The sequence below is a fragment of the Gymnoscopelus braueri genome, assembly GCF_963280865.1.
Source record: "Gymnoscopelus braueri genome assembly, chromosome: 2".
Taxonomy (NCBI): domain Eukaryota; kingdom Metazoa; phylum Chordata; class Actinopteri; order Myctophiformes; family Myctophidae; genus Gymnoscopelus; species Gymnoscopelus braueri.
The window spans coordinates 34,290,301-34,362,389 of record NC_137604.1 but is presented as its reverse complement, the minus strand read 5'-3'; the positions used below and the strand labels follow the sequence as shown (position 1 = coordinate 34,362,389).

General features: G+C 39.6%; 5 protein-coding genes across 8 annotated transcripts in view; 1 reads left to right on the top strand and 4 right to left on the bottom strand.

The window, feature by feature from the left end:
• The window catches only part of rgl3a (ral guanine nucleotide dissociation stimulator-like 3a), a 27,008-nt gene extending 10,058 nt beyond the window's left edge, over positions 1 to 16,950 (bottom strand). Inside the window, exons 1-9 of one of the 3 annotated variants that reach the window (XM_080454044.1) lie at positions 16,838 to 16,950; positions 15,754 to 16,011; positions 8,794 to 9,068; positions 4,540 to 4,584; positions 4,198 to 4,367; positions 3,925 to 4,097; positions 3,471 to 3,776; positions 2,150 to 2,253; positions 1,614 to 1,698 (exon numbers count right to left, since the gene is read on the bottom strand). In XM_080454044.1, coding sequence (XP_080310170.1) covers positions 1,614 to 1,698; positions 2,150 to 2,253; positions 3,471 to 3,776; positions 3,925 to 4,097; positions 4,198 to 4,367; positions 4,540 to 4,584; positions 8,794 to 9,068; positions 15,754 to 15,927 — 1,332 coding nt within the window. In that variant the 5' untranslated portion in view covers positions 15,928 to 16,011; positions 16,838 to 16,950. Of the gene's footprint in view, positions 1 to 1,613; positions 1,699 to 2,149; positions 2,254 to 3,470; positions 3,777 to 3,924; positions 4,098 to 4,197; positions 4,368 to 4,539; positions 4,585 to 8,793; positions 9,069 to 12,276; positions 12,648 to 15,753; positions 16,012 to 16,832 lie in introns of those variants that run through there. The other 2 variants (XM_080454045.1, XM_080454046.1) reach the window with 2 other exon arrangements.
• An 8,893-nt stretch (positions 16,951 to 25,843) lies between these two features.
• Positions 25,844 to 46,442, bottom strand: slc44a2 (solute carrier family 44 member 2 (CTL2 blood group)). 2 transcript variants are annotated; one of them, XM_080419748.1, is made up of 22 exons: positions 46,287 to 46,442; positions 39,531 to 39,579; positions 38,875 to 38,948; positions 37,582 to 37,666; positions 37,333 to 37,417; positions 37,070 to 37,189; positions 36,845 to 36,905; positions 36,225 to 36,351; positions 35,872 to 35,955; positions 35,193 to 35,305; positions 34,784 to 34,915; positions 33,966 to 34,065; positions 33,411 to 33,503; positions 32,648 to 32,732; positions 32,125 to 32,387; positions 31,415 to 31,509; positions 30,941 to 31,044; positions 30,779 to 30,852; positions 30,527 to 30,597; positions 29,328 to 29,416; positions 29,088 to 29,172; positions 25,844 to 26,922 (listed from the first exon to the last, which is right to left on the bottom strand). In XM_080419748.1, the coding sequence occupies exons 1-22, from the start codon at positions 46,327 to 46,329 to the stop codon at positions 26,813 to 26,815; spliced, it is 2,142 nt and encodes a 713-aa protein (XP_080275874.1). In that variant the 5' UTR covers positions 46,330 to 46,442; the 3' UTR covers positions 25,844 to 26,812. The 2 variants fall into 2 exon arrangements, with proteins under 2 accessions (XP_080275874.1, XP_080275875.1); XM_080419749.1 differs by lacking the exon at positions 46,287 to 46,442 and adding an exon at positions 42,322 to 42,448.
• LOC308078559 (uncharacterized protein) lies at positions 26,929 to 29,081 on the bottom strand. Its single transcript, XM_080419765.1, has one exon. The coding sequence runs from the start codon at positions 28,706 to 28,708 to the stop codon at positions 28,166 to 28,168; it is 543 nt and encodes a 180-aa protein (XP_080275891.1). The 5' UTR covers positions 28,709 to 29,081; the 3' UTR covers positions 26,929 to 28,165.
• Positions 46,443 to 51,184: 4,742 nt separating the features above from the next.
• On the top strand, positions 51,185 to 56,917 carry gcdha (glutaryl-CoA dehydrogenase a; the record flags this gene model as incomplete). Its single annotated transcript, XM_080450698.1, has 11 exons — positions 51,185 to 51,287; positions 51,783 to 51,815; positions 51,929 to 52,069; positions 52,397 to 52,459; positions 53,192 to 53,362; positions 53,872 to 54,001; positions 54,695 to 54,911; positions 55,441 to 55,544; positions 55,657 to 55,782; positions 56,148 to 56,308; positions 56,798 to 56,917. 11 exons carry the CDS (start codon positions 51,185 to 51,187, stop codon positions 56,869 to 56,871), a joined length of 1,323 nt encoding a protein of 440 aa, XP_080306824.1. The 3' UTR covers positions 56,872 to 56,917.
• An 11,077-nt stretch (positions 56,918 to 67,994) lies between these two features.
• Positions 67,995 to 70,345, bottom strand: acp5a (acid phosphatase 5a, tartrate resistant). The gene is made up of 6 exons (XM_080450906.1): positions 70,276 to 70,345; positions 69,708 to 69,798; positions 69,412 to 69,611; positions 69,180 to 69,304; positions 68,591 to 68,936; positions 67,995 to 68,409 (listed from the first exon to the last, which is right to left on the bottom strand). The coding sequence occupies exons 2-6, from the start codon at positions 69,796 to 69,798 to the stop codon at positions 68,155 to 68,157; spliced, it is 1,017 nt and encodes a 338-aa protein (XP_080307032.1). The 5' UTR covers positions 70,276 to 70,345; the 3' UTR covers positions 67,995 to 68,154.
• Between the last annotated feature and the right edge of the window lie 1,744 nt (positions 70,346 to 72,089).

Below are 72,089 nucleotides of genomic sequence, written 5' to 3'. Positions count from 1 at the left end.
CGTTCAGCTAGTTACATATATGTCCAAGGATTCGTTAGTGATGTCATATCACTGGGACATCCTCAGTATCTTCATGCAGTTTCACTTCCGTGTCGCATAGTATTGACATCACTGTCACATCCTTGGTATTATGATCCTAGCCTTTCGTGACGGTGTTTGTTTACCAGCGCTGCTACTCCACGCTGTATTTTTTTTTTCAAGCTTGCGCTTATGAAACACTACACAGGATTATTATTTCATGTCAACATTCAAGTACAACTATCAGAAGATAACTCAGGTAAAGTAATGCCTCACTCTGCAAGGGCCGCTGGCCGCAGCTAATGGGAGTGGCCGAGTGGCGAAAGAAGGTTGAACAAAGTGTTACGGACACCCCATTGGGGCTGTCTTTTGAGATGGTCTGACTGAGACACGCCGAGACATGTAGTGCGGAAAGGAATGAGACCAATCTCTCATGATGCAAATAACGTCACGAATATTGCGAACATTACTAGATATCTAAAAACACAGATTATTCACAAAAAAAACCCAGGATCTTGTTTCTTCACTCCTAAACTTCATTAAAAGACCGAAAACTTCTTCCAGGGGTGAAGTGCTCCTTTAAAGCTTTTGTTGGAAAGAAAGATGTGTTAAGAATAGTTTAATCTAGTTACCAGACTAAATACGAGTGGAGCTAGCTTTCGTTGTTTACCATTTCAGCACCGGCGCTTGTGTGTGACGTAGCAGGAAGCACTGTTCTGATTGGTTTTAGGTCTAACCAATAGAGTCCGTTTGGATCTTTTTGTAACCGCCCCTTGGAAAAAAATATATCGCTGAGAGGGACCAGACTAATATCCACACAGTGTGTCGTGTGATATTGTCTGGCCACGCGAGGCTAGCATGGCAGTGTAGTGGGAACATTTATAGAATGCCAAACGTGCATATTATTTGTTCAATTATTTCATGATTGCTATTCAAACTTTGTTTAGAATGTTTGGCTCCACAGCAGGGGGGCTGGTCACAAACTCCTGTTGCACTCATTAGAGTTTCATGCACTTCTACTATTCTCAACATAAACATGTCAGCTGAACTATTATTGTTAGTGTCATAGAATATGACCAATCAAGGACGGCATCTCTGTGTGAGTGGACAACTATAAGAAGGATTGCACCTGAGGGAGGCTTCTGCCCAGTAGAGGCTGTTGCCATGTTGGGTCTTGGGAGAGAAGTCTTGCCAGTCCTGGCTTAGCAACCAAGGCTAGTGAGCCCTGCTGATGATGATGATCTCTTAATAAACTTTGTCAATCCTTCACACTGAGATTTTGTTCCATAACAGAAGCAATGTGAAATTAATTAATACTGAGAAACTGTATGGTGGAAGCTAGGTAACAGCGACACAGCAACTTGGCGGCAACACCTAGGGACAAAGTCAGTGCTGGTGTGAGCGCAGGTTAACAGCTTTCTTTCTTAGCTGTAGAGTGAACTGTACAAAGGCAGACTTCATAAATGGCCATGGTATATGGTTATTATATAACACAACTATCAACCAATCAGATTACGTGATTTGCCCAAACCATTTTTATGAAGAAATCATCAGAGCAACATTATGAAACTATGCCAAAAAACGACTGTTGTTACCTCCACCATGAATTCTCTGCTGGTTAGGACACAGTTCTCATCAGGAAAGGTCTCACACAGGTGGTCAAAGATGGCCATACTCTCCCTGAAAACAAAGATATTATAATGAACTGTGAGTTCAATAAGTTTCAGCACAGCAACTTCTTACGATAGGAACACTTTTATTTGTGGCAGTAGCATACCAAACACCACACCAACTCAATTCTTGATCAAAGAGTTGAGTGGGTGCCCCCCCCCCTGCAACTACGTACTATCATCTGTCCACTAGAGGCAAACAATTATTACTAGTTAAATAATTGAGGACACAATATGCCATATGCCAATTTTTTATCTAGTGAAGTTCCAACTAAATAAAAAGTTCAAAATAAATACAAATCCACTGCCATTTTTCATGCAATGTCCTAAAAAACAATTGTGTTTGCCGCTTTATCTTTTCCGGATTTCAAAATATATATCCTCAGAGTGTGGAGAAAGTGCCAAATGGCCACCAGGTGGATATGGTCAATTCATTTCCCTAAACAGTCTCCCTCTCTGACCTGCTAACAGCAGCCCAAGTCTTCTTGAGTCTGTAGACAGCGTTGGATTGCAGGGCCGACAAGATGGCCTTCAGGGAGGAGAGGTTCTTCAGCTGTCTGCACTCCTACAGAGAGAACTGTCAGGATTCACTCAACAAACATCACAGACCAACACAAAGGTACTATTTGAAACATTATCACTGTATTATATGATCCATTATCCGCCCTCTACCATTTAATCCGGAAAACGCATCAACTCATAGCAGGTGGATTTATCGGTATATGTGTGGTTAGCATCTTCCCTTGTCGCACAAACTGGTCTATTGAACTGCACTTTAAGAACACTACCTGCTGCTACTTTCTTTAACCTCACCTCAAAGCAGCATGTTATGCATACACCTGCATATGATGCTAATGTTCCTGAAATGACATGCACACACCTACCCATACGACACTAATGTTCTAAACATTAGGTACATAACTGCTACTACACATGCTATCTGTATATTATGTATATCTTTGATTATTTGACCTGTTTGTATTCTGTTTTCTTTTCTTCTCATTTTTCCTGCTCTACGCTACCTCTATACTCTCTCATGAAAACTACAAATAGAGCGTAGATGCAAAAAATTAATCACTGGACTGATCGGCAGGAAACTTTGCACGCACACTCCCAGTAGGCCAAGGAAGAATAACCACCCAATTGTTTTTCAAATCAGCCAGTTATAGTGCCATCATGAGACAGATTTATGCTAAATACATTCAAGTACTCCTACAGCTTTTATCCAAACCTCACGCAAATCGGTATACATTATCTCAGTTGTCATGTGATCAAGACGTCATTTCTCATATTCCATTCCAAAGTTTTTAGGGGTGGCCGTTTTGCACAAAAATCATGAATGCAGAGCCCGATTGCTGGGAAACTTTAGACACATTCCCACTAAGCCAAGGAAGAACCTCCATCCCAATTTTTTCAAATCTCCTCATGGTGGCGCTACAATAGCCCACTTCACGTTTTGGCCTTTAACTCTTGAACATCTTTTTTTCCCCTGGATTCCTTGGATCATGATGCAACTTATAGGCCCCGTTTGTGCCAGGTTAAATATTCAGCCATAGTGTGTTTTCTTCAAAACACACCTAATGCTACAACTCGTACAGATTTTGTCCAGACTCTGCTGACTCGGTCATGTTTTTGTTTTTTTTTTCAAATCCCATTCCAAGTGGCTATGAACAAAGTTTGCGGGCAAACTTTTCTAGTTTATTCTGTAAAGCACTTAGTATATTCCGTTTAAGAAAGGTGCAATCCAAATAAAGGTGTATTAATATTATAATTGATGCTGACCTGGGCAATGGCAATCCACCTCTCTATGACATGCGCTCTGTGAGTGGGACTAGTGTGAGAAGAACGGGGAGAGCCTGGGGTTGTAGGCGGGGAGGAGCAGCTTGAGATGGGGGAGGAGAGAGGAGAAGAGGTGGCAGGGCTTGGCGTGATTGGGCAGAGCAGTGAGGTAATGACAAGGTTGGTGACGGCGTTGAACTGTGCAATTGTGGCACGCACTGTGGGAGCCAAGTTCCGGTTCTCTTTCTTGTCCCGCTGGGACCAGACACAGCCAAGGCAATGGAAGGGCACCACCTGCACAAACAGTTCCTACAGGAGAAGTAACAAGGACGTGTCATATAAGAACAGATTGAGGAAATTGGTAGACACCCTAAAAAATAAACAGAAATTAGGTTTTAATATTTTTGTAACTGCAATGTTGTAGAAAAGAATAGTGATGGATACTCCGATTACTCACTGCATCCAATCTGGTCAGCTGCTCTGCCACGTCCTTAACAAGAAAGTCCATGAAACTCAGTCCGTCTTCATCCTTGCTGATCATTTCTCCTCCATCCTCTTCATGGCCATGTTCCACTGGCTGGTGAGATTCACAATTCTGTTCTGATGTGGACTCACTGCGCGAAGTGCAATCTATCAAATACATGGAACGATTCTTGTAATTCATAAATTAAGAAAAACGAACAGAATTATATAGCCTCTTTTCGTTAAATATCTTCTATTCTTTGTGTACCTTGTTCCTGGAACTTCTTGAGCAGGCTCTCGGCAGTCCGAGCCAATCGTCTAAAGCTGAGACGATGTCTCAGATGGCCACAGAGTAGGCGGAGGGCCTGATGCTCAGGGGGCTCACAGAAGTCTTCACTGAACTCCTGAAGCCACAGTTTGATCACTGGCAGCAGGGGGCTGGGGATGATGGTCAGGAACATCAAAAAGTGTCAATTGATTACATTCACAAGGCAGCCATTGTGCTCTTATTTAATACTCTGGGTTGGGAAATCCCAATATAAGTTAAAGACATCCACAGGTGAATACTCTCAGATTGATAGTTTGTTTTATAAATAATGGTTAGGCTTACCTTCTTAGGCAGACAGTGTTATCGAGGTTGGCAACCGAGTCATCCCTATGGAAAGAGTCCAAACTAAATTACCCATCAGCTTAAAAACATTCAAATTGAGGTGGTGTAAACAATGTTCCCAGTTGAATTCCTGGCTTGGGACCTGTGTTAATAATACTGTAGGTCTTCTCTGCACCCACTTTTCTGTAAGTCTTCACTGTCCTGTTACCCATTGAGACCTGGAACTGTCTCATTTTTAGATTTGAGCTAAAAAGCATTATTTTACACTTTGGGCTATTCAAAAATGAGTGCCGCGCTACGAGCTTATAGATCTGCTATTTTAGAAAAATCGTGAAAATGTGTGCAAATCTTTGAATATATATATATTTAAAGCGAACATTTTTAACTCAAATCTTTGAACAAAATAGTCCCTGGAACAAAATATTTTGATAGGGGTCCGCGGCCAAATACATATAATTTTGGGGGTCCTTGACATGAAAAAGATTGAGCACCACTGATATAGAAACAAACGTTTTTCAGAAAACTGTTGAGATTTAGGAGACATGTAGAATCGGCTTCAGGTCTCAATGGGTTAAGAGTTATAAAACATTCCAGTGCAGAAAGTAAGAAAAGACTAGAATATAAAACGTGCCAACATATTGGATTGGCCGGTTAGAAGACCATCTTGCAACAGGAAGGTCTCCCAATGAGCCCAAGTGTCCATCCTGTGGAAGTGTCCCTCAGCAAGTTTAGTGAATCTGTACCAGCTGCAGGGATGCTGACCCTGTGCTCTGCCCTTCCTGCTGGTGGGAGGAGTGCCCAGCCCAGACAAAAACACCACCCAGAGATCACATGCATGGTTTTACAAACTATTGGGGACATTGCATGGCCCGTGGTGTGTCTATTCTCATGTTTGACCCCTGAACGTGTGTGCGCCAAATTTGGTGCGGATTGGAAGGTGTGCCTGTGGCCACATGTGGCCCCAGGTATGACTATTCTGATGGCAGACCGCTTAACAGTGATTGTGCCAAGTTTGGTGCGGATCAGAGAAACGGTGCGCCTGTGGTCCCCAGGGGCCCTAAAGTGGCCCCTGGGGCCCACATGTGGTCCCTTGTATGACTATTCTGATGGCAGACCCCTGAACAGTTTTAGTGCCATGTTTGGTGCGGATCGGAGCAACGGTGCACATGTGGCCCCCCTGGAGTGGTTATTCTGATAGCAGATCCCTGAACCGTGTTGGCGCAGGTCGGGTCAGGATGTTACGTTTGCGACCGCGGTCCACAGTCCACGGTCCGCAATCCACGGTCGGTCCACCCACCCTGTAGACAATTTTTTACTATAGGATATAGTACATTTCTCCAAAGCACTTTAAAATGTGCACTACATTCACCCATTCACACACACATTCACAGGCTGATCGCGACCGATTCCAAGATGGCTGCTCTACCTCCTGAGCTTCCCTTACCCTTAACCCATTTAGACCTGACCTAAGTTTTCTGAAAAACTTCATTTATTCAAAAATTACAAAAAAGATTATGTTGCTATATACTGTATATACTATATAGCAACCCCAAAATGGGTTCCCGGATTGAAAGGTATAGTTACGTATACCCTGTAGGGGTTCCAGGTCTAAATACTGAAACAACACTAACCTTAACAGATACTGTACATGCACAATCTTAACTTTACTAAATATAAAAAAGGGACGCCAATTTTGTCCCCAATTAGACAAAGGACAAAATGTGGCCTATATCAGAAGCGCACGTATACTGTAGGCTACAATCTTTAACCATGCTCATTTAGATTTTAGATCTCTGATAATCTTGTTCTTGCTATGCTAAAATTATATCAAAGGTAGACCTTATTTTTGCCTGTTAAATTACTATCCTGTAATGTAATGGATGGATTCATAAGAGAAACATGTACAAATTAACAATTAAATGGTAAATGATCTGCATTTCTATAGCACCTTTATCCAAAGCGCTTTACAATTTGCGTTAAATTCACCCATTCACACACACATTTATACAGGCAACCATCCAAGGAAACACACTCGCTGGAAGCGGTTAGGGTTGTACTGAAAGTGACATCACTTTAAGCCCACAGGAAACCTGTTGCCACCAGTAGCACAGATATGAGGGAGTCTGTTTAACAACTAAATACAGGATGGCCTTTATTATGCAAGACAGCACAGAGAGTGGAAATAGCTAGAATACAACAGATGGAGGAAAAAGTGTTTGGACAATTTTATGGTCTTGGACTCAAGCCCACTGATACATCAATACATACTGTAAACAAATGTAATTTCTCAATTAACTTATCTGTTTACCACAATTAAGTCAGAGAGACTGGCTCAAAGTAATACGATTTTTGAACCACCACAGCTTTTAAGGGGTAGCTACTTGACAGTTGTCTCTCAGACTGTCATGTTCTAAAAACCGGTTCAACTTTAAGTATGGTTGGTTACATGTTAACAATGCCAATGAATCAGATGGACACCGGTAGTACTGCAGCTGCCCAGAGTGATTGGGGATGCGGTCCCCCCTTAATGTCAATGGACTGGACTTGATTGAAAGACTTGGTTGTCTGTCCTCCTTGCGCTATTGACCAGAGTGTCCTGAAGGTCATGTATGGACGACTGGTGCTGTTGGAATAATGATCTTTGGTTGCCTGTGTCTGTGATGCCTTTGTAAGTTTTTCTTTGATGTGTCTGATGATGTTGAATGTGTGATGCAATTTTTTTTGGTCTGTTTTTGTTTGGTGTATGTACGCATGTCCATATAATGTGATTACAGAATGTATAAAAATGGAAATGAAAGTCAAGTGCTAAAGAAAACAATGCCAATGAAATATGTGATATGAGGATAAAAGTGGGACATTCTTAAATAACAGACAGACCACACCACCTGCAGATATTGATTGAACATATGCAACAATCAATGAACACCACCACAGTGTTTAAAGATATCACATTGTCACCATTTGTAACATTATCTCCATATATCGGCCTCACTATAAGATGTTACCCTTTCTGTCTACTTGCTATGTCTCAGAAATCCTGGTGCATCGGCAGGTGCATTTTGAGCTTCCCACAGCCTGCCTCTGTGACACACAGTAAGTAGAATTAATACCAAAGGATCATTTAAGATGAGTCAAATCTTAAAATACTTATTTTTTTTGTCCCATACCAAAAATAATCAATGAGGCACTTAGTCACAGGAAATAAAAACGTATAGCCTCATAAACATCTCAACTACTCTAGTCAGGACAACTCGACTGTTGATTGAATAGGTTTATTGATGGCTATGATGATGGCCATGACAATAGGTTTGGTTTCGGTAGACCAGTTATGGCTCACTGTTGCATACATGTGTATAGGCTTTGTTCAGGAGTAACATAATTCCCCAAAAGGCACATACAGTAAAAGCAGATCTAACGAGGTGGAGCTGGAGAGGGCGTGGCCGAATAAAACAGTAATAGCATATCTAACCAGGTTGAGCTAGGGAGGAGGCGGTTGAGAGTGGCAACACTAGTCTGAAGACACAGAAAGCAGCCTGATGGGGAGTCAACTGGGGCTGAGTACACCACATACTGTACTTGACATTAAAGCGTGTGAATGATTGGTTTGCTTTTAAATGCTCACTAGTGGTCCAATCAGCTAGGTAGTTTACTGACTGAACTTGTGTTGCTCATTAAATAAATTAGATACATTAGTTAGTAACCCTTTATTTTAAGTAAGTAAATAGGTAGGCTGGAGTGGCGTATTGTGAGTATCAGCCAAGAGGGAGTTTAGACTTCTGGGAGATTAATTGCGGAGATGGAGCGAAACACCTACTGTACCATCAGCTCCCTTTACCGCACGTCTTAATTACCCAAGTCGTGGTATTCATACACCGAGTCCAAAGGCGAGTGCTCTATTGACTGAGCTACCTGGATCAGTTATTTACTTGGATAGCAGATGGTAATAAAATATAGTTTCTAGGAATGTAGTAGTGAAATAAAGGGTTACCAATTTGTTTTCTCTTGGCAAAGAGTTTGTAATCAACTATGGTGTGACTGAATTTCCTTTTATGAAATTCTGTGTTACACTGACAAAACTACTTTACGGGTGTTGCATTTATGCCATTAGGTATAAATGGGCATAAATCCTTAGTCCTTGGCTATATCCGTCTGCTAAAACAGCCCAAAGTTTCCTAGAAGCCCTTCCATTACTCAAACAACAGCTGAACCCTGAAGGCTACCTGAGCTTTAGACAGTGGGAGTCTGGTCTCTCACCTCTCAAACAGCAGCTCAATGAGGGAGCTGGTTGAGGTGAAGGCCCTGTAGGTTGAGAGGAAGACACGGGTGAAGTCAGGTTCCCGATGCTCCGGGTCCAACAAGTGGGTGATCAAACGCTCCAGGGTGCCAGCCTTTAGTCTGCGCACCTTTACTGTGTGATACTGGATGAAGCCAGAGGCTGGAGGGGGCTCTGATGTGTTTGGCTCCCTGCGCAGTGTGATGCCAAACACAGCCCCATCCTCCATCTCCTCCCCCCATTCCTGCACTGGATCCTAAAGGAGGAGAGAAGAGAAGAAATTATGGCTGGGGAGAGTCTTGGAACTGAGGTTGTCCAGACAATGTCTGAATAAGTGTTTGAATAACGTAACTGTAATTTCTCTAATGTTAAAAATGTCACGTACAGCTTTTGACTACCATATCTCCTGCTGTCGGGCAGAAACCAGCTATGTCCAAAATATTAAGTTTTCAGGAAATGAGAAAATTAGAACACCACAATATTAGAACAACACAATACTGCCTCATCAAAGTTGGTATGGTGACTTTATACATCGTCAGATACTTGAATGTGTCCTTATATTATCACCATTTTACCCAAATACAGCTCAAGTTGAGTTAGGAGGTTTTTGACCATTAATGTGGAGATAGGGTTTTTTCCATCCGACATCATTCTAATCAATACTGGAAAAAACAATCATTTCCAAAGTTGGAGTTAGGTGGTTTGACCGACAGTTTGAGGATCCAATGTATTTTCATTGGTTCGATATTTGTAAAACCCAGACACAGACTTAAAGGGATATTTTACTTTCAAAAAAACTTTGGGTCATTTTATCATCTACTCAGGCTTTTGTGAGCCCCCCACACCGTTTTTAAGTTGCTTGATTCACTATTTAGATATTTGATATTCATTTTATCAGACACGCCCCCTTCCTATACAAACCCATTATAACTTCAAACTAAAATTTTAACATGTTAGATTCATCAAAAACACCCGTCCTTGGTTCGGCTTTTTTTTTATTTTTATTGTATTTAATTTTTTTCATTTTCCAAAAGAAATATTAAAAATAAATGAAAAATGTTATCGAAAAAACACGGCCCCCTCACATATTAGGAGGGCAGGGTGAGTCACCAGAACCAAGGACGGGTGTTTTTGATGAATCTAACATGTTAAAAATTGTTTGAAGTTATAATGGGTTTGTATAGGAAGGGGGCGTGTCTGATAAAATGAATATCAAATATCTAAATATTGAATCAAGCAACTTAAAAACGGTCTGGGGGGCTCACAAAAGCCTGAGTAGACGATAAAATTACCAAACGTTAATGGTGAAATATCCCTTTAAGGGTGTTCAATAGCACTGATTTATATATGGGTTTCTGCCCATCAGCGACGATATACAGTATTCTGATTGTACAGAATTGAACCTTTAAAGTGCTCTTAGGTAAAGCTTCTCAAAGTGCAGTTCAGGGACCACAGGGGGTCCTTCAGATTTGAACAAGCCATCAGTGCTTACTTCCACTAATATTTAATTCACTGAAGTAGATACAATGAGAGAATGTATAATATGAATAATCATCATAGGTTTTGACTTTTTTCCCCACAAGAGACGGGCACAGTATGCAATTCTACTCTATACTGAATCTTTTCTAAGAATAGAAATTAGGTCCCCGCCCGGGTATGGAAGAATAAAGTTAATAATGTGACGATAATGTGATTATTATACTATTTGTGCTTTGACAATATATTTACACAATGAGATGGTTTGATAAATAAATCATCAATAATGCCTATAATCTAGAACTGTAAGGTAAATTCAGAAAATCACATCACTTTAATGTAATGCGGCCTTTAAAACCAGGAAAAGACAACACTTATGCCATATCACAATTCACAATATTATATACAAAGTAAACATAATATCTAGTCTCACGTCACAATATCAATATAATGCCCAGCACTACTTTCGAGTATAGTATACAGATACTGTAAATCTACGCACAAATTAAACACAATAAGTTGTGATACAAATAGAATATTAAAAACGCAGCATGTGATTACTACAGTAGTTGTACATCATCTCTACTGTCTTCCTCTCAGGATGTCCCACGCACATCACCCAAAATCTGTTATTTGCTAATCCAGCATGCTCATATTTGTGATTTCAAGCTGGCGCTGTATTAGTTTTAGTGCAAGTAGTTGGCATTCAAAGGCTGAATTAGCTCTTACTGAGTTGAATGTGTGTGCATGCACGGACATTGACATTCCTAATTTGTGGGTATTTATTACCGTGGTGAAAAAGCAATGTGTCTTGGCGGTTCGGTGGTTAACGGATGTAGTTTTCTGATGTCGTTTTCTGATATGATAAATATTCAAGAATTGAGGTCCTTGGCCTGCTGTCAGCAAGCACAAGGAATTGTGATGCTGATTGGCCTAGTAATATATGAGATTACACGCACACGCACACACACACACAACACACACAATGACAATCTGAAGGTGGAGTGATAACTCAGATCCTTGTTTACTCCAACAATACTTAAAGTAACATGACACCAGGTGGAACACGCCTGAATTCTAAAACTTAATTTATACTCCATCCAACCCTTTCCACTAATGTCTTTCAGTTTCCCATCTATAATGTTAATTTATTTTACCTTTATTTAACCAGACAGGTTAAGAAAAAATCCTAATTGCATTAAATAATAACCAGAAGGCTACATATAGCCTACCTACAGTACATATGAGTCACTTGTATCACATTCACAGCCTGACATGTTTGAGTCAGACACTGTCCAAATGTGAAAACAAATAGTTACACAGGTAAAAGTCAGACACGATGTAGATTATATGAATTATTTAGCTTTTTACTTTTAACCCAGCCTTGAAGTGGCACTGATGAAGAGACAGAGACACACCCAGGAATTAGACTCTGCTTGTGTGATGATGATGACAGCATGTTTGGCAGTCTTTAAATGCTCAGTGGGCCAAGAAAACTGTAGCCAATACAATAAAAATATTTCGCAAACAACAATGTTTTAGTTCACTGTAATAAATTTTAATCACTGTCTGTCTGACTCAAGTCATGAAATCATCCATAAATAAGACGTGAGGCAATACAGGACACTTTAGCCTACACTGAATGGCTGGTGATCTCACTGCTCAGCCTCTAACTCCAGAAAATGTTTAATTCATTTAAAGCCGTTTCTCCCTAAAAAGAAAATACTAAAACGGTGAAAGCAGCATAGCGTTATGAAACATGCACTCCTGGCTATAGGTGCTTAATTGTTACATGTCAAATATAGTTCGGACATTGAATCTAAACTCGATTCAACTAGATGAACACATACACAAGTACATTTAAGTTTACAAGTTTGCCTGTAGGCGCATAAATGGTATGTATGTTCCACATATACATATATATATATATATACATATATATTATCGACAATCATACGAAGCAAACATGACATGTTTTTATAACCTACCATGGATAAATGCCATTTCCCCATGCTGTAGCTTTTGGGAAGCTGCAGAACAAATCCACTGTTTTTCCAAAAAGGACCCGAGTGGCAACCGGTCGGCAGGATTTTTATTGTATGGGATGTCACTGAGTCTTCCTCATTTTAATTCGAATTACATCTGCCATCATCGTCATTTTAAAATTTGCGTTAAATTCACGCATTCACGTTAAAGCGACAGAACGTGCGACTGACACATTAATCAAAACTCGAAAGAGAGAACCCGTGAGAACTGAAGGCAATTAAGTCCTTGGAAACATGTTCTACTTTTCTGCAGTTTCGGTGAGAGCTACAGTGGCTGTTCTGACCTGAGGGCTGAGGCTATGATGACTTTCAAACGGTTCATGAGGCTCACATGGCTTTTCTCAAGGCAGGCTGTGGAAAAGCTGTGGGCGGGCCGGTATAAAAGGTCGCCGGTCGGAGACCCAACTGATGTCACCAAGCAAGCAGCCTAAAAAATATGTTTTAAATAATGTTGTTACAAATCGTAGCCTAAAATACGGTGACCAATAATTGTAACTTGGTTACGATTTGTTGCCAAACAATGACGCACCAAACAATGACGCAAAGTCAGTCGCCCGTGTATGCTCCCAGCCCCCCCCCCCCTCTCTCACACACGCACACACTTCGATGCTGCAGCTCTTGTGAGGAAACGTACCATGCAAAATCAGGTAGTCTAGCTCAGACTCAGTGGTTCTCAAACTTTTACATTTCAAGGACCCCCCTTAACTCTGACATAAATGGAACCAAATGTACCCGTTAGGGAGGGTCCATTTGGTTCCATTTGTAAACTGTCAGAGTTACAGACTTGTAAGGGTCCATTTAGAACCCCATCATCAAGACCAAGGGCAAGGACCCCTGAGAGTCCCCACTTTGAGAACCATAGACTCTAGCTAGTAGGCTACCAGTAGGCTACTTTAAAAAAATCAAATTCTGTAAACGAATAGAGAGAACGACATTAGGCTACCATGTCACCAAATTCCCATAGACCTACATGTGAATGTAGAGCTATGAGTATACTTGATGTATACTCCCAAGTGCAACAATTATTGTGTAATAATTAGGCCCACTATTTATTTATCTACTTATGTTGCTATATCAGCTGCTATAGTCTAATGTACTGTAGATTGTATGTTTACAGTTTCTATTTTCTTTATGCTTTGAAAAATATCTTTATATTTTGAATAAATAGTTTTACATTCAGCATAATGCATCAACCTCATCATGACAAATTCCTTATGCAAACATTCCTGCCAATACAAATAAAACAAAAACAATTTCTGGGAATTATTATTTTTCCTTCCTGGGAACTAGAGACAAATTCACAGTCTCCTATCCCAAGAGATTGTTCTCCACAAAACAGATAACTGATCCACAAATAGATATACATTGGACTGTCGTTTTGTACACTTAGCATCTGGTATGAAGATTCTAGAGACAATCACTGGAAATATTCATAACATTCGAGGGTACAAAAATCTCTCTACAGCAGTCTGGAGAGTTGAGTATGTGGGTCACAAATAATACCTGTATAGTAGTAATGTTCAATGTTTGATAACATCACATTATGTTTAAAAGTTGCACAGTTAGGTTATTTGGCTGAAAGAAAGAACTAATTTATATTAGATGGAAGAGAAAAGGTGCTACCACAGATTTTCTTCCAGATTAACAACAAAGACCTGCCACTGCATGAAGGACATACTGTGGGCACCTGTGGCCCTTACTATTTTGCACCCACTTTCTTCAGAGAATCCAGTCAACTTTATGTCCACTTGAATATACATGTTAACAAGTCTGATTGATTCCTAAAATGTTGTTTCAACTAAATTCTATTGTGCACATTGAGTGATAATGATTAATTTCAACAACTTTTATAATTTTAATTTATTTCAATCAGTGCCGTACTGGCAATTAAACAGACCAAAAAACAACTAAACAATGTTTTCATGAAATCATAGTATTTAACTAGAGAGCAAGAAACTGTGGAAAGACAAGTGCCACATAGTTCTAATCATAGAAGAGCAGATGCCATGTTATTCATCAGGGTTCTACTTCTCGTTAGGCATAGGGCATCTTTCTAGCAATAACGAGGAGACTGAAAAACTCTGTTTACTAATGAGTTCATGACCTCTCCACCGAAAATTCCAAACACATCCCTCTATGTTTGCTCATGTCTGATAAACAAAAGGATAAAAGGAACACTGAGAGCTTAATTAGTGTTCATTTGATAAATGAATGGGTGATGAGGTGACAGTAGCATGCATAGCATACATGCACAAGCACATACTGTAGGCCCATGCATCATTCCTCTTTTGAATTAACTTGTAATTACATTAAAAATATGAATCTCAAACCTTAGATATAGCCATATTTAAAATGACCCCCTTTATCGGGGGAACAGCACTCCAGGATTGACAGATACTTCCTGGAACACTTCCTTCTTTGTAAGTTCCACAAATAGCTCTTGCTGTTCCAACTTGTAACTCAGAGAGTTTACAAATGTATGGGCCCATTTGGTTACATTTGCACACTCGCTGAGTTAAATGAACGCTCAGGACTTTACAGTGTATCTACTGCATGCCAGCTGTGAAATGGTCCCCAGTAATTTACTGCTGCCCGACTGTGAAAGACTGAAATAAATCAGTTATAAGTTAGAGGAAAGCGACAAGCAGAGTCCATGCTATTGTTCACATGATCTCATGTTTTCATGCTGTACTGTCAATGATGAGAACAGGTGTCACCACTCAAGTGTTCATTGTGGAATGAAACTCTTCAGGTTCCTTACAAGTTAAACTGCATACTTCCTTGCTTAAAGTATTTATAAGGCTATGAGCTGCCCCTACAGTATAAGAGTGACTGTGTCCCTGACAGCTTTATCATCCGACACAATTGACCTTTTTCATAAACTCTGACCATGGTGAGTCACAAAAAAACAACTACCATTTTCAAATGTAAGCCTACACCTTTCATGTACTGTTACTGTGGTTGTATTCAAATGTAGACAGCAGGAAGCAGTAGGGAAAACTTGATCAAAGATGAAGCACATTCAGCAATGACCTGCAAAAACCTCACTATTTTACATCATGTTATACTGTGACAAATGCCATCAGGTTGAGAACAATGCAAGATGCTGAAACCAAGTTAAAACATTGCTATGGAAAAAGAAAACAAAACAAAACTGGAGCCAATGAAACACAAAATGAATACATCAGTTTCCCAAAGTACTTATTGGAGATGGCATCACTATTATAGCTAAGGCAAAGTACTACTACCACAGCTACCGCTTTGAAAAAGGCAGGCTCTATTAGCTCAGTGGTTCAAATGTCAGCACTTGCGCAGGAGACCCAGGTTCGAATCCGGGGTAAGAAGGAAAGTTACAGAGGGTGGTTCATGGGATTACATTGCTGAGACGGTATCAAGGAAATCTGCACTCCAGTGACTTACCTCAGATTGTCCATCAGTGTCCAGCAACTGGAAGCTCCTTAGCCAAATGCCTGGCTCCATGTCCATGTGGACATCCACACAATTACTCCTCCTAAACAGCAGCCTCTTCATCTTCCCCACTTTAGATCTCAGACTACGGGACTCACCACCACCACCGAAATGGTGGAACCTCATGTCCCACTGCAGACTAGACAGTAGGATGGCTTGGTGTCACACTACAGAGGTCCTCCTGTGTCTGAGCTCCACCATAGCTGGCATCTGTGAAGGAACATATCAATAATTAGAAATGAAATGTAACTCAACTTCATGCAGCACAGAACTATTTTGTTATAATAAACGTATAAGAATCATTCTAAATTCAAAGAGAAGTGCATAGCATACTGAAGTATTTTCTCTACTTTCTCATGTTTCTATGAGAAAAACAATCCTCACAAACTGAGACAGTAGTAGATTACAGTGCATTAACATGTGTCAAATATATAGAATCATGATTAGATTGACCAAGAACAAAGCATTCAGTCAGAACACATATCTCTTTAGTGATAATTCTGGTTTTACAAGCCAATTCAAAGAAAAGATAACTCTCATCAGAACATAGGGCATATAAAAGAGTATTCCTGACTCCAACAAGTCAATTCTGTCAGTTTGTGCCATACATTTCAGACTACCGCGTAAAACAGACCTATAGATAATCACTACAGTATGGCTATCTGACGGATCAAACTAATTGTGCCTTCTTTAATCAATAACGGTCAGACCATGAAAGTATAACACTGACAACATGTGCTAATTCTAAATATATAGATTTTGAACAATGTGGCTATTTCATCAAACAACATAAAAACATGATGATGATGCAACTTTGTGGTAAAATATAAGAATAGCTGTACAATATGCCTTATCCTGGAGACAACAGTAGCCTAGGTTACATGAGCAGAGCCCACTGACCCATAGGAAACTCACATACAATAGCCACAATCCAGAGCAGACTGTCCCAAACATAAACTCACTCAGTAGTTCAACATTTGACACTCAAAATACTGACAATTTTTTTTTTTTGTTTTTTTAAAGAGACCCACTTAACTGTTCTCCCGTGTCTTCTCTTGTAAAACATCCTGTGGACTATGTTAAAAATCATACTCCATAAGAACAGAACAAAAAATCAAGCGATACAGTAGGCTGTGTCACAGGATAGACTGAGGACTATGAGAGTCTGTGATGACCTGTGTGTTTGTGTGGTGGAATGTCCTCCTCCCACATTGCTTCCATTGTCTGACATTCTAATATGCCCCACACTTGATTAGGCCTACATTTCTGTCAGATCCTATCCTTCCACGTCAGTACTCCGTTCAAATGAAGCTATCCAAACTCTGCCCTCTTTTCTTCTCTAGTCTAAATAATAACATGTGTCAGTAGGATATTTGTCTTTTAGTTTTTAATCCATCAATACAATCTTTCATGTTCTTCTCGACTCGTCTGTCATGGACTATAAACTTAAAGGTTTTAGTTTTCACCAAGACAGGTGTGTGTGAAGTTGTGAACATGTCATGGTCTACTGTTTTTAATTATATGCTGTGGCTGTCGGTTTCCATGGGAAGCAATTGTGTGGTGTTATGGCGTTATGGTAGCCTCATAATGTTTTACAGCACATGCCTAGTTGGCATGTATGTCTTACCTGCAAGTAGGCTGAAAATTAGCAACTATGAAAAACCTAGAAGAGATCGACTAGAACGCGCCCATCTTGGACGTTTGGTCACTTGCAGTATGCAGTAGCCTACGTGCAAGGGCGCTACTGTTTGAAACTCGGTGTCAGGAAGAACGCAGCAGGTGTGTCACATGATGTGTCTGCCTGTGTCTCTGATTGATTTTCTCCTTTCCGCCTGGTGACGAGATGTATAACTTCATAGCCTCACTGCCTGGTATGGAACCATTTAAATGAAATAGCAAGTCAATTGGTCCGTAGGGACGCACGTCAACGTCGTTAATATTATAACCGAGCAGCTTGCTATGATCCACTGTAAGACACATGCCTGAGTTGTAGCAACCTAATAGGCCTGAGTTGTAGCAACCTAATAGGCTACCTGAGACTAAAACTTGTTTCTGTTTTTATAACCATTACTGTTATGTCTATGTAGCCTAAAAAAGGGTATTTTGGTATGAAATCCCCTTTTTAGTTATTTAACCACAGTTTCAGCTCTGCCCAATTCTGCAGGAGTTAAAGGGGTTTAAAACGCTTCTGGGATCATTGTAATGTCTACTCAGGCTTTTGTGTGCACCACACAGGCAGTTTCATTCAATATTTAGATATTTGATATTGATGTAATCAGACACGCCCTCCTCCAATATAAACCTGTTGAACTTCAAACTCCATTTTAACCATGTTAGACTAATTGGAAACACATGTCCCTGGTTCTGGTTACTGATATTGTCCTTAACCGAAACAGTATGCGTGCAACCAGTATCATGCGCGCAATGAAACCCATTCTGTCTGGTCTCGCTGGGACGCGCCTCACTAGCCAACACACAAGAGGGGGTTGGGGTGTGCTGAAACCAGCGCACCCCGAAACAACAGGTTGAGAATTGATTGCATGAAACAATCACCTGTGCATCCGGTCTCAATGTTGGTAAACTAAAAAATAATTGGTCTATATGAGAGGGGGCTGTGTTTTTTCATGTTTTTTATTTTAAAAATACAATAACTTCACCATCAGGAGGCCATCACTGCCCTCACTAGTGTCCTGCACTGGTTTAGCTGTTGAATAAATCAGTTTACACCATTTCGACTTGTGGTTTATATAACCAAAGAGGCATAACACGTCATCCCTGGTTATTTTTAGTGAATGTAGGTCAAAAAGTAATTTTCAATGAGTGACTCAGTCTGTCCCCCACCACACACACACACACACACACACACACACACACACACACTCACTCACTCACTCACTCACTCACTCACTCACTCACTCACTGTGTGTGTGTGTGTGTGTGTGTGTGTGTGTGTGTGTGTGTGTGTGTGTGTGTGTGTGTGTGTGTGTGTGTGTGTGTGTGTGTGTGTGTGTGTGTGTGTGCGTGCGTGCGTGCGTGCGTGCGTGTGTGTGTGTGTGTCTCTCTCTCTCTCTCTCTCTCTGTCTCTCTCTCTCTCTCTCTCTCTCTCTCTCTCCATGTTGTTCTGCAACACTAGAACGCCAAGTGACACAGCTTTTACAATGGACAGGCACCCATAAAAACACAATGGTCATGCACTAGTCATAATACACTTGGCACCTATGACATATTCGCAAAGATGTGTGTATAAAAGCCTGGTGATGGGAGGTGTATCTGCCTAGTGCATAATAGCAATCACTTGCTGCTGGCATATGTTTTGGAATGAGGACCGTATCCCACAAAGACCATAAGGGGGAAGAAGAGTTCACATGACACCTGCCTGATTTGAAATGGGCTAGCTAGCTACTTCACATTGAGGAAAAACAGGCTGAAACAACATTTTACTTGAATGAGAAAGTGTTAATTTAGAGCAACACAGGCCCTATTAACATTATGAAACATTTTCTTACCATAGGACGCTGATAAATGAGCCTAAATGTTGCATTGATTACTGACTGCATCATATTGTAATTCCGGTAACCAGGCTTATGCTGAATTGACATCTGTCAGGGCAAGCCTATAGCCAGCATTGTCAGTGTCACCAAAGAATAAAGGCTTGAGTTGTCACACAATACATCACACCATAAGCATTATTGTACATGGCAGACTAGGCTATGTCTGTAAGGTGATCGCATTGCATTTACAATGGATGGGTTTCACTCAGGGACAATGACATAGAAAGCCTTTTGTAAAAGTAACTTGTCCCTCCCAATATGATCTATTGAGGGTTAGCTGCATGAGTAAGGGAGTATAAGATAGAAGCCAAAAGTACTGTAATCACAACAGGATTTTTATGGTTTCACCATGATGCAAAGTGTTAATTATCAACAGTGAAAAAGAAGAAGAGGAAAATTGTTGAGGCAACAATGAAACATGGCAGAGAACATTTCTGTTGTCAAAACAAACCCACTTAAATATGTAACCATCATCAAAGGCACGTGGCTGCGTACCTGTTAATAAAATATTCAACTAATAGCTACAGTAACAAAAGAATTAACCGCATATTTATTTTTTGCATTCTTACATTATAGATCATGCAACCTAAAATCTTTAATGTGTGTTATGAATACAATAATAACACATAAAAATGTTATTATGAGAATGTGTCCCCTCTCATTTCTGGAAACAAGTATCAGCTGAAATGTGAGATGATGTCAGCTTTGTGTTCTTCCCTTCCCTCCCTTTGAAAATGTAAAAACAATGATAGTTTACAAGAGAGACTTTGAAACTCACACATACAATGCAGCGGTGGCAAGATTGCATGCATTTAGTGCATTTTTTGTTCTTAGACCCCTCTTATGAAAATACAATAAAAATCTGAATAGAACAGTAAAATGTGTGACAGCAAATTGGAATTAAAAGGAAGTCAATAACAAAATCATTGTGAGACTGCAGTCCAGTTTGATGTGTGTGTTGTAATGGGATCTGACCAGATGACCAGATGGAGGAGGAACCTCCATCTGGTCAGACACAGACAACGCATGCAAACACAGAGATGTAACTACTTTATAATTCCCTTATTTCACAGCATCCCTATTCTGGGGGGAACATTTGATGAAAGTAGCAGATCTACAGTAGGCTACAAGCGAGTGTAGAGTGTAAACAAGAGGGGGCCTAGTATAGAGCCTTTGGGAATCCAGTCAACTAAGTAAAGGGTTAAAGGTCAGTTTTTACATTCTCAGAGTGAAATGATTTTGCTGTGTTCTTCTGAGCAACCCTATCTATTCTTCAGTGTTCTTTTTGTACTTTTTTTGGGTGACAAATAGATCAGGTGAAAGCAACGGCAGTCGCTGTACCATTTTAAGATTGTGTCAGTGTAGGAGTTCTGACAGACAGGCAAGTCTAGCAAATGTCATTATAGTAAATGACATACACCATAGCTGCGTCATAATGTTCGCCTAGTACAGCATGTCCTCAAACACACACAAGGCGCCACGGCACATTAGTAATCAAGAGGTCAAGAACAAACATTTAAAGTCATTCTATTAGTGGGCTGTCCATTTAGCTCCCAATCCCATAGATAAGCTAAGTAAGCATGACAGCTTGTCTGAATATCTACTAGTCTTTTAGTTCCACTGTACCCTGAAGAATTAAACTGGCACCAAACAAGAAAGAAAAGATGCTTTGACACAATTATCATTTACCCGGCTGAGCCAAGATTACATATATGCCATGGTGGCCGTAGCTGAGTGGTTAGAGAGGCCAGGCGGTAGGCCTGTCTAGTAATCAGAAGGTCACCGGTTCGCCGCCCATATCTACTTATGTGTCCAAGTGTCCCTGAGCAAGACACTTAACTGCACTCTTCTCTGAGTCTGGGGAGAGTACTGTACCCTCACCCTGATTGGAAGGAAGGGAGGATGTTTTGTAGGATGTATTTAAAGGGTATGGGGTGAATTTATTTATGGATATGGATAGATGTTATCACAGATAAAACCTATAGTCTGAGTGATAAGATAAGAAATTATGAATTCTGAGAGTGTACAAATTGACCCGTAAGGGTCAACATACTGTAGGTGTTGAAGGGATAGATTATTGTCACATATCTTCAGGCAGAGTGATTAGAAAACATAACTAAAGTACAGGGACACATATATACTCATGGATTAAAGTTCTCAGTCACCAAGACTGATTTCAGTCATTTGGATTCCATGGAAGCCAGCATGTCTCCTATGGAAGCAAACATAGCCGATCTACAAGCTCTCAATGCGTCTGCGACTATTTTTGGTTATTTTAAGATTAGAGCATTCGAAGTGGTCAAACTAGCAATATGTTCGGAAGCATCTTCGATAATATCTTATTCGTCTCGGATATTTCATATAAAAGCAAAGGTTAAAGCCTGAATTGTGATTTCTTCACATGGTTGGCAGTATGTAGAACAGCAGGAACAATATTACTAAAGCATCCCAATTTTACATATTGTATTAATTGTTTAGGAATCGGCGCTAGTGTGTGTGGGGGATCCTTTCACACTGTTTCACAAATCGCACGTTAGGACATTTTCAGTCGTGAGATTAAATGTTACTTTAATCCATGTATACTTTTGTATAATTTAGTATATTACCCTGCTGTCAAATATCATTTGATTTACCATTCATTCAATAAACCTGTGGTTGTCAGTAAGAGGAGAAAATCACACAAGTACATCCACAGATGGTTTACAGTTAGGATGCTTGAAGACATTTTCTGCCAGTGTAATACGTAGCAGCTTTTTAGCCATGCAGGTTTATAGCCTATGCACACGTCCTCTGGGTGTTTTTTGGATGCACACGAAGGTGGTTTTCATGCTTGTCCAAATCAGCATCTGTTGACAACTATGAAAGATCCTGAGGGATCGAGAGAGAGATAGAGAGAGAGAGAGAGAGAGAGAGAGAGAGAGAGAGAGAGAGAGAGAGAGAGAGAGAGAGAGAGAGAGAGAGAGAAAAATATTTGCTCATATCTTCTTCCTCTTTTCCTTTCGGCTGTTCCCTTCAGGGGTCGCCACCGTGAATCATCTACCTCCATCTCACCCTGTCCCCTGCTTCCTCTTCTCTCACATCTCACACACCTTTCATCTACATCCCTAAATCTCCTCTTTGGTCGTCCTCCAGGCCTCCTGTCTGGTTGTTCCAACCTCAGCATCCATCTACCGATATACTCACTATATACTCCTCTGTACATGTCCAAGTACATCTCAGTCTGGCCTCTCTGGCTTTATCTCCAAAACAGTTAACATTTGCTGTCCCTCTGATGTACTCGTTCCTGTGTAAAGTGATATTGATAACACACAATAATGATGAACAAAGTAATTCTACTAATGATGTAGTTGCTGTCAGATCAATAATGACACTGATGGAGAACATGTTGGTAAAGTAGGGCAGTGTTTCCCTACCAGTAGGTCGGGACCCATTTTTATGGGTTGCAAGTAAATATACCTTTTCATTTTCATTTACTACTTTATTTTTGTATTATTATTATTTCAAAAGATTTCCCAACATTTTTATAAAAATACAAATAAATAATGTTCAGAATAAAGGACACTTAGTTGGCATTTTCATGTTGTTTTAAACTGTCGTATGGTAGGTATAACATTGATTTAAAAAAAGCACCAAGGGACTCTATTTAACTATTATTAAGCTTACTGCCTACTTCCCCTTTTGTTATCTTATCTTAATGTTCAGTTGAACCAAAGTCAGCTATAAACCATCTGTAACCTATATGCATAAACAGTGCAAGTATTGTAAGTAGGCCTACTGCAGGAAATAAAATTATGTAATGTTATTATCTTCTTACATCTAAAACTTCGATTGTATATTTATGTAATGTAATAATGCCTTGCACTTCAAATCAGTGGAACAGTGGGTACATCCCATAATCACTCAGGGGGCAAAATTGATTAGCCTACTGCACAACCCAATGTTCACTGTTCACAGTTCACACGCAGTTCATATGCACACAATCAGCCTCCCAATCATCACCAGATTGTGTGCGTTGACTGCTATATTAACTCTATGGTTGACTGCCCTGGCTGGCATAATATCTTTTTCCAAGTAAAAGTGTGAGCGTCAGCAGACTGTGCTGTCTTTCTGCCCTCTAGTGTTGTTTTCCAGTATTGCAGCTGCAACTATGACAGTGGTGTGATGCTTCAGCTCGTAAACTCCTGGTCCAGCATTGCAAATGACTTTTTCTCTCAGTTTTGTTCCAGTTCATAAACTTATGTTTGGTGTGAGAGTACCTGTCTGTCTTGCCTCCCCAGCCTTCTGTTTGCCTGTAACCTATGAGTCCTGCTGCCGTTCTGATCACCTGACTGGTTGTATTGTTATTTTGGATTTTGCCTGCTAATTTTGGTTTCTGTTTGTTTGCTGCTTTGCAATAACACACAAATGATCATAGGCAAGAAGATAATTAACTAGAAAATGTGCTCCTCGGAGCACAAGTCTCCGCCAGCAGACTATAGCAATTATATTATCATAGCAATAACTAATGAGATACAGTAGAGTAAAAGATATATACTGTAGTTAAATAAAAAGGTGTATGTTAAAGAAATATTTATTTAAAAAAAAAAGATTTAAAAATCATATTTTGTCTTCTAATGTTTAAAAATATGTTTAATAAAATGTTTAAGAAAATGTTTAAAAAAAGATAGGATGAAAAAAAGAGATCCAAAAAATTATTTATTTATGTATTTCTTACAAAAATGTATATACTATGACGCATCTGATATATATCAATTATATTATAATAGCAATAACTAATGAGATACAGTAGGGTAAAATATATATCTTTTAGTTAAACAAAAAGTTCTAATACTTGTCTTCCAATGTTAAAAATAAAATAAGATGAAAAAAGAGATTAAAAAAAGATTAATATATTTACGTAATATTTACGTATTCCTTAAATGTTAAATGTTCAATGTTTAAGGAATACGTTGAAGACATGGTATGACACCAGAAGTAAAGTCCTGGACATAGAGAATTTAACTAAAGCATCGTCTGATATATTTTTCAAAACGCGAACATTGAACACCACCGGTGTATTGAGATTTCGGTCTTGTTGTGGGATCAATTCAACTCTAGTCCTCTTCTGTGTTACTGTTGTAGATGAGTATGCTTTCTTAGCTTTGGCCTTCTGCGCCTTTGCTTGACCAATGTCAGGTGTTCTCAAAGGGACACACACACGCACGGACGGGTGATTTGGACTAGAAGATACTGTTCCAATCAAGACTGATTGATCCTGTCTTACCTCGCTTCAAAAACGTAAACGGCTTTTTGAAGTGACACACCTTTTTATTATAGGATTGTATTTCGTCATGCGTCCCTCTAGCCAATCAGAGACATTGATGTCAACATATTGACACGTATTAAGAGTTCGGCTTTGTTGTGGGATCATTTCAACTCTAGTCCTCTTCTACGTTACAATTGTAGATGAGTATGCTTTCTTAGCTTTGGCCTTCTGCGCCTTTGCTTGACCAATGTTAGGTGTTCTCAGAGGGAAACACACACGCACAGACGGGTGACTTGGACTTACTGAAGGTACTGTTCCAATCAAGTCTGATTGATCCTGTTTTACCTCACTTCAAAAAGTAAAGGCTTTTTGAAGTGACACACCTATTTATAGAATTTTATTTCGTCACACGTCCCTCTAGCCAATCAGAGGCATTGGTGTCAACAAATTGACACATGTCACGTGGAGCTTGCCCAATGTTAGCTTGGCTAACAATGTTTGCTCACACAAAGCGAAAACATATTCTCCACCTTCGGCGGAGACACACCTTCGGCGGAGACAACAATTATAACAGGAAAGCCAGGGCTAAGAATCAAACCTGGCTCCTACTTACAGCATGTCTGTCTGCTTCATGAGGTGGATGATAGTCTGTCTCAGGGTTGGGCAAACATCTCTTTTTGATGTACCTTGTGATCAATTGAGTTGATTTAAAACCATTATTGTTTGATGTGCATAACACTTTTCTCCCCAGATGGTCAGAATTTCTTACCTTTATTATTCATAATAAACTGACTCATTCTTTGTTAGGTTTTATTATGAAATTATTAACTTGTTTTATGCTTGTATTATTCTATTTGGTAGGAATAATAAGATGTAAAGGCAATGGTGGTTTTCACTGTATGGCATGCACTGGGTGATCATGCCAGCCTTGAAAAACTGCTAAGTGATCATGTGCCCAAAATCCTTTACTCATAACAGAAATGTATAGGTATGGTAACCTGATGTACTTTTTATGATGATTCACTTGGGAATAGCAGGTAATTGCTGACAATGGAATGAGCACACTTCATAACTACATGCAATGATCTACTGTACATCTCTTTATTTGGTGAAAGGACTATTTAAGTCAGTCAATAGCAGTCAGATATTGTATGCCTAGAGGTTAGAGTGTTAATTTGATCTGATCCTGCAATAGGCCTACATAGATTTAATTTATCTGATAAGCAGGCCCAACATAATAGAGGCCTTTCTGCTCATTTAATTTTATTTGATTTTAGAATTCAATTCAGTTTACTGTACCAAAATTTACATTGAACATTTTGCACACAATGGAAAAGTATGTACACCAACTTATAAAATGAACTTAATTAAATTGAACTGCATTTGAGGCAAAGTAAAAAAAACAATTGGTCAAGACATGTTTCTTCTATGCGATTAGTTTGTTCGACTTATAATATTGTAACTTCTAACAAATTGTCATTTCTAACAGTGCAATATGCAATATGCTTAATAACATCAAAAAAGTATTAACATACATTTCCCCTAATACTGGTATTATTGAAGAATTATGGACCCTTCAAAGCCTGGAATTATAGGCTGCATTACGGAGTTGAAAACAACACTTGCATGGCTGAGTAAAAAAAAGAACCGCACAAAAAAACGAACAAATCCATATTGAAGCAAAACAGCCTAGGTCAAGGAATTTATGCAACATATTGATGCTTAAATTCATTATTACTTCTCTAACATTCATAAGCTCATAAAAGGCAAACAGGCATAAGCTCCCGTATTGCTTTCTATGATAAAAAATCTCCTCAGGCGTAAAGTGTGTAGGCCATAAGCTTAAATAAAACAACCAACAATGACGTCCTGGAAACAAAACAATCCCAATGACAGTAGCTGTTAGCATAACAACATATTGTGAGACAGATGAACTCTGTCATCTGCATCATCACCAATATTAAGGCACAGACATCATCCAAAACATGGCACTTCTCTTTGGTGATTAGGATTACAAAACCCCTTACTTTGTTCTGTTTTTGGTCACATTCAAATGCACGTACACGCACACACATACAAACAAACAGGCATACACTCTCAGGTACACAGTAAAATCCTTTGTTAATTTAACTCAGAAGAGTATAGAAATGGAACTAAACTGACCCGTAATCACTCTTCGGAGGTGAATTAACAATGGGATTTTATGTTGTAAGACTTATTCCACAGTTTTTGCCTGTTCATTGGACTTCTTCAGTAAGGTGAGCAGATTCTGGGACATGAAGTATGGCCTCTCTGCTGATCCGTCATTGCGCTCCAAGTCTTCCACTGTGACAGACAGAAACCAATGAGAAAGGAGACTGAACAGAGTTCTTAGGACTCAACCACTAAGTAACTTTATTCGTTATAATCAACTCTCCTTCGCTTGTATTTATCAGTTTCTATCTAAAGTCAAATTAGTTTTCTATGACATTAGGAAATAAAAATATAAGTCTCCATTAAAGAAGCTAAATTGGATATCTGAACTCACCTGTTGCCTCCATCCAAATGCCAAATATCAAGACGTTCATCCGTTTTTACACATAACAGAACTATTGTGATTAATACAAGTACCTTTAATCAAGAACTACAACCAATAAATATGGAATGTCATCTAGTGTCAGTGGAAAATCTACTTACAACGCTCACAATGTTGACGAACAACAAAACTGTACAAAAGCATCCCAACATATAAGATGTTAATAGCAGAGAAGTTAGTAGGCAATGTTCACACCATGCAGCACTGTCTGAGACAGAGAGAGAGACAAAGGAGAGAAAACAACAGAGAAAGAGATGCCAAGGCAAGTAGGGTCGGTAAACAATTGCAGGGTTTGCAGAGTCTTAAGAGGTCAGGATGGTTGCATCATGGCAACACAATCACAGCACTTATACCAGTCTGAAATACCAAGGCAAGTAGGTGGCAATACAATACGGGGAATCCCAGCCAAGCAAGTCATCTTTGGCTGGGGTCTCTACAAGACTGAAGCTACGTAAATAAGTAAATACATTTCAGGTGCAGAGCAATATTATACAATATCTAATATTTATAAAGTACTGTATATCAAACATGTTGGTAACCTTTTGGCATCAGCTGGCATTACGGTAAACAGTGAAAGAGATTCACCGTGGATTGAAATGTGTTGCTTAGAGTGTAAACATGGTATATCATGGTTCTGTAGTGCATTCATTGACAGGTTTAAGATTAATGATAGTTGTCAGGCACAGATTCAGCACTTTACGATATTCTACAGGTCCTCACAATATAAAAGCCAACACTGTCTAAAGACCAACATGACAGAACAATATTTTTCAAGCTACAGAGATGCACTGGGATTTTGACTTGCCTCGAACAATCACACCACGACAGCCATCTCTGAAATGAACACGCACTGAGGCCAATCCATTGGGCATAGCAAGGTGATATGTATTGTAGCTGGTTGTATAGCCTACACTCAACGGGTCCATATCACATCGTTGGTTGGGTACAGCTGTTCCCCTCAGCACATAATGTTGAGACGTTTTTCCCATTAGCCTACTCTTGCGGTGCAGTGGGAGGATCCTCTTCTTTAACTTCCAACTTCTCGTCTTTCTTCTCATCTGTCTCTTCTTTTCCAGATTCTCCTGGTGGAGGATCCTGCTCCTCCGGCTTAGCCTCCTCCTTTGACTCCTCCTCCACGGGCTGCGTGATCTCTGGGTCATCCCGTTTGTTGGGGTCTTCCACTAGAATGACCTCCTCTTGCTTCCCCTGGCTCTTCTCCTCCTGAGGTCCGTTCGTTTCGGCACTGGACTTCAGAGGTTGCTCCTCCTCGTTGTCCTGCTTGAGGACTGCCTGCGCTTGCAGCTGGATCTCGCCGTCTTGTTGCTGGAGAGGGGTCTCTTCCTCTGCTCTTTCCGCGTCTACCTGCGGCGCGGCCTCCGCCTGCACGGCACCGTCCTCCTCATCCCCCCCATTGGCTTTAGAGAGGATCTCGTGGAGCTCGGGCGACATGAAGTAAGGCCTTTCAGCGGAGCCATCGTTTCTCTCCAGGTCCTCACCTTTTTGAGTGTGTGTGTGTGTGTATGCAATGCGATGCATGCACGTGTGTGTGTGTGTGTGTGTGTGTGTGTGTGTATGCGTGTGTGTGCGAGTGTCAGTGTATTGATTGATTGAGTCAACGCAAAAATTCAGAACAGAACAAAACGATGTGGAGGAAAATGGAAAATAAAGAGGAAAAAAGGTGTGGAAATAAAGGTAAAAATGTGATCACATGGAAAGGGAGAGATAAGACAAAGAGAAGAGCAGTCAGAAACATGTCAGGAACAAAAGGAGACCAGCAGGTCAGACAGTTGCATCAGTGATTAAAAAGCACAAAGGTGATATAAAGATCCATCTGCGGAGGGGATTTCACACTAAAACACTAGTTGTTCTCCAATTACTTTAAACAATCAATCAATGACTATGAAGAGTTACTTACAGAAGCAGAGGAAGAGTGTGTCCACACACATGGCATACACACTGAAGAACCCATGAGCGATGAGGTACGATCCCACCACAACCGTCTAGAATCACACAAGAATCCCAGTGTTACATTAGAAGAAAATTGCTGCTCTGTTTTACACAAGAGATGGAATCACGTTCCAATGAGATGCATCTTGTTCTCTGGTTGTCTATGGCTAAATCTCCATAGTCTTGAACCAAAAGAGAAGGCTCTCACCAATATGGGCACCCAGTAGTAGTTGAGAGATGGAGCGGCATCTTCTACAGCTTTAATCCTTCCAGAGAAGAAGAAGAAAGAGAAGACACCTGCATCGAAACAATTACAATTTAGGCATTTTTCTCTTATCCAGTGTGTGCATGGTAGCCATATCTTGGTCATTCGCTCGCATCAACTGAGACATGGCAGGAAGGGTTACAGGGAGAGTGAAGTGCTAGGGTGTGAAGTGGTAGAGGCTTAATTGTTGAATTAGAAATACCAAGAATTCTAAAGTTCCTCATAATAAGGTAGATCTCCTACATCAGGGGTTTTCAACAGGTGGTCCGTGAAGGTATTGCATGTGGTCCCTGACCACGCATTTAGTAATGTAGGAAACATTGCATTAACATTGCACGAAATTACCTGGTGACCTATGATGACATGTCAATGTTGTCAGTTACTGGGAAGTCGGAGGTGAAGAAATTCCACAGAAAAGGGAGTTGGAAGTGTACCAGATTGATTGATTTAGTCATCGTTATTAGGAAATGTGCCCATGTAATTGCAATTGTCTGCTCACTCATACATAAGTTCAGTTTATCTGTTAACCTGAGTGGAAGGTTGGATAAAGTAAGAGAACGGAATAAGGGTAACTGTGGGATAGGACTAGATCAGTGGTTCTCAACCTTTTTTTTTGCTCTGGACCACTCACATATTTCAGTTAAATAATGCCTGGGATTGATATAATCTGTTGCACATAGTATCATGCAACAAATTAATTAAGTCAAGCCCTTAACAGTCATTATCTAATTTCAAGTTTTTTTCTCCCACACCATGCCTATTCATTCAAATATTTTCTTACATTTGATGGACTTTATGATATAATTTAAAAATATTTTAATACATTTAACAAAGGTATTTTATTAATGTATTTACATTTCAAAACATTTTCCCATGGACCACCTACAGGCCAAATTATGCCATGGACCACTAGGAGTCTGTGGACCATTGGTTGAGAAACAGTTCTATGTATAGATATGGGACGCATGCATAGTTACCAAAGCACTAATCTTAGCTCATATCCCCACTAAACAGTGGTCCCAAGGTTGGTTCTTAGTCAGGGGGGTGGTCACTGGTTCACAATGTGAACACCCCTGTCCTACATGGCTTTGACATAAAGACAAATACCATTATTTTTCAGACTACAGTAAGTATTTCCTTACCCACGATTCCAACAATGAGGAGCTTTCCAAGGAACAGTAGAAAGTCAGTCACTTTGTCTAAAACAGCCACCCTGTATACAAGATTAAATTCAAATGAGAGTAAAACAGATTAGAGTAGAACATGTAAAATAAAGTGGAAACAATACAAGGAAATACATTCTGATTAAATTTCATGTTAAGGATTAATTCATATTAATTTAAACCAAAGCTTGAAGATGATAGCTCCTTTTGCAAAGGAGTAGAAATCCCTACCTGACAATGTTCCTCATGAGAAGGAAGAAGGCGTCTCGAGCTGAGGTACAGAAGCTTTTGCCATAGATGGCAACCTAGAGAGAAAGAATTTTATGTCATTTTACAAATAGAAACTTCGCTTTTTGTCAGACCTGAAATTAGTACAAAAGTCCAAAACCTCACCATGATGTATGCATTTCTGTTGAGGAACTTGATACACTTCTCCAGGCACCAGAAGCAGCACTTTAAGCAACTCAGCAGGAACTTGGCACACTTGTTCTGAGCACCTGGGCAAGAGGTAAAAGCAACAATAATGCATTGTGTGACCATGTATTATTGAACACAATCAATCACACCACAAATCTATGCAGTCAATTAACCCTGGAGTGACAGCACTCTCAACACTCCCTGTTCTTCTGGATTAGCCACTGAGACCCTCTATATTAGTAAAACTGACCTGAATTGGCACTGTACTTGGTGTGCTTTTGGTGTGCTACACCACATCTCTGCCGAAAACAATACAAGCTCACAATTGATATTGCTCCAGATATTCACTGCTGAAGGTCTGTTGACACTTTACACAGTGTCTTATTTTATCTTATCTTATCCTAACCCCGCAGTGTCAATGAGTCGCTTGAGAAAGTTCTGCCAGCTTACCTTTCAACTTGTGATCCAGGTATTCTAAGATGACCCTGATCACCTGTACCAGAGACAGAATGAGAGAGCCGAAAGCCAGAGAGCCTGTGTGATATCTGGAAGGCAAGAGGATGCAGGAGGAAGAAAAATAACAGTTTAAGACAAAGTTACAAGAAAATCAGAGCAGTCCTATTTTTATATGCATGAGAAATAGGACTGCTGATTAATGTCTGGCAATTGACCTGACTACCGAAAAATTGTTCCTCATAATACACGTATTGACCATTAATACATACATGTCATATGTGTGATAAAATTAGCATGAAAAAATCCAGACTCTAAATATCTAATCTTAACCCTCACCTCAGTCTGAATCTTTTCCTAATTTTAAGCTTAATTCAAAAAATCGTTTTCACCATAAAACAACCCTTTGTCTTGTGAGGACGAGGAAAATAATTCTCACATCTGTTTCTTAAATTCAACTATACTTGGGGGAACATATGGAAGTATAGTAATAAAAGTACACACACACACGCGCGCACACACGCACGCACGCACGCACGCACGCACACACACACACACACACACACACACACACACACACACACACACACACACACACACACACACACACACACACACACACACACACACACACACACACACACACACACACACACACACACACACACACACACACACACACACACACACACACACACACAGCCTACCTGAGAGCCCTTCCCAGGGAGGAGAAGATGGGATAAGCAGGCATGTCGTCAGGCTTCTTGAAAGCCCAGTAGTAGGAGGCAAAGGCCCCTGCCAGGGTCACCTGACCCAGTGCCGTTACAAAGTTGGCAACCCAGAAGAAGAGGAAGACATTATAGAACTGGAACAGGATGAGGTATTTGTGGTAGAGTGTCTCACCGCCATAAAAGGCAAACAGGCACTCTGCATCAGAACACTGGGCTGAAATGTTGGAGGTGTTGAATGTCTGAAAGGGGAAAGACAGGGGGTAGACGGCAGTAGAGTAGAACAATATTAATGATGTTGAGTATAGTACACTGTGAAAGTATGCAAATATTTAAAAAATAAATGTTGCTATTTGTGCCCCAAAAATAAATCAAACGATAGCAGATGTTTTTTTTCTGTCCGGCTAGTAAAATTGCAAAGCCACACATGCTAATATCAATAATGACTTGTTATGCTAAGTGCAAAATTGTCAATGGTCAAACGTGACATTTAGTGGCATACCTTGGGATCGCAGGTGTCTCTTGAGTATTCACACTCAGAGGTGTTGAACACTTTGTACACCTGCTCATTAGAGGTGGACAAGAAGCTGTTCACACGGGTCAAGGAGGTTTTGATCTCAGTAGAGGATACTGTTGTCCTGCATAACTCAATGGGTAGAGCTGGGCATTAACAATATCGAAGTTAGGGTATTGATTCTCTCTTGGGCCACCTTGTGCTAAAAAGTTAAACACTGTTTGCACTTCAATGTAGTTTAGATTTAAGCATCCACCAATAGCTTTGCACATAGGGCTGTGGCGGTAAGGAAGTTGCATTACTGCATTTCGGTGGTTAACCAAACCAATATACTTGAAAAAGACCGGAAGGTTCGAAACGTTGTGTATCTGCTGTTTGTCACGAATAAATAAAAAACCTTTGGAGCATTCAACAAGTGAGTTGCGAGCCCCGCTTTGTTCTTATATTTCTGTTCTTACAGTTTGGCTCAGCACCAAGGAGCGGAGGATGTGCGTTGTTTGTTTTTCTAACCAAACCAATGTAACATTTGGCTTAGAAACTAGGTCAACTGGCTGCTCTATAGGCAGCCAGTTTCTCTAGAATGACTCGGTAAGCTTACAAAACCGCAGTATTGTGGTAATGCTGTTATTGTCCCAGCCCTGTTTGTATAGTATGTAGACTACACTGATATTCATTATATTACAATGTTATAAGGACCATTAAAGAATCCCACTCCTCTCTTTTCATTGGGAGGGCAACAATAGAAGGATACACTGCAGTGATGGCCCAATAGGCGATCACCAGAGCCAGGAGGGCAAACGTCAGCAGTGGGTAGAACAACGATGACATCACATTCCCAACAGCTCTACAAGAGACAGAAATCAACAGCACAACAGATGATACTTGGTGTTTTGTCAAAGTGGATCAAAATAAATAAATATTCAAAATAAACAAGGCTATGTGCTCCTTTTGGGTGAAATGACAAAAGGATGCTTGCCTCTTTTGTTACAAAAAAAAAAAAAAAAAAAAAAAAGGTTAAACTATCTCCTAGCTTGGCCACTTAGACGCAACTGTTAACTGTTAACCACTTAAGCCCTATATATTTTGTTGTACAACAAGTAGCGAAAATAGCCAATCTATGAGCTTATATATGGGCTATTTTTGAAGAAAAATAATCAAGAATTTATTTTATTTTTAACATTTTAGAAATTATGTTCAAAATAAATACGCCAGGGTTAATGCACAGTTAAGGAAACTGCAACAAGACTGAATGTCGATGGCACGACAACTACAGTTACGTAGTAGTAAAGAGTTGTATGAGACTGACCTGCTGGCTTCCTTGATGAGGGCGATAGCAATGAGGATTCTCTTCCTGAGGAAGATGAGCAGCAGGATGATCACCACTTCTACAATCGCCAAGATGATCACTGGGCAAAAAGAAGAAAACAACATTATTGCAAAAAGGACAGTGATGTAAACTTCTGTCTTCCCCCACCCAAAGGCATGTTGAAGGAATAGTTGAGGTTTTTAGACACAATGTGGCATGAACTTACAATAGTAATGCATGGGCATATTCATAGAGTCGCATGGTACAATTCACAATTACAATGTAGGCATTTAGCAGACAGTCTTATCCCGAGCGATTTACAAGTGCAAGATGCACATGCCTGCATGTGTACGAACGTGCACGTGTCTTAGTTTGAGTGAATGAATGTACACATATTAAAATCCTGTGTTAATTTATCCATGTTGTAACTCAGAGAGTGCACAAATGTAACCAAATGGACCATTACGGTTCCATTTGATTACGTTTGTACACAAATAAGAGTTAAATGAACACTCAGGATTTTACTGGGTACTGTATAGTATATGTGTGTGCTTGCATGTCCATTAAACCACTCAGTATAGGGGCACCCGCTGGCCTAGCGCCGGTCCAGGTGCATACCACATGTAGGCTCTATTGCAGCCTGACAGCATGTCACAGGTTCAAATCCTGTTCCCAACTACATTTGCTGCGTGTCACTCCCTGTTTCCTGTCATTCTCTACTATATACTATCAATAAAGGCAGAAAAGCCCCCAAAAATATCTTTTAAAAAAAACCCCAAAAAACACTTGTTATAGATTGACAGAATGCTAGTGCTTACTGAAGGCCAGCCAGGTCTGCTTGATCTGCAGGTAGACAGAGAAGTCCGTCTGCACGCCCAGGTCACGGATGGTAACGTCAGATCCAGGTTCTCCCCTCAGACTTCTATATTCCATGAGGCAGTGGAAAATACCTTACATATACAGCACACGTGCGCACACACACACACACACACACACACACACACACACACACACACACACACACACACACACACACACACACACACACACACACACACACACACACACACAATGATGTCCAAGTTTTTAAAAAAAATACTGAAATTTCACTGACTTTTGGAGGGAAGAACAGTCTAAACAAAAATTATACATTGTATGTTATTTTGGAGCACTAAAGAGAAAATAATGTCATTTTTAAATACATACCTAGACATATATGAGACTTACCATAACCAATGACGAGAATGACCGATACAATCATCACCCAAACCATGATACCGGCCAAGTACCGCAGCAGGACAATGAAGATCAGGCTGACTATCATGGCTATGAGCAGACCACTGTGGAGAGTGGACACAAACACACAGGGCTTTTAACCACTTTCAACCGTGTTTTGGCATGTCATTATGGCAAAACATATATATATTCATCAAAAACTTAAATAAAATGTTTACATTTTCATAAATAGCCCAATAAACCTTGTTAGCTTGTAGATCGGCTATTATCACTATTCGTCGCACAACAAAGTATACAGTATATGGGGCGTAAGTGGTTAACTTTACATTGCATTATGGCTATCATTTTCCCGAGACAGAAGTGGTTAATCTAAACTTCCTGTTGCGTCAGTAGAATCAAAAGTCCAAATAAAGAAATTAAAATGTTTAACAGTGCAATGATATTTAGTGTTGAATTAATTTTACTTCAAGCAAGTTTCAAGTCTTTGCAAGTAGATTTTCATACTGTACAGGAATTAACAGAATCCAGTGGCTTCCTCGGAAATCAAACAAACCAAGGTATGGTTTGGAAAATGGTCGGCAGTAATGTTAAATACAGTGGTAATCAAGGGGCTAAACATGCCAGTCCACCAATACTTGTACTTTAATGACCAAAGAATGAAGAGACTCACAGCAAAATCCAATGCCAAGACTGAGTGTAGTCTTCAAAGATCCTCATGGCCACTTGGCGAGCTTCGACAACCACATTGGACTTCCTGTGAAGGAAAATAATAAAAGTATTTCCCACTTCCAACTTCTGAAGATATAAGAGATGTTGATGGTAGGTTATGGTTAATTTCAAGGTTAATCTAAAACAGTGGTTCTCAAAGATGGTTGTCCGCAGCCAAATCAATATAAATTTTCGGGGTTGTTAGTTTGAGAACCACTTATTCTAGAGGGCAATAAATATAGAATATTTACAACCTATTTGGTTGTAAATAGTGTTCTAAAACAGATACCTTGTCACAGAGTAAAAACTACTCACTTTGATGCGTCTAGCAGATCTGTGGCGGTGACATTCTTCCCCTGATCATCATTGAACATGGTCTCGTTACCCACCACCACCACCCCGCCCACCAATGTTCCCAAGGCAGGGAGGCAGCGACGTGTGACTGGGGAGGCAAGACGGACATTTCACAGATAAGTAATAGCACTATCTATATACCTGTACACAGTAGCAGCTTGTGATACAGTATGAGTGGAAACTGAGTGAATATCAATGCTATCGGGCATAAAGCATGTATGCCCAAAACTGTTTTTTAACATTTCAGGAAATGGAAAAAATTACCTTCCAATGAATCCAATGTAATTATTAGTTAGTCACAAGCTCTTATTTATACTTTTCATTGGTTATATATTTATAAATCCCACAGATAGACCTAACCACATTCACTTTCAAAATGTAAAAAAAACTAAAGCTAAAATAGCCAATCTACAAGCTCACATTGCGGGCTTGTAGATTGGCTATTTTCATTACTTTTGCCGACACTCTTGCACAATGAAGTAGGCCATTGATTTTTCCCGAAAACATAAAAAGTTGAAATACAGACGTACAAGTGTTATGCCCGACAGTGACGATATGCAGGTGACATGGAATTTACTCACAGGCTTTACTGGGCATGAGCATGGCGGGGCAGAGGCCATCTCTAAGGATCTCAGTAGCACTCTGAAATACACCGCACATCAGGAAGAATTGTACACAGCAAAACTCTGGATTTTCACTGTGTAGGCATCCTGTAACTGAACCTTTTACAGTCTCACACCCCAGAACATCAAATATAACTGTATTATAGCACATAAACCATCATCATTTATTTTTATGTCACTCACCAATTTGTCGAAGTCCACACCTTCCTTACAGTATTGTTTGTAATACTCCTTGTCTTCTGCTGTGCTTAATTTCGCTTTCAACAATGTCAGGTACTTGGTAGGACAGCTTTCCACACATAACTGCATGCAAATTAAAAAACGTCATGAGAATCGTCGTGACATGAGCTTAGCTTTGCAAAATACTAATGTTAAGTACAAGTAAAATAACTAAAAAGCTATATTTGAGCATGAGAGACCGTGTGGAGGTAGGGGGTATATCTGACCTGTGTGGTAGGACACTGGAACTCTAGCAGCGTCAGGGGACTGGCACACTTCAAGATGTTGAAATAGAACAGCAGGTGCTTCTTCCTGTTGAGTAGGAATGACAGAGAACACTTTTAAATAGGAGGCATCAGAAGTACAGTATGTCTTGATTCAATCTAAAAGCCTAAATTGCTGCTAATAGCCCATAGAATTATCAGATTTCTAAACATGCCATTTTTTACCATGGGTATAAAGATGAGAGAACTTACTCTAGATGTGTTCCCTCCTGGCCACAGAACTGTCCCCTGCTGTCTGTAGGATAGATGACCTTTCTAGGGTCACCCTGGGACCAGGCTACATGGAAGACAAACAAGGTCACTCTGAGTGAGACTAAATAAATGTGCCTTTTTGTATTAAACACGTTTACATTGTGCGCCATGTTTTGGCTCATTCTACGAAACTCAAGGCTCACATCGACAGATAGATCCTGTAGTATTTGTATATCAAACCAATTAATCTGGTTGCCTGGTGGCTCAGCCAGTTAGTGTACAGAAAGTATGGTCATCGTGAACAAAGGAACAACGAGTCAACGACCCGGACCCGGGTTCGAATCCTACCCTCTGCACCCGTTAAACATAGAAAGCCAAACCACGCTCGGGTGGCGCAGTGGTTAAGTCCCTGCCCACCACCACGGAGGTTGTGGGTTAAAAACCACCATGGTGCAACCGGCTTTGTCGAGCGCCTATGCGAACACAATTGGCCCGTGTTCGGGGGAGGGAAGCCGGGTGGGGAGGGTGATACTGATACATTGCATGTACTCCTAGGGGCTGGGGCGGCACCTGTCAGCGGGGAGTGTTGGGCGGGAGGAGTAGAACGAAGGCCCTACGTCCTCCCGGTGGGGGCTCCTCACTGGCAGGTGAACCAGTAGGATGCAACAGCAGTGACAACACAGAAATGTGTGTGGGGAGGAATCAATTGGCATAACGACTAAATTGGGGAGAAAAAGAGGGTAAAGAATAATTGGTACATGGGTCAAGTTTATGCCTCGCCTAGGGGTTTGAATCCTTTGTGAAGCATCTGCATCGCAACAAACACAATTGGCTGTGTTCAAGCCTGGTAGGGATGGTGATCTCTGTCACTGCACTAGTAACTCATACAGGATGGTCAGGGTGCTTGAGGAGCTGAACGTATACATCCACACTTGTACCTCCCAGTGAAACTCTTCACTGTCAGGTGAAAAGAAGCATTCTGGCAGCATCGCGTGTATCGTGTTGCCCTACACCTTCCCTAAGACCAACCAGTAGGGGTCAGCAGCGACAAGGGACTACAGTATAAGGGGACTTGAAATTGACAGAATGGCTTAATTGGGAGAAAAAGCAGATAAAATATAAATATAAGAAATTAAAACTATTAATCATAACTTAGGGTAATCATCACAAGGTTCCTTTTAAAGGTTGTGTATGGTAAGCATTCAAGCACTCAACATTTAATTCATATAGATTATAAGCAAACACAGGTTTATGTGTATTGTATCAGAAAACATTAACGAGGTAGAGTCTCACCAACAATGCCCACAGCAAAGTAGCCTATTAAGGCTATAATGAAGAGAAGACAGCAGATGACATCTGTGCAACCCCTGGTAAAGCACAAGATAGAGAGAGAGAGAGAGAACATTTATCATTTGTGTTTGAGAGTTGAGTACAGTATATTGTACAGTACAGTATATTGTACCTTGCAGTGATTGAAACACTATTTTTATATTTTGAATTTACAAAAATAACCAATCAATAAGCTCATAATGTTTTTATTTGACCATTTTCTAACAATTTTTTAAAATCTTCCAAAATATGGATGGCAGGGTTAATGTGGAGACTGCAACAAGAATGAATGATGATGGCAAGACAAATCGTAGTGAGCTAGTAGATCTGTTTTTTTTAAATGTTTGAAACAGCTTATTTTACATCCTTGTCTGTTTTTATAGACAAGGACCTTGCATCCTTTGAAAACATATTATTTTATTTGCCCAAAATAGGGATGCCAGAGCTAATGTTGTTAAAGGATAGTTGTTGAAACATTATTTGCATTGAGACAAGAAGGGAAGTTGACAGGGTGACAACATAGATGAGAACACAATGGTCAATGGCAACATACTTTCCTAGGTGAATGGATGGAGGCATAATATGAGAATAGAGATAACATGAGAATAGAGACACTCTACCTGTTGTGAATGGGTCCCTTGAAGGTAGGGTCAAACTTCCTGGACTCCCCTAATGAAAAAAAGACATGTTTTGTTATTGTCCACTCTAAAGTAAGCCACAATTTCAACCAGTGTAAGTACCAACACTTACTGTATGTCCACTGTGATGGCCACACCAGCAGACACACAAAGTTGGTAAAACATGGTGGACACTTGTCTTTTTGGGGTTTATTAATTTAGTTTATATTTATTTTCAGCAATCTACATACTACATGCATAAAGGTCTCCACACAACCGGTTGAAGGACATACTGTTTATTGCAAGTTTGATGATAAAGTTACTGACTGGAGGGTACATCCATTACGTTCTTTTGTTTGGGTCAAGTTGTTTTATCAGGAGTAATTTAATTGTTTTACTTATTAAGTTTAATACATTTATTTTGTTTTGTTGAGTTATTAGTTCTGAGGAGTGTTGAAGTTTAGATGGCTGGCCATGGTAAGGCCCAGCTGCTTCACAGGTGTTTATAAGGAGCTGATTAGTAATTGGACTGCACCATGTCCCCTGTGCATAAGGGGAGGAGCAGGTATTTATTAAAAGTTTGAATGTATTACTACACGTGTGAAGAAATGTATTTTGTCATTTCAGTTGTATGTCATTTCTTTATTTAATATGAGTTAGTGCTGTAGTGTATTATGTTTGTAGTTATTTGTAGTCTGTTTAAATGTTATTTTTGTCTTCCCCTTTGTGTCAAGAGTGGTTTGATCACCCACTATATAGACCCCTTAACAGTCGATGTCACACTGATATGAACCATTATGCACGCAACCAGTATGCACTCAATGAAACCCATTCTGTCAGGTCTCGCTAGGAGGCGCCTCACTAGCCAACACACAAGAGGGGGTTGGGGTGTGCTGAAACCAGCGCACCCCAAAACAACAGGTTGGGAATTGATTGCGTGAAGCAATCACCTGTGCGTCCAGTCTCAATGTTAGTAAACAAATAATTGGTCTATAGGTTCCCCTCATGTCTCATTCTGGTTAGTTCAGTCTTGATGTCAAGTTCAGTTCTGTATTGTCTTCATTTATTTTGGGCCAGAATGAATGTAATGTCTAATATTTATGGAAAAAAGAAACCGACCAACTCTGGTCCCTTACATCCACACTGGAGAATCCAAAATATAACTGTCTCTCGAAAAGGACTGGGAAACATACTGTATTGATATGATATATCGTGATATGGCATACGTTTTGTCTTTTCCTGATCTATATTGCACATACTAGAAATATAGCAGTTATATTGAACAGGCTACAGACCTACTACAGATATTGTAAATATATTAGATATTGCACATACAGTGTTTGATATTGCAAGCCATTGCACTGGGTGCATGAGTGCAATTTATGTCTACATTTTCATTAAAATGTGCATGTGCCCTTATGTAATGTATGAATAGAAACATTACATAAGGGCATGTATTGACAAAGCAAGTAGGGGTACAACAGTTAATCAAACTAATCAAGTTCATTAATTATACAAATAATCAATTTTACTAAAATAAACCATTCATCGATTTTCTAAATTAGCACAAATAGCAGATCTACAAATTCACAACGCTTAAAATAGTGGTTAACCGGACAAATCAATTCAGTCGATTATAAAAACAATCAGATTTTTTTGTGCTGATTTCTTTACTTAAAAAACACATTTGATTAATCAAAAAAGTGATCAATACAATAATCACTAAGAATATAATCAATAGTTGCAGCTCTAAAAGCAAGGACCTTTTCCATAACAAAAGAATTCTCCCATCAGACTGACATGCTTAGCAACCCACAAAACGACTCCCTGGTGACCAAGAGCTCCCGGTGAACATTCCCTGCCACCATGGTAACACCTCGCAAAGAGGAGAGGAGCAAAGTCAGCCCATACTTTGTCGCACAACGGTGTCACACGCCAAAGTGAAAGAAAGGGATTTTCAAGCAATAAACATGACACAGTGCGTCACAATTCTCAAGACAGTGTGCAACATTTTATCTATAACATACCGTACAGTGGTGTGTTCTACCAGTATACGCTACATACGCAGTATACTCAAACCTACATTTTGGAAAAAATGGTATACCCTTTGTAACCACAATAATTCACCGTGAGCGTATATGTGTGCGTGCACTTGCCGTGCGTGAGGGAATAATTATGGTATACCGTCTGAAAAAAACTAGACTACAGCACTGATAACATACATATATAGATATACAGAAAAATTATTATTGCACAATCGAAACTGAAGAGTAATATGTAAATGATATGGTCTTGGTGTGACTCACATCCTGCTAGACTTGGGTGCCATAACACTATGCCACACTGTATGTCATGTTGTTTAAATGTACACAATTCAATATGAAAATCACTTGCTGAGACGGCATCTTATACTGTCCTCCCTGTGACTGTAATCTTATAGCAGCACAGTGAGGTTCTGAGCCAAGTGACCACTAATGTAGCTTGTCGACATCCCATAATCCACTGTCACAGAGATACATTGAGTCATACTCCCTAGCCAGCAAACACACCCTCAGTGTTATAACATAACGCTTTGATTAACAAGCACCATCAGATACATTTTGGAGAAGGCATAACTGGAAAGTGTACCATAAACAATGTCCACTGATGGTTAGGTGATGTTACCGCAGAATCTGAAATGCTGTGGCAACCTAAATATATATCACAAGTTCTAACTACAGTATGTCAATAAAACAAAAATGGCCAACAACATCCTAGTTCAACCAGCCAACCTACAGACTTCTTAAAGACTTGCCTTTCATCGTGCCACTGTTATTTCTCTCTCAGTGTCTTTCATGAACAGATGTGGAGGTTCCTCAGCGTGTTGTGTAGAGCAGTCGTTTTTCTCTAATATGTCTCCTTCCTGTATAGTTTGCCCTCAGTTCTTCACTTCCTTATTCTTCTTGGTTGAAAACTAATTCACTCTTCTTCAAGTATCAGTCCGCCTTCTGCCCCTTTTTTTCTATCTTTCTTCCTTTTGTTTGGTGTAATTTCTTCCTCTCAACTACAGTGCCATTTTGTCAGGGGAGTTGTTGTGACACACATACACATACACAGAGGAGTATTGCGAGGGGGAATTGGGAGTAGAGAGGCCTTAATACAAAGATTGGTGGCTTCTTTGTCAGTAAATATAAGGCTCTTGAACCCTCTGTTACCAAATGGCTGTATTCGCACACAAATGTGTAGAGCCGGGTGTACTCATCAGTGGGGGAAATGTACTCAGCTAGCAATGCATGGCCTGAAGCTATACATTCTTTAAATCTGACAGAATCATCAGTCATCAGTCATTTCACAATAATCTTGATAAATTATGTTCATTCACAGTTTCCGTATTAAGTAGCAATCAACAACTTCATTACTCAACTGTCTAATGTCCAATCCATGTAGTATTGCCCCCCTCCCCCCAAAAAGAGAAAAGAAAAACTTGTACTGAACAGTACATTATTGCATTATAAGCCATAACAGCATAAATATACTGTATCTATAAAAAAGTAACAGGAATATAGACTCTAGCTCAGTCTTTGTACATCGAGAGATATGGGACTTCTCACAGTGTATTCGCAACTTCTTGTTTCTAATCTTTCAAAACATTCTACTCTTAGACCCAATATCCCTCACCTTCAAGTGCCTGTCACATTCAATTTACAATTGATTTAATTAGTGTTTAGTTTAAACATACTCAGTCCATCAGGGATAAAAAAAACAATGAACAAAGACATGTTTAAGTTTTTTTCTTCAGCATTTGCAAGACAATGACTTGATTATTTTGTTGTGTGCGTGAGTGACACTTAAGAGGCGGCATGCTGAGCTATACGATGCATGTGAGATAACACCATCCTACATGTTCTCTGAAAGCACATGCTGATACAATGTTGACATGCCCACCTCTACTGCCATGTGACAGACATTCACCATTCCATACAGGAAAGAGCTGGTTACATACAGTAACAGTACACACATGTACCCTAACCAGAAACAGAGCCCTGGGTTTTCAGATGATGTCTATGGTAGGGTAGGGATGTATGCGGCTAGTTGGTTAGTCTATTAACCAGTGCATCCAGTCAACAACCAGTCCTTTTTTCCCTCTACACCAAATCTGCCATTTTGATGTCAATCTGCTATTTTTATGTCAACGTTCGATGACATGCCAGAATAGGTATAGGGTTCATGCGGTTATTGACAATAGGCTATGATATCTGGCTGACTGACTCGCTGTTGTTGTGTGGTGTGTGTGTGTGTGTGTGTGTGTGTGTGTGTGTGTGTGTGTGTGTGTGTGTGTGTGTGTGTGTGTGTGTGTGTGTGTGTGTGTGTGTGTGTGTGTGTGTGTGTGTGTGTGTGTGTGTGTGTGTGTGTGTGTGTCCGTGTGTGTGTGCCCGTGTGTGTGTGCCCGTGCGTGTGTTTTAAGGGAAGTGATGATGTCATGACTGGTGTGTGTGAACCACTAATGGGGCCACAGGACTTATCAGATGTCCCCTTCCCCGTCTACTTTAATGGGTTGTGGCCAATGTGGATGTCTGTGCGTGCGTGCGTGTGTGCGTCTGTGTGTGTGTGTGCACACGTGTGTGTGTGCACGCGTGTGTGTACATGTGTGTGCGCAAGTGCGAGAGCACACACTAATTGTAATGCATCCAAGTGTTTGCCACTGCCAGCTTGGAACTGACTGGATGCCCCTTGACTCAGTCTGTTGAGTGGGTAGAGTGGGCAAGGATAGACACTGTGAGGTCTGTGCAAGCTGCAGCCTGCCTGGCTCTAATCTGCCCCAGCCTCGCCACGCCTAGCCAGGGAGAACCTACCAAATTAGTACAGAGGAAAATCTTGAGTGCCAATATAACTCTGACTGAGAGTGTAAAAATGGACAGGCCAATTGTATCAACTATGTAGTACAATCATAATAGCACAGCATAATTTCACCCTAATACAAAAGTAGCACTGACGATGAGTCATTCTCCTCAATCTCCTGCATAATACATTAGTTTATTTTCTTTAGCCATAATGTAGATGCAGGCTTGTGAAAAATGGCTAAAACTGGATGTTTGCAATCATACATTGTGAGAGAGTTGTAGCTCTGCCTGTCTGTATTATACAGAGACCTTTTACAGATCTCTGGAGGGTTTATGGACATTTTCTGTGGGGGAGGGGAGGGACGTAAAAAATCATGTTTACATGGTAACAGACAAATTAACACGGACAAACTCCACACAAGGAACCTCAAAGAACGACTAGAAAGGATGTGCTCATAGCTTGGATTAAGTGTGAGTCTGGACTGGCTTTTCCTAATATTGAGTGTCTGATATAATAATATTAACAAAACTCTAGCAGAGCTCTAGTATTGTTGGTGATGGTGACACTGATTTTCTTGGTGGGTGCATGAGTGAAATTGATGTCTACATTTTGGTTGAGCTCTCAGTGGTAATGCAAAACATGTAATGACAATGACGTGGAGTATTACGGCAAGAAAAACACGAGTTAGGAAACTCCATGACTCAACAGTTCATATGACAACTAGGCCTGCCCAGACAGACACAGGACCACAGCCAACCCACTGATGCTGCTGTGGGCTGCTGAGTGCAATGGATCCTCTTGGGAGATAAGAGCCATCAGTGACACATGTGTGTTAAACTAAATGTGCTACAATGTCACGGCTGTTACAGAATATGAATTTGGCATAGCCTATGTATAAACTTGGATGTGAGCAAAATGGGTATTTGTAGCCTATGTGTGTTTGAAATAACCTTTACATCAACAGTTGTTTTGGAGGGTTTTTGTCAGATGGAGATGCACAACACATATGGCTATGATAAGTGTATATGGCTATTTTAGCTAGAGTAGACCAGTGGTTCCCAAACTTTTTCATGTCAAGGACCCCCAAAATGATATGTATTTTAGCTGCGGACCCCCATCTCAAAACTATTTTGTGCCAGGGATTTAAAAAAAAATAGCAGATCTACAAGCTCACTGACGGGCTATGATTATAGCGCGTCAGTGAGCTTGTAGATCTGCTATTTTTTGAATAGCCAAAGTATACAATATGGTTAAAGTGGTTAAAATGATTGTGAAGCTATATAATATTAACTAATTTTGCTAGGGACCCCCTGGTACCCCCACAAGAACCCCTGGGGGTCCCCGGACCCCACTTTGAGAACCAATGGAGTAGACTTTCTCTGTAACATGTGTTTACTGAATAGCTAATCTGAATCTGAACATGTAAATCTAATTGAAGATTATGCACTGTGTAAACAGGCCTCAATCAATAGTCTACAGACGACGAAATGCGAGCTACTTCAAGCTCCACATATGCCGCCCACTCACTGTTATAATGTACGTAATTTACACAAAATATTGCAGAAAAGACCAATGATATGGTTGTTACGGCTTCGTCTTGCCGTTGTTACATGTTTGCTGCATTATAGGCGGTTACACTGAGACAAACGACCACAATTCGTCTCCGTGCAGAATCCGTCTCATCTTAATCATTTGGCGAATGAAAATATGTGTCAATCTAATCTGTATGCAAATTATCCAAGATTACAGATTAAAATCACTATTAAAACAACAAACGGAAGACTGGGTGAGGATGCCACTTGATCAGTGAAGGATCCATGCGGTCCACACCCATAAATCCATCCACTACACACAGTCATTGTTTCCATTTCTTTCTCCAGTCGTTTTCAGAAAAATAAGACCAAGAAAAGAACACCAGTGAATGAAACGTATTCTTACCATATTTAGGGTCCGGGTCCGGGGTCTTCTCTTCCATTTCCATTCTCTTGCTACTTTGGCTTCAAATCGTTGATATGATCTTGGACGGGACAGTTACCATGGAAATGTTGTGGGGAAAATACATCAATACTGACTGCTCCCGATGTGTCCCCAAAGCAGACGAGCGTTCCAATCTATGGGAAAGTGGAGAGAGGGAGCCAATGAGAACGAAGAAGTCCGAATTGACATCTGCGTTGGCCTATTATAATGCACAAAGGCGGGGCCGCCCACAACATTGCAAATTCACCGGCACTTTAAAGGAATGCGTGTAATGGTCTTGCGGTATATGGATCCAAGACGGTGAGCGTCATGGATGAACTTCAACCTGGTGTTTGCACTTTCTCCCTTTTTAGCCCATACATCTACATAAACGTTCTTATTTCAAATATAAAGTCCTTGCCCATGGCCACGGATGTTACAATTATGTACGGTCCTTTAAAAATACCCGTATGTTCCGTATTGTTCGTTCCATAAAAAGTATTTTAATCCGATCGGTCATCGGTGGCCATTTACTCATAGAGTTTTGTATCAGAGTGCTATACACCTCCAAACCAATAGGGTCACGTAATTGAAAGTGTATGGAGAAATTACGTAAAAAATGGCCACGAATCAGATTAAAATGCTTTTTATTGAACAATACGGACAATATGGGTACTTTTGAGGGTGCGTACATAATTGTAACAACTATGGCCACGGGGTAAGCAAATTATATTTGAAATTTGAACGTCTATGTAGATGTACAGGCCAAAAAGGAGAAAGTGCAAACACTATGTTGAAGTTTATCCATGACTGTCATATATAATATATGACAGACATGTATCAGGGCTCTTGTGGATGAGAACTGGATAATCATCATCATCCAAATAATTAATCTATTATATATTTTATACTATTTACGGTATTCGATGTATGTTACGCACAAAAACTCAACAGATGAGGGATGAAAAGTCAGACGACTCCATATGAAAATGCTATAGTATAATCACATTTCACACACAAAATATGCAGAAGAGAAAAGTTGCTACAAGAGGAAACAACAGCAGATAGGCTACAGTGTGTGACATAACTAACAATAAAACGTTGTCCTATTCCTGCACACAGAGGTGTCATGTGCTGCATATACCTGATAAATAATAAATCACGTTGAACCACACAATTGTTTCAGGTGGTCGTCAGGTTTCGAAAGGAAATAATGTCAGCCTTTGACACCAAGAAAAAAAAGAAGCAATATTAATAACATGTTTGTCAATAGAAGGTGGTAGATTATATATATATATGTGTGTGTGTGTGTGTGTGTGTGTGTGTGTGTGTGTGTGTGTGTGTGTGTGTGTGTGTGTGTGTGTGTGTGTGTGTGTGTGTGTGTGTGTGTGTGTGTGTGTGTGTGTGTGTGTGTGTGTGTGTGTGTGTGTGTGTGGCACTTTACAACAGCTTTTCCACAGATCATACAACCAGTTAAGGAAAATAGTAAATAAACATGAACAGTTGTTCCAGACATCATATGCTTAATAGTTATCACAGACGATACATAATAGCCACCCATGATTACAATTTTTTAGTTTTATTTATTATAGCACGATAAAGTTAAAAAGAAGCATACGCATACTGTACAGGAGAAGTTAAAATCCCAGAAGAGCTTCCCCAAAAGAACACGATCACAGACACTTCCAAATAAAAAATAGATTAAAATCTAAGAAATTATAAAAACAAAACATGTGTATACACATGCATATACAGTATACCGTTTTGCTAATCTACAGGAGACTATTATTAAAGAATAATATAAGATTAAAATACTATTGAAGATTTGGGATGACATTTGGCATCTGTCCGCATCATATTAATTGTAAGAAGTTTATTAGTATATGTAACTGCTACTCTACTGGCTTCTATGTGCTATTGGAAAGAGGTATAGGGAAGTTTGCGCTCTAAACTCAAGGCTTTCTATAGATGATAATAGGGCTGAAAACAGGTGCGAGAGGCCAGCGTGAAAGTCCATAAACAAAATGACCCTGTGAGTGTTGATGATGGTATGAGGACGTTCTCTCTCTGTGTCACTTTATTTCACCATGTCATTTTTTGCACTTTTGTAAGTAAAGACTATTTTTTTGCATCTACTGTAAAGAGCCACAGTGTTTCATCTTTCAGTGTGCGAGCCCCTTCTTTTTGTTTTATGGACTTCTATCTGCTTTAAATATCAGCACCAGTATTGTTTTTGTGTTCTGAAGTGTTTTTTCTCCAATTATCTCCCCAGTAGGCCTACAGTAGGTATATTCTAGAGTGCATTCTATAAATTTGATCTTCACCACTTCAGAATGTGTTGTAGGCCTACTGATATTTCACTTTTGTGTAGTTTTCTTAGACTGATCTATACCATGTGATGTCTCTTTAAGAAGACCTATAAAAAATGGTTACCATGGTTTTGTACCATGCAATTCAATAACCATGAAACCCTATAAACTCTTGACACTACATGCTCTGATGAAGGCCGTGCGCCCCAACCCCCTCTTGTGTGTTGGCTGGTGAGGTGCGTCCTAGCGAGACCTGAAATAATGGGTTTCATTCGCGCGCATACTGGTTGCACGAATACTGGTTCTTATCAGCGTCGTCGGTTAAGGGGTCTATGTGTAGGCTATCACAGTGGTTCTCAACCTTTTCAGGCCATGACATTCAATTTAGTTTGACTTGGTTCCACAGATAAATATTGTGAAAATACGCCTCGCAAGCGGCTATTTTCACAATTTCTGTAATATAATATAAGCCTTATATTATTTGACATTTTGGCCAATGTTTGAACAGTTTTTATAGGCTTGTTGATTACGTTTGATGCAGATTCATGCAATAATGGTCTTTTTCTTTTCTTTCCTTTTTAAAAAGGGTCCTTAAATTGTCACTTCACTGTCATCTGGGGGCCCCCCAAAAAAAACATGTGGGGACCCCCTGGGAGGAACCACTAGCCCACTAACCACTAGCCCAGTGGATGAGAACCACTGGGCTATCATATTGTAGCCTATAATTCAGAGTCCCTTATATTGTGTTTCCTGTTTTTCTTTTTCTCCAAATTCTCTTTTAAAAAATTGCATTGTTGATGATGGTAACCTATAGGCCTACAATATTACAATGAAAACACAAAACGATCGGCCTCTGTTGTCACATATGTCTTTGCTGGCTGCAATGTCACTTATCAAAGATGTGTACAAACATTCTGAACATATGTCTGAGAACCGCTATTATTACAAGCCAATAGACGACGAGGGCGTGGGCCAACACCCCTCTCAAACCCCTGCCCACCTATAGATATATACTGTCCACACGTCAATGTAGAAACGCCATTTTGAGTGAGGACATTTTCTAAGTTAATTCTAGATACGCAGCCTTATCTTATGTATAGTAGGCTATTTGGTAACAGGATATGTGGGCACTTAGGGACATCTGGGCACCTCAATGTATAATTGGCAATTTTGTCCAAAATGTAAAAAAAAAAAAAGTTTAGTAAAAGTAAAGTATACACGATTAGAACATGCTTAAACATTCGACAATTAAGGTCCGAATATATATATATATATTTTTTTTACATCGAGGTGCCCAGATGTCCCTAGTGCCCACCTATCCTGTATCCGGCTATTTACATCTTTAAATGTACAATATATACATGACAGAACAAATAAAACAGGCAAGATATACACAGTTTACAACGTGTAATGAAGTACTCTATTTTAGTTTCATAAGTGCATTGCATAATAGGCCTAGTCTGAGTTTATGTTTCTCTTGCCTCAGCCATCATGGAGGAAAAAAGTTGCTATAGGCTTGTCATACATACCGGTGTGACGTAGCCTGACTCGACTTGTTACTTAAGCAACTTTGAAAGTGCCTCGGGGTTGGCAACTTGACATAATCATAATAACTGAAACTTGCGAGATCACTGGAGAAACTGTAAAGAAAAAAGGTAGGACATTGTAGAATTTACATTGTCAAATGAAATGATCTCATTATAACCTGTGCCAAATGCATGCATTTGCTGCAGGGCTGTTTGCTGTTTTGTAACACACTCTTAAAGTACAAAATGTTCGTTTGCTCTGTATTATGTTACGTAGCCTACATAATACATAGTAGGCCTACAGTATATGAACTATTATTACTCATGCAAATTAAATATTCAGAAAACCTAATAACAAATGAGTATCCAGACACCTGTCTTTGAATAGGTCAATATTCCTCCTCAGCATGTTTCCGAACAATATGATTGAGTTATTGATATTGAACATTTGATCTAGATCCAGAACAGCGGTGGAAAAAGTACTCACATCTTTTACTTAAGTCAAAGTATCAATGCTGCAATGTAGAAAGAAATACTCTGTTACATATTACCATATTCAAAATGTACTTGAGTAAAAGTACAAAAGTATTAGTATCAAAATGTACTTAAAGTAGCAAAAGTAGAAAGTACTCATTATGCAGAATGTCCCATTTCACAAGTTTTCAAATGTATAAAAATCTTTTGAAAATAGCAGATCTACAAGCACACAATGGTTGCATTGCGCTTGTAGATCTGGTATTTTAAAATGGCCAATATGTATATAGGGCTGAAGTGGGTAATGTATGTTTTGTAATAATAATACAAATCTACCAAGTAACTAGTAACTAAAGTTTTCAAATAATTGTAGTGGAATAAAAGTATGTTATTTAAAGTAAAAGTACTGAAAATTGGAAATACTCCAGTAAAGTAAAAATACCTCAAAATTGTACTTAAGTACAGTACTTAAGTAAATGTACTTAGTTACTTTACACCGCTGATCTAGAATGTATAATTAGGCTACTTTAATCACACCTTATGCTCCCTCCCATGTCAGATCCAGTTAACCATGGCTGTCAGAAGTGCTGTCTCTCGGCTGCTCTCAAACACACAGAAATGTGTCACTATTACTGCATCCCGTGCACTTGGCACAGCTGCACCAGCCCAGAAAGGTCTGTATAAAAACATCCTAGTATTTGTATCATGTTTTCAGTCGGAAATTATGAACTATGAGAATGCTGGTGTGTGGCAGTCTATATAGGCAGTCGTTTCTTAACCACTTAAACTTAAACCATAGTTCACTGACCTGAGTCGCCAGGGGTCTACTCTATACTCTCCCTTTTTCCCTTCTACACTCTTTGCCGAAAATATCAGATTTATAAGCTCACAATGCGTCATGCGTTGTGAGCTTGTAGAGCTGATATTTTCTCTGAACATTCGCCCCCAGAATAGGGACGCTAGGGTTTATGTGGTTAAATATTTAACCCATCTAGGTTAGGAGTGTCATATAGACCAGTCACTTTCTCTCCTCTTATCATTTTAATCTAGAGAAAAATAAAGTATTCCAGGAAGATAGACTCTCAGTTTTTGATAGTAATATAGTAGCATTTTATGTACTCTTCAAAAGTTTAAGTCTTCTTGAAATAGTGTTATTATTCCTCCTTTAGAAGGTGAAGAAGTCAAAATGTCACCCAAGCCTGGTAAGTAAACTTTGATTTTTTTCTTAAACCATAACCTATCCAACTTTTGTGATGGTTAACAATAACCTATTTAAAAATGATTTAGGCTGACAACAGATGTTTTTGACCCCCAGCTAAGGTGGAGTTCAACTGGCGCGATGCCCTGGACCTGGATGGCCAGTTGACAGAAGATGAGATTATGATCCGTGACTCCTTCCGCGACTACTGCCAGGACAAACTAATGCCCCGCATTCTCATGGCCAACAGACATGAACGTGAGCTGAGTGCCCTTATTCAAACCAGTTATGGCTGGTTTGGATTTACATGGAGCAAGTCATAAGATGTCTCAAGCCTAATATATATTTTGTCATACAACCATGTCGCTCAATGGAAATAAGCAATTCTGTATTTCTGGCAAGGGACAGACATAAATGAAGCTTTAGTTTATTTATGCCTTTTATGACTTAATGCATTTGAAAAAGAATCACCCAAACAATTGTTATTCATATAAGGCAACTCAACTTTCCCACAATTTAAGCTGGCTTGTGCTCTTTTTGTACATTGCTTCACTGAGTGTTTGAATCTTGCTCCCCCACCCACAGATTTCCACCGTGAGATTGTCTCAGAGATGGGAGAATTGGGTGTCTTAGGCCCAACGATCCAAGGTACATGTTCTATGGATTGATGCAATCCAAATAATTTGAATGTGCATGTTACGCTCAGATACAGTATGTACAATATTTTACATATTACACAGTCTTAGAATAATGAGACTGAGATTGGAACACATTGAAAAATCTAATCCAGTTCCACTTAAACTTCACCCAAAAATGTATGTACATACTGTCATTACAGTACATACTTTGTCCACATAATACAAACATGGAGGTTGCCAGTATATCTTCATAGCAGCCCTCTCCAAAACAAGCAAAGTAATTGGTGACCCGTCCGTCTTTGGAGTTCCAAAATGGCCATAGAAGTACTCATACAACTCATGCAGTATAATCCAAGTCTTCTGAAGCTAAACTATTATACTAAGTGGAAAAGACATATATTTCCACAATTATTTAATGCTGTAAAATGATGAGATATTGCCTTCTTGTCAAGTAGAGTGTGCACATAATAATGTAAATTAAGGAACTACATTTGAAACTCTAAAGAACTAGTCACCAATGACTTCATTAGTTTTGCAGCAGGGTGTTACAAAGTTGTGTTGACACTGGACAAAGAAACTTCCAACTGGCATAAATATGATAATAAAAAAGAAATGTGGGTGATTTTTATTAAATGACTCAATAATTCATATTTGTTTGTACTTATGATCATATTAAACTTTTATGTAGCTTTATTTGAAAGGAGGTGCACTGCTAACATTCTATTCTCTGCCTGTCATTCAGGGTACGGTTGTGCAGGCACCAGCTATGTGGCATATGGTCTGATTGCTAGAGAGGTTGAAAGAGTGGACAGTGGCTACAGATCAGTCATGAGTGTTCAGTCCTCCCTTGTCATGCACCCTATCAATGCCTATGGAACAGATGCACAGAAGGACAAGTACCTGCCAAGACTAGGTAAGACCAGGGAAATGAATGATATGCGGTTGGATATCCAAGGGACCTTTTGGACTACGTTTATTAGGCTATCATATTGTATAACTCAGAGTGCCTCTAACATCCCTTATTGTGTGTCCTGTTTTTCCTTTTCTCCAAATTCTCTTTAAAAAACATTGCATTGTTGATAATGGTATAGGCCTACTCATTGTTACAATGGCAAACACAAAACAATCGGCCTCTGTTGTCACTTGCTGCAATGTCACTTATCAAAGATGTGTATACAAGCATGCATCCAAACATTCTGAACATATGTCTGGGAAAGCTATTATTACAATGTGTGCGTGTGTGTGTGTGTGTGTGTGTGTGTGTGTGTGTGTGTGTGTGTGTGTGTGTGTGTGTGTGTGTGTGTGTGTGTGTGTGTGTGTGTGTGTGTGTGTGTGTGTGTGTGTGTGTGTGTGTGTGTGTGTGTGTGTGTGTGTGTGTGTGTGTGTGTGCGCGCGCGCGCGTGCGTATGTGTGTACATGTAGCCCGTGGAGAGATCTTGGGCTGCTTTGGTTTGACAGAACCCAACCACGGTAGTGACCCCAGTGGTATGGAGACCAAGGCCATATACAACCCCTCCAGTGGCACCTTCACCGTCAATGGGGCCAAGACCTGGTAGGTAGACATTCATGTAAACAGTAGACCAATTGAAGTGGGCTTTATTTACTATGCTGTGCATTGATTTAGAATGGGACAAGGACAAACGTCCACAAATGTCCTTATGACTTTATTATAGATGGATATCAGTCCTACACAATGTGCTCTCGAAATGTGGATGTTTGACGGCGCTGATTTAACAAAAATACACCCATAAGCATAATGGAAAAAAAGAATACCTTACATTTCCAGACACTTTAAAGTAAGTAGTTTATATACATAGTTTACTCAGGTCTGTAAAAAAGATAGGGGGCACACATTTCAGTGAACAGTTTTGGCCTTTGTTATGGACTATAAGGTAGCTACAGTACAACGTGCACTTCTGTTTGTCTACGGGTGGGGAGTCAGGACCTTGACCAGTGCTACATGTGAAGGTTTGGTATATAACACATTATGTAAGAAAAGAGCTGCTAAAATAGCTTGCACAGAAATCCATATATAGAAGCAGTAACTCCACACCAGTACTATATGACCCCTTCCTTACTGTACTGAGGTGTACTGAGGTGGATCCTTAATAATCATGTGAAATTCATTGACATGTATCACTACACACAGTAATTACATTTCTCTCTGATATTAATATGTTTCTAATTTGTAATAACAGACTCTCTTTGACTGCATCTTGCTTACCATCCTGCTTGTCTGTGCTAGGATCACCAACTCTCCTGCGGCAGATATTGCGGTGGTCTGGGCCAAGTGTGAGGATGGCAGGGTGCGGGGTTTCATTCTAGAGCGTGGAATGAAGGGTTTCTCCACACCTAAGATTGAGGGCAAATTCTCCCTGAGGGCTTCTGTCACTGGAATGATCGTGATGGAGGATGTGGAGGTTCCCCAGGAGAACCTGTTGCCCAATGTTCATGGGATGGCTGTAAGTCATTGTTCAGTTGTTTTTAGGACAACTTAGTAGATATTTCTTGTTCCTTTGTAAGGGGATCACACACACATTTGAAGATGTTCTTTGTAGGACTTTCTTGTCAATTCATTTGTGTTTGTTTGAATGCATGCATTCTAAAAAAGTGACGTGAGTGTTACAAACAGTAGACCATTGATGTACATTGTGTTTTATAATGGTTCAGTTCTGGGGTTCTTGGACTGGACTTGCTGCAAAACCTTATAGATAATCTTTGACAAATTCGTACAATATTAACCTTTAGAAAATGCAAGGAAGAACTCATTTGTTTCAGGAGCACAGATCAGAAGCTACAGCAGGCAGTGCTCATGACCAATTTGATGAAACTTAGAATGAGATGGAGGGTCTCACTCCCATGCTGTTTTAAAAAAAAAGTATAGCTCAGTGCAGTTTAATTTAAGTCGAATCCAATTCAGTCTAAATCCAGTTGTTTGATCTGTTTTTGTTTTCTGTTCTGTTTGTTGTCTTGTGTAACCTTGCCCACTAGGGTCCCTTTGGTTGTCTGAACAATGCCCGTTACGGCATTGCCTGGGGAGCTCTTGGAGCTGCTGAATTTTGTTTCCATGCTGCCAGACAATACACTCTGGATAGGTACATAGATATTAAAGTAATACTGTGAAAATATTAAACAACATACCCCAGTTATTGTAGCCCAAGCTGAACAGAAATGGTTGAGAGCTCACTGTCTCTATGGTCTGTTTAGAATCCAGTTTGGAGTGCCACTGGCCAGGAACCAGCTGATGCAGAAAAAGATGGCAGATATGCTGACAGAGATCACTATTGGGCTGCAGTCTTGTCTACAACTAGGCAGACTGATTGATGAGAAGAAGTGAGTCTCTCTCTCATGATACCATGGCACTATAGATTATGTTGCGTAATTGTGGTGGCTTTGTTATGCATTGTCACACTTTTATAAATGTAATTCAGGGAAAGCACTCGCACACTCCAGCTTCAATGCAAAACGTTATTTATCACAAGCCAAAATGTTGGCTTTAGACAAATAACGTTTTGCATTGAGTCTATGAGTGTGTGACTGCTTTTCCTAAACTAGTGTCTTCCCTCATGGTCAGCACCTCCTCAACATTGATGTGTGTTCCATTTTCTTTTTTCTACATTTATCAAGGGACACATGTTTGTGCTTCACAATACCCTTATACTTCACTCAGTGAACCTTGTTTTCTGCACTTCTAATAGAGCGGCTCCAGACATGATCTCCATGCTTAAGAGGAACAGTTGCGGTAAATCTCTGGACATTGCCAGACAGGCCAGAGACATGCTGGGAGGAAATGGCATTGCAGACGAGTACCACATCATCCGACATGTGATGAACTTAGAGGCCGTCAACACGTATGAGGGTATGCAAACTACAGATACTGTACTACATGGAATATCTATTAACATCCTTTAGCATTTAGTGCATCAATTAATGGATTAGTGCAGGGGTCTTCAATGTTTTTCAGGTCAGGACCCCTTAGCTGAGTTGTAGATCTCCTATTTTCAGCTAACGTTCCCCCCAGAATAAGGATGCATGGGTTCAATTGATTAAAGTAAAATAAAATATTTTAAAAAATCCCTATCACATTTGGAGACGTTGAAGACCTCTGGATTCATGTATTTAATTTAGTCAATTGTGTCTGTAGAGTTCTTCATATATACCAGTGTATGTATAGTACAAGATCCACCAGGGGTCAGCAGTGCTCAAAATATTGAGGGCTGATACTTGCTGCTTGAGAAACAAAGATGATAGCTTTAAGTTTTAATAAAGCATGTTTAAATGTATAGTTTCTGTATCTATGTACTTAAACTTATGTAACCTGATCATTATGTTTGCTTTATTTCCATAGGAACCCATGACATTCATGCCTTGATTCTGGGCAGAGCCATCACTGGACTGCAGTCTTTCACTGTTGGGAAGTAAATCCTTCCAATCTCCTCTTATGGAAATGGACTTGAGATACAATGGGTGTCATACATGACCTGGTTGGGCAAACGTTACCTGCCCAACCAGGTGTATTTGTTTCAGTCAGACATACTTTAAGGTCATTTGTGTAGGCTTATTTATATAAACAATACCTCAGTACATTTAAGGAGTTGTGCATTTTCAAGCTGCTGTTGGAGGTGTCAACCTACGTGTGGTGTCCTCTATTTATGTTAAAGGGGGGTCAATCGAACAAGGCAATGGGTCCAAGCGTCATATTCATATTCGAGTCAAGGGTAAAACAAGGTGCATTTCAAAAGTGTGGCATTCTGATTGAGAAAGTTTTATTGATTGAAATATTGTAATTCTTTGTACTGTAGATTAATGGATGAGAGGTTTAAGTGAATGTACCTGAGATACTGTATATGGTTATGTGTGGATAATTTTAATTCAACTGTATCACAAATTAAATCCACTTTCAGTTTTTGTCTTTATGATGCTGGTTACTGAGTATTCCTGAAGAGTAGTTTACAATTAGTAATTAAGTAGCATGCACACGCACACACACACACACACACACACCATACATACAGCAGGGTATAAGGCTGTAAGTAGGAGCAATGTCACATGTCTAAATGTCAGAGACAAAGATCACCTAATTGGAGTGTTTTTACAAGTTGGAGTTAATATAATTAAGTGCTGCACTTGCACATGAATACAAACTTTAATTTTGTTTTGGTTTATCCCATCTGTGACCATCATGTGCAATGTAAGATTCAGCTTGGCATTTTTTTGTAATCTCTATTCACAATAAAGGCTCTTTAATTGTATTCACATTCCTCCTCCTGATACTTTTGTGAGTGCCTGGGACTTAATTCTTTTTGCAGTGGTGACCATAGTGTGTTCTTACACGTTGGAGTACATTTCTTTTTAATAAGTACCACACTGAAGTACATAAATGCATACTTTAATTAGTTTAAACTGTGACCATAACACAAAGGCCAAACTTGTGACTTATATATTCTAACAAAACATATTGCCAGTATATAAGATCAGAAAGGGGTAGTGTATACAACATTGTATACTAGCAAACAGAAATTACTGCTGTGCAATGACGACAGTAGAAACTTAACTGGCATAAGCCCATGAACAGAAAAGCACAGCTGATTGGCATTACATAACGCAGAAACAAATCAAAACATCTGTTACTGTTCTGACTGTCCTGGTGTCTGGAGCAGGTCAAGGCCCTTTCTGAGACTTGCCATGGCCTCATGGAGCTCTTCATTGAGCTTACTGCAGCTCTCCAGCACCTCTGACAGCTCCTGCAGTTTGACTTTCATGTCATGGCTGTTCACCTCATACACTGCGTACATGTGCTCCGTCATCTCCTGGCACACATCTGTCACCTGAGTAGAGACGGGGTGAACCAAAATGTCAGTTTCCAGTTTCAGTGCAATGGCAATCACTGCAGTAATCACTAAACAAAAATATGTATTGGTGTAATTGGAGTGGAGACATACTAACAGCATACATAAATTGACACAGTACAAGGACAAAAGGATAAATTCAGCATATAGTGCAAGGAACATGAATTCTTAATCCAATAGCTATATGCATGTGAGCAGTGTGGTAAATAGTATGGGTGCAGCTGTAGAGGGTAGTATAGTTTGTGATGCATTGGACCTCTGCATCTTGACACATCTATTTTCAAGCAAATTAAATAAAATATGGTTAAATATGGTTCAACCATACCAAACAATTATAATACTCTGATCAAATCCAGACGAATTAAGGATTAAATATATACATACATTTTGAATTGGTGCATTATGTAATAAAATGTATAGCAATACTGGGCAATACTATGGCAATACTGGGCATTATATAGCTTCTAATGAACAAAAAAAAGTTGATGTCACCTTCGCCATAATCATATCCCTAAAGCTGTCCATCATCTTCAGTTCATTGGTGCGGCTCTCGTTGATCTCATGAACCAGGTCTCGCATGTTGCTGCTGAGGTCATTTATCTTCGAACTGCAATCATTTGAATGACATAGTATTAATATATCTACATAATATAAACATACATAATGGATTTCATGAAACGGAATGATGACATCTACAGTAACACACCTGCTCCAAATGTTATCTCATGATGAGCAAGAGAACTGACCATTCAGAAGCACTTTACCCCGACTCGACCAGTCTGTGTGTCCCTGAGCATTGAACAAGATACTTAACCCCTAGCCTCGGGAACCCATGCGTATACAATAATGTATTGTATTGTAAGTATGAGGACCCTATGCATTTTGGTATGGTTGGAACTTAATACAATCATAATTGACATATTAGTAATACAAACAGGACTACATGTACAGTATATGCAGTACCCACCACATGTTGCCCCCTACTGTATGCAATGTATTGTTTGCCTGGCAAATAGTGCTCTATTGAGAACAGTAGTGCTCTACTATACTGTAGATAAAGTTAATGGATGAGAATACCTCATATCCTGGTCTTGAGTGTCTGGCATGCTCATGCATGAAAATCGCTGTCTTGAAAGATCTTGCTCAGTGCACAGACTCTCATCCTGTGTTGCCTGTGTGTGTGGCTGAAAAGATAAGAATAGTCAATAAATAAAATAAACCAGAACAGCACATCTATATCATATGTCTGCTTTGTGGTTAAATATATGAGCCTGGTTACTAACTGATCTTTTTATACAAACGTTACCTCCAGGGTCCCCACACATTTTTAGCAATGAATTTCCAAAACTTTTCCAAAACTTTTCCAGAATATTTAGCCCAATTTCCAGGCCTATAAAACAATCATTCAGCGCAATAATGTGTCTCTTACTCCTATGTACAATGCCCAAAGATAGGCAGTGTAGCAAAAATAAAGCATAGAATATATAATAGTACAATTTCATTCAACATTTCGTGCAAAATTAGGGCATAGTGACCCTGCGAGCGAAAATAGGAGGGGTGGACGACGTCGTTGCACGGTTCGTTGTCCCTCGCGGTAGGTCAGGACGGTCTCATTCAAAAACATGTATTTTAATGAGATTTCATCGCCCGCTCGCTTCGCGTCACGTCGCATCGCTGGCAGTGCGGATGGGGTGTTACACAGCCTGTTCGGCGAAAAACTACTTATGTTACATATTTTGTGTAATGTTACACATGTTTATGAATTTGTTTTGTATTAAAAAAAATCAATAGCCAAAAACAATGCATAGCCAAATATTTTTCCAGGACCCTTGATAAATTCCAGGACCTTTGATCAATTCCAAAACTTTTCCAGTACTGGATTTTGACATTTTTTATTTCAAAATATTTCCAGGAATTTCATGACCGTGGGGACCCTGTACCTCATCAGTGGTGTAAAGTAACTAAGTACATGTACTCTGTACTTAAGTACACTTTTGAGGCATTTTTACTTTACTGGAGTATTTCCAATTTTCTATTCTTTTGCTTCTACTCTACTTCTACTTCTAAATTTTATACATATTATGCATATGATACCTTGTGAAACGGGAAATTCTGCATACTTTCTACTTTTGGTACTTTAAGTACATTTTTAATTCCGGACTTTTACCTTTTGCCGTATTGATACTTTTACTGAAGTAAAAAAATGTGAGTTCTTTTTCCACCACTGTACCTCATTATCTTGGTGCCTAGTAGGAGTATTACCAGGAGTTGAAGTGGAAGCAGGTACAAAAAAGTCCATTTTCACCTCACAACTACGGAAGGTTTGCCTTATCCTGAGAAAACGTCTTACTGCGATGATCCACCTGTTTGACAGAACAGAAATAAGCAAAAATATAGCCTATATATTTTAATATTCAGTTCAATTTCATCATGCAGTGTGACAGGTATAGCTAATTAACCAGTGGTGGAAAGTAACTACATGTACTTGAGTACTGTACTTAAGTACAATGTTGAGGTATTTTTCACTTTACTGGAGTATTTCCAATTTTCAATACTTTTACTTCTACTCCACTACATCTCTGAACCAAATATTGTACTTTTACTCCACTACAATTATTTGAAAACTTTAGTAACTAGTTACTTTGTAGATTTGGATTATTATTACAAATCCACTTCAGACCTATATACTTTGAAAATAGCCAATCTTTTGTAGAGCAATTTTCAAAGGATTTTTATACATTTGAGGAATGGGACATTCTACATAATGAGTACTTTTACTTTTGGTACTTTAAGTATATTTACATTTTAAGTCAATTTTGAACACCGTACTTTTACTTGTAACAGAGTATTTCTACGTTGCAGCATTGATACTTTTACTTAAGTAAAACAATTGAGTACCTTTTCCACCACTGTAATCAACACATTTTAGCTAAGGCTACGAAAAGTAAAGTTATACCATGTTTCATCAGGAGCAATTAAAGCAATAAATATATTAGTTAGCTTGAAGCTAACGTAAAGCAAACTTAACTTAACGTCAGTGTAAAACTTCATTCAGCTCATATAAAATCTAAACTGTCGTCAGTAATGTTAATATGCTGTATGGTGGGAATAATAATGACATTATAAATGCACTTACTTACTGTATTTAGCTACTTTTAAACTAAATAAACAGGTTAGTTTAGTTTTAGACGAGCAGACAGGTGAGTTAGTAGGCCTACGTAACGTTAGCTTAAACCTCTCCAACAAACAGATGTTTACATTGAGCCATCAGCCTGAGTATGCTTCGCCGTACGACGGTGTCGCGCACCGATCAACATGCAGGCTCCATGACCAGTGGTGGTAACACTTTTACTACTGCAAGTAAAAAATGTGAATACTTTTACCGTAAAAGTACGCACATGTTTTACTCAAGTAAAGGTATCAATACTGCAATGTAGAAATACTCCGTTACAAGTAAAAGTCCGGTATTCAAAATTTACTTGAGTAAAAGTACAAAAGTATTGGTATCAAAATGTACACAAAGTAGCTACCAAAATTTGAAAGTAAGCTAGTCATTATGCAGAATGTCCTATTTCACAACTTTTCAAATGTATTTATGTATAAAATGATTTTGAAAATAGCAGATCTACAAGCTCACATGCTTGTAGAGCAGCTATTTTCAAATGGCTGAAGTGGCTAATGTATGTTTTGTAATAATAATCAAAATCTACAAAGTAACCAGTAACTTCAGTTTTCTAATAATTGTAGTGGATTAAAAGTACAATATTTGCCTCTGAGGACTAGGAGTAGAAGTTAAGTTCTGAAAATACTCCAGTAAAGTAAAATTACCTCAAAACTGTACAGCACTTGAGTAAATGTACTTAGTTACTTTACACCACTGTCTTCTGGATAAATCCACTTCCGCCAAATAAAAATATCAAAATTAATAAAGCAAAAAGAAAACCATTGTGTCAGATCCTGTGTTTAGGTGAGACATGACCTTTGACACGATCTAAATGTATCAAGAGACATTTAGATCGAGAAGCAGGGAGACCAAATACAACCACCCCAATTGTTGTATTAACATACTCTACAGCAGGGGTCGGCAACCTTCTTGACATGAAGTGCCACGTTTTTATTTTCTTGATAGTCAGTGTCAACCATATCAACATTACGTTTAATTATGACATCAAAATCAAAATATTCCCAACATATTTAACCCCACCTACAGTATCTCCCAGACTGCCTCCCCATTTAGAGTTCAGAGTTTGAATGAATGTAGAATTATGTGCAAGATGTGAGGTCCCCCTTAATTTAATTGACTACATTTAAAAAATATATTTTATTTTAATCTCTCACACTTATGCCAGTGTGCTAGTGATAAAACAACTGATTCTGAAAAGTAATGGGGATGGACATCCTCTTATTTTGATTGTTTGCAACGGATTAAGTTGGTATATGGGATGTATTTGTCTCTCATCGTCTTTGTCACTCAGGCCCATGATTAAACCCCCCCCCCCCTCCACCAGTCGCCACCCACAGACCAGATTAGTTCAGCACTGTGGACAGCAAACCAACCACAAAGCAGTCTACTCACAGCTCAGAGAAGGATTCGAAGGCAGATTGACAGAAGGATGACACAGAGACAAGAAAATATCTAAGTGCACGTTTAGGTTTATCATAGTTAGCCTACTTTTAAATAGCTGTGCCTTTCATCTCGATGTTGGAATAACTACCTGTTGATACGTAAGTTGATTTATTTTCTCTTTTTATAGTCTTAGTGCCTCTACTGTGTCAGCTTCTTTGCTGTATTCAAAGTCTACTCAACTACTTGATGTAGCAGCCTGCAACATTCACACAGTCTGACAGAAAAGCAGACTTAAAATTTCAAATTGTTTGTGTTTTGGACAATGTCTGCCTCCAGTGAGATTTCATCAGTCACTCGCAACCCAAGTCACAAATACAATAACTTAAATAGCCTAAATAACAACAGCAATAAACAGGAATTTGTTTGCAGAAGGACTAACATTCATTCTGTTGTGAACTTAGGTCTGTTATCTTCCTAAAGAGGATTAATCAGCGGGTGTGATCCATACCCTTTCTCTGGATACAATGCAACAACAGTCAGCCAAAGGAAGTGGGAGTCTTTAACACTGAGAGCATGGACAGCTTTAATTACACAGATGATGGAGGACATTCATTCCAATATTTGGTCCACAATTTGGAGCCTCTGTATAAGGAATATAAGCCTCCACCGAAGGACCTTATTCAGATTCCTAAATCCGTTCTTTACCTTGTGATGGCTGCCATTGTAGTGGTTGCTGTGGCTTATGCAATAGTTGGTCATCTCATCAAGGACCTCATGCTGGATATAACAGGTATTCAACTCTCTTCCTTTATCATCCAGACCCATAGACTTCAGAATACCTTAACTCTATGGAGCAAGGCTTGCAGAATCTGTATCATATCTTGTATTAAAATTGGCATGGGTGGGTGTGTGTCACAAAACAATTCACAAAACGTAACACCCAAATTTCATTGGAGAAATATCACAAACATGACATCTGAATTTGATTGGGTCAAGTTCGCAATTCAGAAAAAATCTAATGCGGGTGTCCCGGTGACTTTTTTCATGATGTCTACCCAGGGTTTCTTCTGAAACCCTGCTTTTAAGTCATGTCTGGAATTTTCTTCTGCTTGCTCTATTTGCTTATGTAATGCTTATATCGTTGTTATCTCTTGGCCATCAACATGTTTCCTCTCTCCTTCATCAGACTGTTTGCTGGGTCCCCTTGATGAGGACCTGAAGAAAGATGACAGGTTGGATGGTGTCGCCCCACTGCACTTACCCCCTGCGCTCAACCACTACCCCAATGCCTTCCATGTCTGGGACCAGGATGATGTTATCGTTCCCATCATGCCATGTCCAATTGAAAGCCCCATGAACAGCCCACTGCTGGCTGTCATCCCATACATGCCTTCTTTCTTCCCCACCAGCATCAACAGCCCCTGCTACAATCAACCATTCCCAAAGACTCCGAAGCCTGAGGCTGTGTCTGTATATACTGCTATGAACGTAACACCTTAGTTAATAACCTACAGTATACATACATATGTATATACACCAAAGGCATGACGTTCAGACTGGGTGTCCAGAGTCACACTATTAATGTGATGTGCCTAGGCATCAGCACATTACACTTCATGTCTTTGCTATTTGTTTTCTCCTTTTGATTTGAATACTTATGTGATCCACAAGCTTTGTGTTGGTTCCTGACATAAGAAGCCATTTGTTTAAATGTGAGCCAGTACTTTCCCCCGTCCACTTTCCAAACTATCAGATGAGTTTAAAAACACTGATTGATCTAAAAGGTTTGCTGTGGGAAAGATCTTGATACAATTTTTGTGTAGTCACTGAGTGCAGCACTTGAGACCACTTTGTATTATTCTATTCTACTTAACCTAAATGTTTAAATAAGGGCAAATTGTGGTCAGGACGATGTGTACTATTCAGAAAATAGGGCCAGAGACTAAGTAGCTTGGCTGGTTGTGGAAGAGTGAGTTACGGAGACAAGCTATGTTAGATTGACCGCGCAGGGACTTGGAAACATTAAGTGGGACAGGCAATGTGATGACCTTCATCTGTAAATTCTTTGTTGGATTTGTGCCAATTTAGCGTTATCAATCAATTGTTAACGTCACTTTAACATGGTGTTATACTGTATACATCTGTCTGGAGTTATAGCATAAAATATTGCACATAATATAACATGTACTGCTTTACCAAAATCAAAAGGAATGTGGTCAAATTAGATGATTAGAAATCTTACATTCAACTGTACACACTACACAACTCACAAGTATGCGCTTGATGGAACGGCCAAATGGAGTGATTAAGTGTCTCATACTGTTTCCTGACCCGTCCTGTCCCGTAGCTTATTGTGATACTAAAGTTACTTCCGGGCCTAAGGAGGATTGACTCAGCTAATTAACTGATAGGGTGGGGTTAATTCAATTACTAAGACTGACTTGAGCACGTGTGATAGCTGTTTAAGGTCAGGAAGAAAATAAGGTCTCAGATGGTGCGTTATTTTCGTCATGAGCTTTTACATATTCAACAAACAAATATTTCAGACAAAGGGTGAAAGGGATGAACACCTTGAACCTTGAAGGGGGATGATCCTCCATGTTTACACAAAAAAGTAGCACATGCTAAAACATTTGACCTTTGGCTGATGTGTTATCTTTGGATAGCAACATTGTAATGTGACAATGTGCGTTTTGGATGCTACTCTGAATGGCATATACCGTTTCCAAAAGGTTATTGTTTCTGGTTAGTAATTTTTAAATTAAATAAGGTATTACACAGCTCACAGATTCCAGGTTTCTTGTTTAAGCTAGATATTAGTTGATATGCATAACTGGGATTTAAAAAGCACATGGAGGCATATCCAAATGTGTATAAAATACACACAAAAACATTTGTACAGTATATACATTTGTGCTCACTTTGTTCTCTCATTTATTGCTCTCCAGCTCTGTCTTTCTCTCTCATGCTTCCTTATCTCTCTTACTCTGCCCATCAAACAAAAATGTATGGTTTACCCCATTTCAAAGGAAAGCATCAACACTGATGTTCTGATGTTAAATCCATATTTTATTTATTTATAATAATTTGGGGGAATTTTCTTTCAGCTAAATTCTTAACCATGCCGATTACCACTGTGTTGCAACAAGTCCTTGTATTTTGTGAGGGATGGGTGGAGGGATTAGGGAGAGAAGATTAAGCTTGCAGCTTAACTTCTTATACAGCATGCATCCTTTTATTACTTTGAGCCATGCAGGGAATCAGATGATCAGACAGCAGGACAGAGTGGATATTTTGCCATTGATGTAGATTTAAGTTACATGGCCAGAAATAGTAATCATTTAGCAGTAATCATTTCACAGCATTGTTTCACAAACGTTTTTAATTTGAAGAGAAAACAGGCCTATAATTACCTCATGAGAAGAACTCTCAATCTGTTCCGTCTTGAAATGTCTCAAAATCACTGATCACTTGAGGACACAACAGCAACATTATTATAACTATGCAAATAAAATTACTGTAGATATGACGCTATAGGATTGAAATTTCATTCAAGAGTTCATTATTTGTTATAGTAAAAACATGGGAATTTTGGAGACCAAGAGATAGCTGATTCTAAAATGATTCTAAAATGCCACTGTGTATGTGATTTGAAAATAATAAATACAATTAAAAAAAGGTCATTATAATCAAACAAACCAACCAAACTTCTGAGTTAAAAGCAAGTTTAGATAAATAAACTTAAGTTGTCTTCAAAGAAAATGCAGCATTTGTCCTGCAGGCATTGTTAACTAGGAAGAGATCGACCCTACCAGAAAAGCAGGCTTACTGGTACAAGTTATTGAGTGGCTTTTCACTTTTCAGTGAATTATGCCAAATATTGTGGTATGCTTTGAGGCCATAGATGCTTGAGTGTGTTGCATGAAAAGCTAAATGAAAACAAAGAATAATTGAGTTCACATTGAACAACTAAGATCAGAGTACATGAGATCTCCAACAATACATTAGCTAATTATGAATATTATGCATCAGAGTAGAATGTGCGATCAATATGCTTATGAAAGTAAGTCCAGCATAAATCAGGGGCAGTGTAGGATTAAGTCAAACATAAGTGTGGGATTGCACAGCAATTTAGGATGATTTAGTTGCAGGTGGGACAAGCATAGAAAATAGCCACAAGCAGATGTTATCTTGACAGAAATGCTACTGCTTCTGTTTTAACTGACAACTACACTTGTCTCTGTGTACAATTGCCTGTTATTAGAGCCTTTCAGATGAGTAGGCCTATGGGCAATTTCCTATAAAAAAAAAAACAGTTTCTTAGGGATGTATATCAGTAAAGGCATAAATATACCTCAAAACCGTGCGTTTGTGATTGGATATGTGACCCTGTCAGAGTTCATCTTGGTCCATGTGCTTACGTCAGCCAGGTTAGGAAATCCTACCTGTCCTTGACACCTGATTAGTGACTCAGTGAGTCTCACCAGCTGTTCCTGGGTCGGTTCAGCTCTTAGAGCCTACAGGATGCCCAGACAGTAACCCATCCTAATTGGCCGAGTTAAAGATGACATAGTAGCAGAGCTGAGAGACCACAGCACAAGGAAAAGCAGGTGTTCAATTTGTACATTATCAATAAGCCAAAGACTGTGGCTATACACTAGTCTGCCATTATAGTATTACTTTGCTAATGGATTAAAATAAATTAAGGATTTCTCATATACAGTACATGCTTCACTAATGAAACACTGCATAGAGGCCATCTGCCTCCAAAGTAAATTGTCAATGACTAGCTAGATTCATCATGTTAAAATTCACTGCCAATCTGCTGTCATAATGATAAGCCAGGTGGTGAGAAAACATATTTGTTAACACTTGACTTAAAGCTATGTGGATGAGAGATAGTTAACAGGCCAACTGATTTGGCCAAAATAGTTTAACGTTTTGCCCCCGATGTGTGCATATTTAGTCGATCCACATTACAGTTGACATCATGCACTCCAATTGGAGGTAGAAATCCCCATTTCCAGGAGTCTACACGCACACACTATGGACTACGCGCTAAAGTACATAAAACCTAAAAGGCCAATTTATTGAAGATGGCTAGTCATGGGAAAAAAGACAAAGTTAACTTTTTTTTACAATCAATGTATTATTTATTTTGTTATTCCTAATCTAAAACAAATTCTCATCCTTTAAAAAAAAATATTGTACACGTCAAGTGAACCACGTCAAGTGCCAGTTCTTTAAGAAAACCAGACTTGCCAGCCCAACCAACAAGACAGTACAGTTCTAATACTGGCCAATCTCTTCCATCCTCCGATGGGGCAGCACAGTGCGGTAAAGAGAGGTACCCTTGGCCTGGATGAAGGTCAGGACCATCTCCTTTTTTGTGACTTCCGCATGGACAAAGCCACCAAGTGTGGAGGCCTGGCCAGTGAAGAACTTCACAGTATCTTTGGGAACATGGTGCCAGTGACGGACATCAGGATCCAAGAAGTTTCCAGCACCGCTCACGATGTATCCCACACCAGCTTCTTTGATGTACTAAACAAAGACAACTCGAGTCAGCATGGAGGCATAGCCTATAAACTTACATAGTAAAAGCCCAATTCATGCTTTAGTGTTGCTCACCGCAAATACATAATTTAAGCAATTTTTTTGCTTGAAGTCCAGTCATTTACGATGAGTGACAGCACTAAATTCACTCAATAATTAGGGAACCCACCTGCAGATTGTGGTCGTGACCACAGAGGTAGGCGGTAGCCTTGTACTTAACCAGCAAGGGACGTAGCTTCTGCAGCAGGCAGTCTGTGGGGCCATGCTCTGACACAGACCAGACTGGGTAGTGGCCTGCCAACAGCAGGAAGTCAGCCTTTGACTGGGCCATCCTCTCCTGCAACCAGATCAGCTGCCGGTTGGCATCCACGGCACGTAGTGGACCTCTGGGCTTCTCATCTTCATAGTCATCCGAGTTACCACAGAGCATAACTGTATCCAGCATGATTATGCTCAGGGTCCTGTCTACTTTTGGGATGCGGAAGTTCAGCTCATAATAGTAATAAGGGAAGCGCCTGTGAGAAGGAAAACAAACCTGAGGTTTTTAGTCACATTCAATTATGTAAATGTTTCTTATTGCAAAAGTAAAGAGCAAGGGACAGATCCAGGACACGCTGGACACTGGGAAAGTAACCAGTGGCAAGGTTCAAGAACGTGGATACACTTTGAACTTTGTGTACAGTCAAGCCCTGCTTTAGGAAAGTTGATAGAATAAATTAAATGTCAGGGTAAATGTTACTGCAAATAACAATCCTCACCATCTGTCAGACTTGTGGCTGTACTCCATCTGTGCTCTGACATTGCCTGCATGGTCATGATTTCCAGCAAGCACGTACCAGGGGATTTGCAGAGACTTTGCTGTATATACAGACTCAAAAGTGTCCTATGTTGAAAGACAAAAAAAATTTACTCACAATTAACACATGCCTTTTCTTGGAAGATTATCATATTTTTTCTCTTGGGGGGGGGGGGGGGGGGGGTACTTCTAACCTTGAACCTAGGAGAATCCACACTGTCCACTCCTGTGTAGTAGAAGTTGTCACCAAGGGCAAGAACAAAATCTGCACCCATCTGCTCTGCAACTCTACCCATTTCCAGGGCCGTGGCCTTCTCTACAGGGGTGATGTAAGGGGGAGTGGGCACTCCACCCCAGTCTCCTACTGCCAAGAACTTGATGGAGCTTCGGTTTCCTGTGTAGGGGAACAAAGAGCAAACATTTGGATCCTCTGAATTTCAGTGCAATTGTGTGCAAATTCTAATTCAGTTTGCAGGAAAGCATTACTCACTAGAATTTTCTTCCAGGTCCTGAAAGGCAGTTGGATAACAGTAAACCACAGAAATGATGGCAGATAGTGTGGTTAACAGGGTGAGTGCCATCTGTAACAACAAAAACACACATTAATTCAGTCAAAGGAATACACTATAAGGCAGTGCTGCACAAAACCTTCCAATAAATAAGAAAACATGTAACTATCAAAACCTTAACACACCATAACCTGTAGGTTTTCCCCTTATACCTGGCAGAAGCACAAGCCCTTGCTTTAAATTCTGACAAATCCCAGATGGAGGTAATCAAGCCTAATCAAAGCAGCTGCAAACCTGGGCACAGACATCAGTCCCTACATGTCACCTCTCAATCATCAGTCACAGTTGCATTTGAAGAGTGCTGGTCTAATGCACACTTCAAATCAGACATGCATTCAGTGAACGACTATACAGCTCATGAAAGCCAAAAGTAGAACCAGCATAACAGCTGAAAATTGAGAGTTAAGTGAGACAGCAGACAACTAAATCAGAAGCATGAATAGTTAGAGAGAGATAATGTCTTTGTTTGAGGTAACATAACACACTCACTGTTGATAATGCTGAGTGCAAGTGGTGAGGTGTCCTCGGGATGCCTGGAGGTCTCCACCGCCTCTCCAACTGTCTTGCTTTTATCAGCTGTCCCAGGAGACGAAACCAGTCCCGGGCGGGCCAGTCCCAGGCCACGCCAGTGGTGCATGATCATTGCTCACACCCTGATTCACTCTGGGCACAATAGGGTCATCTACATGTGACCTACAGTGGTTATAATAGTTAGTGTCGACACTCAACTTTTTCCACCTTAGTGTTAATCAGTGCTTATTGTCCTTCTTTATTTCCATGGCGCCTAGTCCTTTTCTTTATTTTGGTGGTTATGTATGTATGCTAATGCTATTTTATTTTAATGAGTCGATATGTGTGATATAAATATGCAAGACACTTAAATTAACAATTTAAGGTTAAATTAACACTCTGGATGTTACTGTTTAGGGTGGCCTTATTATGAGGTTTTGAAATTTGTGCTGAAAACCTCCTCAAAGCAGTATGATTCCATGCCATGTTATCTACCAATGTTAGATCTGCCTGTTAGTTTTGTCTTTTCCGCAAAATCTAAATAAGTTGACATTCCAAGTAACCATTCCTTAAAAATGTGAAAGCTCAACTCAGTTCAATCTCAAATCTTGAATCTCCTTTTAAATAAAGGTCCATTAGTCAACCATTAGAAGACCTATCTGATGTATTCTTTGACCAGTTAAATTGCCAACATGGTTTAATAGCTTTATATAGTATTGTATAAACCATAGCACATTGTGAACATTCAAGATACACTAAACTAAGTTTCTCAACATGATCATGCATATTCAAGATGTAACATTGTTTTCTAAAAAGCAATTCGGAAACTCACATGAGTTTTTATTTTATTTCTAGTCATAGGCAGATATCCCACACACAGGTGTAGTGAACCACACTTTTGTGCTTAGCACTTTGTAAATAAATCCCTTTATTGCATGACGGAGTAGTATATATTTCTGTCCACGTGCAGGACATTCCCATTAATCTATCATTTGTCCTGCACACCCAACATACATTTTGGTTAGCCTTTTTGCCAAGAGTACCATCACTTCCACTTGCTTTGTTGCATAACCACAACGCTGTCCATAAATGACAGTAGTGTGCTGACTGACCAATCCATAAAGCATACTGATGCATGCATTCTAGGCTGGCTAGCGAGATGTCTGAGCACCTCACATGGACAACAGGAGCCCCACAAATGGAGGGACAGCGAGTGCAGAAATGGGTACAGTCCTGTGCGGTGATGTGAAGTGCTCCCATAACTGGTACAGTCCTGTGCGGTGATGTGAAGTGCTCCCATAACATTGATGTGAGGAATCTGCATGGTATTTTTAAGGCACGCTCAAGGTACCAGTAAGGTCAAAGGCACTGGAAACCCACAGACATAATGGGAAAAGTACTCAAATGTTTTACTTAAGTAAAAGTATCAATACTACCATATAGAAATACTGTTACAAGTAGGAAGTCCGCAATTCAAAATGTAATTGAGTAAAAGTACAAAAGTATTGGTATCAAAATGTACTTAAAGTACAAAAAGAAGAAAGTACTCATTATTACTAAAGGTTACAAATAATAGTGGAGTAAAAGTACAATGTTTGCCTCTGAGATGTAGTGGAGTAGAAGTAAAAGCATAGAAAATTGGAAATACTCCAGTAAAGTAAAAAATACCTAAACATTTTACTTGAGTAAATGTACTTAGTTACTTTACACCACTGCTTTTGACAACATTTATTTAATTCATTTGTCCTCAGTGTTTTCTCCCCGCTCATATAAATCTTCTTTAATAAAGATAT

Bases quoted from the DNA above. Each gene is read 5' to 3' on its own strand.
- slc44a2 (XM_080419748.1), bottom strand. From the start codon at position 46,329: ATGGAAATGGAAGAGAAGACCCCGGACCCGGACCCTAAATATG. The intron at 39,580-46,286 runs GTAAGAATACGT...TTTTTTCATTAG, and splicing joins GGACCCGGACCCTAAATATG to GGGAGTCCAGGAAGTTTGAC. The intron at 37,667-38,874 runs GTGAGACTCTAC...TCTTCCATGTAG, and splicing joins CTTTGCTGTGGGCATTGTTG to CCTGGTCCCAGGGTGACCCT.
- LOC308078559 (XM_080419765.1), bottom strand. From the start codon at position 28,708: ATGCATCGCATTGCATACACACACACACACACTCAAAAAGGTGAGGAC.
- acp5a (XM_080450906.1), bottom strand. From the start codon at position 69,798: ATGGCACTCACCCTGTTAACCACACTATCTGCCATCATTTCTGTGGTT. The intron at 68,937-69,179 runs GTGAGGATTGTT...TCCTTCTCACAG, and splicing joins AGCCACAAGTCTGACAGATG to GCGCTTCCCTTATTACTATT. The intron at 68,410-68,590 runs GTGGGTTCCCTA...GTCTTTGTTTAG, and splicing joins GTCACGACCACAATCTGCAG to TACATCAAAGAAGCTGGTGT.